Source organism: Apium graveolens, chromosome 11, assembly GCF_009905375.1.
Source record: "Apium graveolens cultivar Ventura chromosome 11, ASM990537v1, whole genome shotgun sequence".
Classification (NCBI taxonomy): domain Eukaryota; kingdom Viridiplantae; phylum Streptophyta; class Magnoliopsida; order Apiales; family Apiaceae; genus Apium; species Apium graveolens.
This window is the reverse complement of record NC_133657.1, coordinates 988,958-1,059,768: the sequence shown is the minus strand read 5'-3', so window position 1 is coordinate 1,059,768 and position 70,811 is coordinate 988,958. Positions and strand designations below refer to the sequence as shown.

At 35.3% G+C, this 70,811-nt stretch overlaps 7 protein-coding genes and 1 non-coding gene across 12 annotated transcripts in view; 3 read left to right on the top strand and 5 right to left on the bottom strand.

Moving 5' to 3' along the window:
- Positions 1 to 16,107: 16,107 nt before the first annotated feature.
- Positions 16,108 to 17,202, top strand: LOC141697543 (uncharacterized). The gene is made up of 2 exons (XM_074501962.1): positions 16,108 to 16,514; positions 16,611 to 17,202. The coding sequence occupies exons 1-2, from the start codon at positions 16,108 to 16,110 to the stop codon at positions 17,200 to 17,202; spliced, it is 999 nt and encodes a 332-aa protein (XP_074358063.1).
- Positions 17,203 to 20,786: 3,584 nt separating this feature from the next.
- On the bottom strand, positions 20,787 to 42,550 carry LOC141697362 (SKP1-like protein 20). 5 transcript variants are annotated; one of them, XM_074501684.1, is made up of 15 exons: positions 42,286 to 42,543; positions 40,454 to 40,853; positions 40,277 to 40,354; positions 34,234 to 34,320; positions 31,470 to 31,567; positions 30,460 to 30,678; positions 29,889 to 30,086; positions 29,466 to 29,684; positions 28,895 to 29,092; positions 28,677 to 28,790; positions 28,498 to 28,582; positions 28,048 to 28,178; positions 27,764 to 27,909; positions 21,795 to 21,895; positions 20,787 to 21,127 (listed from the first exon to the last, which is right to left on the bottom strand). In XM_074501684.1, the coding sequence occupies exons 5-14, from the start codon at positions 31,503 to 31,505 to the stop codon at positions 21,805 to 21,807; spliced, it is 1,437 nt and encodes a 478-aa protein (XP_074357785.1). In that variant the 5' UTR covers positions 31,506 to 31,567; positions 34,234 to 34,320; positions 40,277 to 40,354; positions 40,454 to 40,853; positions 42,286 to 42,543; the 3' UTR covers positions 20,787 to 21,127; positions 21,795 to 21,804. The 5 variants fall into 5 exon arrangements, with proteins under 5 accessions (XP_074357785.1, XP_074357786.1, XP_074357787.1 ...); XM_074501685.1 differs by lacking the exon at positions 34,234 to 34,320 and having other exon boundaries at positions 40,454 to 40,503; positions 40,586 to 40,853; XM_074501686.1 differs by lacking the exon at positions 34,234 to 34,320 and having other exon boundaries at positions 40,454 to 40,503; positions 40,608 to 40,853.
- A 217-nt stretch (positions 42,551 to 42,767) lies between these two features.
- LOC141697363 (uncharacterized) lies at positions 42,768 to 45,124 on the bottom strand. The gene is made up of 5 exons (XM_074501689.1): positions 44,619 to 45,124; positions 44,377 to 44,454; positions 44,157 to 44,265; positions 43,768 to 43,904; positions 42,768 to 43,670 (listed from the first exon to the last, which is right to left on the bottom strand). Exons 1-5 carry the CDS (start codon positions 44,970 to 44,972, stop codon positions 43,410 to 43,412), a joined length of 939 nt encoding a protein of 312 aa, XP_074357790.1. The 5' UTR covers positions 44,973 to 45,124; the 3' UTR covers positions 42,768 to 43,409.
- Positions 45,125 to 48,535: 3,411 nt separating this feature from the next.
- On the top strand, positions 48,536 to 49,444 carry LOC141697539 (uncharacterized). The gene has a single exon (XM_074501959.1). The coding sequence runs from the start codon at positions 48,536 to 48,538 to the stop codon at positions 49,442 to 49,444; it is 909 nt and encodes a 302-aa protein (XP_074358060.1).
- Positions 49,445 to 51,740: 2,296 nt separating this feature from the next.
- Positions 51,741 to 52,427, top strand: LOC141697537 (uncharacterized). The gene has a single exon (XM_074501954.1). The coding sequence runs from the start codon at positions 51,741 to 51,743 to the stop codon at positions 52,425 to 52,427; it is 687 nt and encodes a 228-aa protein (XP_074358055.1).
- Positions 52,428 to 53,645: 1,218 nt separating this feature from the next.
- Positions 53,646 to 53,728, bottom strand: LOC141699143 (small nucleolar RNA SNOR75). Its single transcript, XR_012565628.1, has one exon. It is a non-coding gene; the product is annotated as a small nucleolar RNA SNOR75 (small nucleolar RNA).
- A 1,338-nt stretch (positions 53,729 to 55,066) lies between these two features.
- Positions 55,067 to 58,503, bottom strand: LOC141698323 (uncharacterized). Its single transcript, XM_074503008.1, has 5 exons — positions 58,295 to 58,503; positions 58,145 to 58,223; positions 57,278 to 57,634; positions 55,606 to 55,946; positions 55,067 to 55,527 (listed from the first exon to the last, which is right to left on the bottom strand). The coding sequence occupies exons 1-5, from the start codon at positions 58,379 to 58,381 to the stop codon at positions 55,309 to 55,311; spliced, it is 1,083 nt and encodes a 360-aa protein (XP_074359109.1). The 5' UTR covers positions 58,382 to 58,503; the 3' UTR covers positions 55,067 to 55,308.
- Positions 58,504 to 70,525: 12,022 nt separating this feature from the next.
- Positions 70,526 to 70,811, bottom strand: part of LOC141698314 (glutaredoxin-C11-like) — a 694-nt gene continuing 408 nt past the window's right edge. The window contains exon 1 of the mRNA XM_074502997.1: positions 70,526 to 70,811. This exon is cut by the window's right edge and continues 408 nt beyond it. Coding sequence (XP_074359098.1) covers positions 70,805 to 70,811 — 7 coding nt within the window. The 3' untranslated portion in view covers positions 70,526 to 70,804.

Here is a 70,811-nt window from a genome sequence, read left to right as displayed (position 1 = left end):
ATACTTCGATCTACTCAAACAGAAGGAAAGGGTTTTTATTTAACAAGAGAATGACTGGGCATCTGAGGGTTTGGATGAAGATGAGGATGTCAGCTATGTCAATCTAGCCCTTATGGCCAAGTCTGATGAAACAGAAACAAGTTCCTCAAGCAATCAGGTAATCACTACAAACCTTGCACATTTATCTAAAGCTGAGTGTAATAATGCAATAAATGACATGTCTACAGAATTGTATCATTTACGTGTTACTCTTAAGTCCCTCACTAAAGAAAATACTAAAATTAAAGAAAATAACTTATTTTTGAGTGAGAGGAGTAATGTGCTTGAGTCTCAGTTTGTTGAGTTTGAGAAACTAAAAATTGAGTGTAGAATTGCCAAGGAGGAATTAACTGAGTCCTTGAAAACGGAAGAAATTTTAAAGAAGCAGCTCGATCGTGAACAGGAGGTGATTAAAGCATGGAAAACATCCAGAGATGTTCATGCTCAAATCACCAAGGTTCAAGGAATTGAGTCTTTTTGTGATGAAGCCTGGAAAAAGAATAAGGAGAAACTAGAACCTATTTTGGTAGATGGATTGCTGACAGATGTAGACTCGACGGATGATGAGAACTATCCGTCGGATAACAAAAAGTGTTATCCGTTGAATGATAAAAATCCTCATCCGTCGGCTGTGAGTAAACCCATTAGCAAAGCCAAATTAACCAAGCTAAATGAAAATTATGGGTCTGTTTCCAAGAACTTTGTTTTAGGAGAGTCAAGCCAAGAAAGGGAAGAAAACTAATGTTGGTCACGTGACTGTCAAACAGTTAAGTGACAGACTTGAGAAGATAGAGGTAAAAACAGAGACTAAAAGGAAAAACAATAGGAATGGTAAAGTAGGGATTAACAAACATAATAACTACACACCTAACAAATATGCTCCTAGAAAAATCTGTATCAAATGTGGTAGTGTAAATCATTTGTCTATTAATTGCAAATATGCCATGCCTACTCCCATGTCTGTTCAGCCTCAATTCTCTAACATGAATGCCATGCCTCCCATGTCTGTTAATGTTATGCCTACACAGAACATGAATGCACAGTTTGCTAATATGCCATTTGCACCTAATCCATATTATGCTGCATACAATATGCCTCAAATTCCATTTAGTATGCCTTACTGGAATAACATGTTTGCACCAAGCATGCCATTTCCTGTTAGCCATAACATGCATGATAATCCTGTTGCATCTAGTGGTTTCAAAGGCCCAACCCAAATGACTAAGGAAGAATCTGAAATTCCTAAGTCAAATGAGTTAAGACCTAAGAAACAGAAGAAGAAAGATAACAAGGCAGGACCCAAGGAAACTTGGGTACCAAAATCAACTTGATTTGATTTTGATGTGTGCAGGGAAACAGAAGGAATCTTTGGTACTTGGATAGTGGTTGTTCAAGACACATGACTGGTGATTCTACCCTGCTCACAGAGTTTGAAGAGAGAGCTGGTCCAAGTATCACTTTTGGAGATGACAGCAAAGGTTATACTGTGGGATATGGCTTGATTTCAAAGGACAATGTCATCATTGAAGAGGTTGCCTTAGTGGATGGTCTCAAACACAATATGTTGAGTATCAGCCGGCTTTGTGATAAAGGCAACTCAGTAAACTTCAACAAAGAAACCTGTGTTGTGATTAATAATCAAAACAACAAAGTGGTTCTCACTGGTGTGAGAAGAGGAAATATGTATCTAGCTAACTTCAACTCAACTAAAGCAGAATCTGTAACTTGTCTTCTCAGTAAAGCAAGTCAAGATGAAAGTTGGCTATGGCACAAGAAGCTATCCCATTTGAACTTCAAGACCATGAATGAGCTGGTAAAGAAAGAGCTAGTTAGAGGCATTCCTATGGTGGAGTTTACAAATGATGGACTGTGTGATGCCTGCCAAAAAGGGAAGCAGATTAAAGCATCATTCAGGAAGAAACTTGATTCAGCAATTAAAGAGCCTCTACAACTGCTTCACATGGATTTGTTTGGACCAGTCAATATATTATCAATCTCAAAGAAAAGATTTTGCCTAGTAATTGTAGATGATTTCTCAAAGTTCTCTTGGACCTATTTTCTAAAGTCCAAGGATGAAGCTAGTGAAATCATCATCAATCACATAAGGCAAGTTAACAATCATCCTGATTTCAAAGTTAGAAGAATCATGAGTGATAATGGAACTGAGTTCAAGAACTATGTCATAAGAGCATTTTGTGAGGAAAATGGAATCGTGCATGAGTTTTCAGCAGCAAGGACTCCACAACAGAATGGAGTAGTGGAAAGAATGAATAGATCTCTTATTGAAGCTGCAAGGACAATGCTTGAAGAATCAAAACTACCAACATACTTCTGGGCTGAAGCTGTAAACACTGCATGCTACACTCAGAACATCTCCCTGATTAATCAATTAAGATGCATGACACCTTATCAATTATTCAAGAACAAGAAGCCAACTCTGAACTTTCTTCATATCTTTGGCTGTAAATGCTATATTCTGAGAAATCAAACTGATCAAAATGGGAAGTTTGATGCTAAAGCAGATGAAGGAATTTTTGTTGGATATGCTGTTGGTAAAGCATATAGAGTCTACAATCTAAGAACCAACATTGTTGTTGAATCTATACATGTTGTGTTTGATGATAAAAAGATTGAAGGACTAAAAGATGGAGATTACCATGAGAGCCTCAAATTCGATAATGTTGAAATGGTCAGTGATGAAAGTGATGATGAGAGTGATCAAGAAACAGTGTCTAAGGATAATGCAGACAAATCTAATACAAATGAAGCACAAAACTCAACATCCGTCGAGTTACATAATGCTTCATCCGTGAGAAGGCAATCTGTATTATCCGTCGGAAGACAACCTGCCTCATCCGTCGGTACTCAAAATTCACCATCCGTCAGGTTATCAAAAAGAGCAGGAAGTTAAGGCAGATCACCCATAGAAAGCACCCCAATCTCAAATTAAAGATCCACAAACTCAGGGGGAGTTTCTAGCAATCAAAACTCAATCACACATCAAGACAACATTGAGGTCTCTTCATCTAGGGCTAATCTACCTCAACCAAGAAAATGGACAAAAGATCACCCCTTTGAACTGATTATTGGTGATGTTTCTTCCAAAGTTCAAACCAGGAGAGCAACTCAAGAAGAATGTCTATACAGCAGCTTCCTGTCTAAGGAAGAACCAAAGAAGGTAGAAGAAGCCTTGTTAGATCCTGATTGGATTTTAGCTATGCAGGAGGAGCTAAACCAATTTGAAAGGAATAAAGTATGGAAGCTGGTACCCAAGCCTACAGGAAAGAATCCAATAGACACCAAATGGGTATTCAGAAATAAGATGGATGAAAATGGCATAGTAGTAAGGAACAAAGCAAGATTGGTTGCTAAAGGCTATTGTCAGCAAGAAGGAATAGATTTTGATGAAACATTTGCTCCTGTTGCAAGACTTGAAGCCATCAGAATCTTCTTAGCCTATGCAGCCCATGCCAATTTCAAGGTCTATCAAATGGATGTCAAAAGTGCCTTTCTGAATGGAGATTTGGAGGAAGAAGTGTATGTAAGTCAACCTCCTGGCTTTGAAGATCCAAATTTCCCAGAGTATGTCTATTATCTACTGAAAGCACTTTATGGACTGAAGCAAGCACCTAGAGCCTGGTATGACACTTTATCAAAGTTCCTTTTGGAAAATCACTTCACAAGAGGTACTGTAGATAAAACTTTATTTTTCAGAAATGTGAATGGCTCTAGCATACTTGTTCAAATTTATGTAGATGATATTATTTTTGGCTCTACAGATGAGAAACTTTGTAAAAAGTTTGCCAAACTGATGCAAAGCAAGTATGAAATGAGTATGATGGGAGAACTAACTTACTTTCTTGGTTTACAAGTTAAGCAAGTTAGTGATGGAATATTCATTAGTCAAACTAAATATATTTTTGATCTTTTAAAGAAGTTTGATCTAATGGATTGCACATCTGCAAAAACTCCCATGGCCACTGCAACTAAGCTTGAACTAAACACTACTGAAAAGTCTGTGGATATTTCAAGTTATAGAGGCATGGTTGGCTCACTTCTGTACTTAACAGCTAGTAGGCCAGATATAATGTTTGCTACATGTTTGTGTGCTAGATTTCAGGCTGATCCTAGAGAGTCTCATTTGATAGCTATTAAGAGAATCTTCAGATATCTCAAAGGAACACCAAACCTTAGCATTTGGTATCCTAGAGATTCTGGCTTTGATCTAACTGGTTATTCAGATGCAGATTATGCAGGTTGCAGAATTGATAGAAAAAGCACAACAGGAACCTGTCAATTTTTAGGAGACAAGCTTGTGTCCTGGTTCAGTAAAAAGCAAAATTCAGTTTCTACTTCTACAGCTGAAGCTGAATATATTGTTACTGGCAGTTGCTGTGCACAGATTTTATGGATGAAAAATCAATTGCTAGACTATGGTTTGCAAGTTGAAAGGATTCCTATTTTCTGTGACAACACAAGTGCAATTGCCATCACTGAAAATCCAGTGCAACATTCAAGGACAAAGCATATAGACATCAAGTACCATTTCATAAGGGAACATGTAATGAATGGTACTGTAGAGTTACATTTTGTTTCAAGTGAGAAGCAACTTGCAGATATTTTTACCAAACCACTGGATGAATCCACCTTTTCTAGGTTGGTAAGTGAGTTAGGTATGCTTAATTACTCTTGAATTTATCTGAATTATTTTGCAAGTTGAAAAGTAGCCAGAAATTTAACTGATTTTTAGTCTTGGATGAAAATTTTAGCTAAGTCAAAATTTGTATCTCGACGGATGACTATTATCCATCGAGTTGAGTCATCCGTCGATATACAAATTATAAATAAAAATCAATTACTTTTCTGGAGTATTTTAAAGCTCGACGGATATCAACTTATCCTCATCCGTCGAAGTGTCTAAATCTTAACCGTTAATTCCCTGAACATTATCCATCGAGTATACTTACAGTTTGTAAGCATTACACGACGGATAATGGGTAGAATTTTTACAGTTTATTTTAAAACGGCTATTTTAGACAATTTCTATTGGGTAATTTACTTCTCTTTATTATTTTTATCAGTTGATTTTGAGTAAAGTATAAAAGCTTATTTCATTCTAATCATTTTCTTTTATCATTCTCAAATTCAACTGTGTTACTTCATTCTCTCTCAAGCAAAAATCCTCTTTCTCTTCAAGCTTTTCTTCTCTAACAATGGCACCCGTAGTTAAGATCATGTCACAGACTGGGTTCATCTATGAGAAGAACAACTTCACTGCCTTGGTCAATAAGGGGATTCAGCAATCTGAAGACTATCATAAGATGATGGACTTCGTGAACAACTGCAAGTTAAGTTTTGCCATGCTGGAATCACCCATAATTTATTGTGAAGTTGTTGAGGAGATGTGGACAATAGCAATCTATAACTCTACTGACAAAACCATCACTCTAACCATCAAAGGTAATGATTTCTGTATCAATAGTGATGTCATAAAAGCATGTTTCAAGATTCCTGATGATAATCTAACTGCACCACACACTGACACTGATATTGTCAATATGCTCAATTCCATTCATTATGCACTTCCTACTGCAAAACTAAGTGAAATTAGAAGACTAGGTCTTAGGAAGGAATGAAGTTACTTGTGTGATGTAGTAATTAAAGTCTTTTTTGGAAAAATCAGTAATTTTGATTCTGTGAACATTTCCATGCTTAACATGCTATACATGCTAGTTACAGACAAATATTACAATTTCAGTGATCTTGTTGTGTATGAGTTAGGTTTTAAACTAGGTGACTTAGCCAAAAGAGGAAAGAATATTTACTATGCTAGATTTTTTATACTTTTGGCTAACCATCTTTGTCAAGAGATTGAACTTGAGAACCCAAACAACAAATTAGCTTGTTGGGTTCAAGAGAGAAGAATCATTGCAGACTTGAACAGAGCCAACCATCACAAGGATGTGCCAATGTTCTATTTTCCTGTAATGCTGACACCTCAGGTAAGTGAGGTAAGTTCATCCAGACCCTCAACTATTCCAATCTCTTTTATTTTTTTGACTTCAGGCATAGCTATGGCAACTGTGACAATGACCAAACAGTTGCCTACCAAAGCTGCCAAAATAACTGCAATTTCTAAATCCAAATCAAAGAAAACCCCCTCTGGTATCTCAAAAGGTACCAGTTCAAAAATCTACCAAAGCCAAAGAGGGGAGTGTGAAGGAGGGTAAGATAGGTGAGGGAAGGGGTAACATCAAAGAAACCCCAAGGATAAGGTTGGAGAGTTGAGTGAATCCCAGCCTAGCCACACTGCAGTTTCCCAACAAACTGTAGTGCTTAAAAAGGACAAAAGCTCACTTCTAGCTGCATCCTCCCAAAAGGATGTGGCTATTGAACAAAGCTCTCATCCAAGAGCACAGGCCAAGAGGGTTAGGGACACAAGCTCACACCAAACCTACACTAGAAAGAAGAAATCCAAAACAACTGGGGATGCACAGGGCACACACTTAGTGCAAACTGGTGCTAAAGACACAGTCCCTGCACCTTCTCAAATTCAGATTGATGTGGCTCCAATAAATGTGGAGTCACAGCCAAAATCTCTCATTATAGAAGCCACTGAAACACAATACTCACCAACTAACTCACTGGAAGTGGACATGATAAACACTTCAATTCCTGATTCCCCTTCTTTAACTTTATTGGGGAAGCGAAAATCTAGTGCAAGTGAGCATCATCTTTTAGATGATCTGTTGGCTCACTTGCCAATTCTTTCAGATTCTATTGTGACATATGTGCCTCAAATAACTTCAATCAACACAGAGTCAACAATAGTTTCTCTTCCCACCTCATTTATTTCTACTCTCTCGATGGATATTGCTCATCCGTCGAGTAGTGATTGTATCCCGACGGATAAGCTTAACAGCAGTTATCCGTCGGATAGCTTTACCACTCACCCGACGGATATCACTTATCCGTCGAGTGTCTCTGCACAACTTCAAACTTTAATAATTTCAAGCGCAGAAGATTTGGTGGTAATACAATCACTCTTAGGACTGAGAGAGGAGAGTGCATTGAGTGAGAGGCTGGGTTGCTCCCAGGCAAAAGGAGAGGAAAAGAGTGAATCTCAGCAATCCATTTATTCAGGATTGGAAAAAGTGAGTGAGAGGAGTCCCACCTTAGTAGGTGAAGGTGAGGGTGTGAGGGTGGGGAGCCGGGGTGAGACCCTGATGTAACAAAAGAGAGAATATGAGAGAAAGATAGGTACTGGAGAAATAAGGATGGAACCAGCCATTGCTAGTGAGTCAATGATTGTGGATGATGCTGACAAGGAAAGATAATTTCAGCAACATTACAAAGCTGTAATTGATAACATTTCCTTGGATGCTGACACTTTTACTCACCCTGTTTCAGCCTATCAACTGTTGGCTGCTCAGGGCAATGTGGAGGCAGAGCAGACTTTGAATTTAGTGCATACCACAGAATCTCTTCAAAGAGATAAAGCTGCTGTGAACAGAATGCCTTCTCAAGCTGGAGAGCCATCTGAAGAATTTGGAGTAAATTCTGATGATGATGACTCTGGTTCTTTGGATGGAAGCATGAACATAGGGGGAGCTGAAGGCCCAAGTTCTGCTTTCAGTTTACCTAAATGGGCATGGGCAAAGGAATTTTCACCAGGGCAATTTGAGGTGTCTTTGGTAAAACAAGTAATAGTTATTCAGCAGGCCCTTCAAGAAGCTTCAGATGCTGGTACCAAGGCTGTTCTTCAAGCTCACCTAGACTCCTTACATTTAATGAAGATCCAACACTCAAGATAGAATCTCAGTGTGGATGAATTGAAAAAGGATATAGCTGACTTAAAGCCATATAACTATGAGAAGCTGGATTCAATAATGCCATATGGTACCATGCATGATCTATTACTAAGATTAAGGAGAGAATCAGATTCTGACAAGAAGATAGCCAAGCTGGAGAACAGAGTTCAGGTTATTGAGAATTCAGTGGCTCTACTTCTTCCAAATCAACAGACTCAGACAAATCTTCTTATGCAACTGGCTAAAGCACAAGGCCTAACTCCTCCACTTGATGATACCAAAAAGGGGGAGAGAGAATCAAGTAAGGGGGAGAAAGGACCAACTGAGGGGGAGAAACTTCTAGTTCAAATCAGCAAAGTAATTATACCTTCAATTACTATCTCCAAGCCACCAGTTGCAGATGGTATAGATCTTATAAATGCAGTAGCAGCAAATTTGAAAGATGCTGATAAAGGAGAGTTGACTCTGATCAACTGGAAAAAGATTGATGAGGAAATACAGAAAAAGTTTCAATTAGTCAAGGAACTAGATCAGTCAGCCATCCATCACTCTAATGTCAAGCCAATCAATGTGAATGAGATGAGCATGAACTATCTGGAGAAAGGATAATCTTCCTGCATCAAGACTACAAAGGCTGAGATAATTCTTAAACCAAGGGCAAACTATCCAAAGTTATCTTTGAAGAACCCTATGGATTCTGTGTATGAGACATCCAAGCCTGATGAAAAGAAGATTCTGTCAAGATCTATTCTCCTCTACAAAGATCCAGCTGATTCAGCCTCAAGAAAGAGAATTGCAAAGATATTCAGAAATGGGAAGGAAATTTGTGTGGTAGCTGGACATCCACAATTTGCTCATGCAAAGGAAGAAGAAAAAGCCAGATTGAAGCAGGAAAAGAGGCAAGCTGCTCTAGATGCAAAGATGTCTAAACAAAAGAAAGAACAGTTTGCTATCTTGGCCAAGCTACAGGCTGTGAATTCTTCTCAACAAATTCCCTCTCAACCATTTCAAGCTACTGAATCAGAGAAGAAGATTGAAAAACAGAAGAAATCCCCAAGAAAGAAAGAACTGGCTAAAAGAACAAAAAGAAAGTTGGATGTTGTTGACAAGGAATTGGAAGATCAATTTCCAAAGGAATCCACTCAAGCTGAAACTCAAGCATCAAAGCCCTCTGTGGTGTTTGAAGACATAAGGGTGGTGGACCCCTACAGAAACATACATGGAGAGCCTATTGTGCCAAAGGATGAGCCAGTAGAGTGGGATAAATTACCAATTCCTGATTTCAACTTGCCAATTCTTACTAAGCCAAGAAGGACAAAATCAAGGGCAGTCAAGAAAGTGAAGCTGTCACCTCTCAAATCCAAGTCAGTAGTCAAAACTCAACCCAAGGTCAACAGGGGAGACTACTTGTACTTATGTGACATCAAAGAATTCTCAGATCTATACCTTTATCTGGAGGAGCTGGATGAGGTAAGGACAATTGATGCATACAGAAACCTACCTGAAAGGTTGGTGTTCAAGTACAAAGGGGGAAGGGAGATTCAGTGGCCTCTTCACAGGATACTTCAAGAAAGCCAAGCTGTGTTGATCAAAGTCTATTCATCCTTCAAGAAAAACTTTGGGTTCAATATAACTGCAAGAAGATTAGTATTGAAGAAGATTGAAGAGCTAAGGTGTGTTAGAGCCAAAGATGCACTACCCAAAACTCTTATCATCCCATACACAGGGAGAAGAGTGCATCTAAGGCCCTACTGGCTGATGGAATTCATGGATGACAAGGGTGTGAGAAGATTCTTCAGATTAGAAGACCAATTGAGTATCTCTAGCAATGAGACTCTCTTGGAAATGCAAGAAATGTTAGATCTCTCAGAATCTGATGAATTAGAATTCCACAGACAGCTCCAGAATCAAATTGAAGAAAACAACAGAAAGCTTGGAAGAAGATCCAGACCTTCAAGAAACTAGAAAATCTGCTCAGACTAGAGGAGCATCTTGAACTGACTGTGAACTAAACCTTGTACATTTTTGTTTAAATTGAAGCACTTTCAGTTTTATCTACTTATCTTTAAAGATATATGTTTAGGATGTTTTGTTATCATCAAGTATCTCTTAATTTATGGCTACAATTCCAGTAGACATAAATTGGGGGAGATTGTTGTGAATATGTTGTGTACTTAATGATTACCTAAACAAAACATTTAAGTAGATTTTACTTAGTGAAATAATGTAGCACTCGACGGATAAGAATTATAGTCCCGACGGATAACTCATTATAGTCCCGACGAATGATTAACTTATTATCCATCGAGTGAGTAGCTTATGTAATAATAAGTTTGTAGCACAGTGTTGTATGCACCTTTGTATAGAATCTAAAGTAGCATATAAGTCATGTTGACTTTAACTAGATATGCAGAATAGGTTGATTAACTGTACATAAGCAATGTCTTGTAATTCTGTATAAGTGAAATGAAGTCAAGTGCCAAAATAGCTACCAACGGATGCTTAACAAAGCTTCGACGGATGATCAAATTACTATCAATGGATGTTTAACATAGCAGTCGACGGATGATCAATTAAGTCATCGACGGATGATCTGAAAGTCGACTGATGATCATATCAAGATTCAAACATCAGTTGAACAGTGAAAGATGACACACAGCCGTTGAGTTGGATACAAGTACACTGTGGAAGTCCGTTAACTGGGTAATAGAGGACGAAAAGCAGCAAAGATCAAGACTGTTAGATTTTATATTTGTTCAGTTCTTTTGACTTTGTAATCTTGGTAATATATAAACCAAGAGAGTAGCAAATAGAAAAATAACTGAGACAGCTAAGAAATAACAACAGAGAAATCTTTGTAAGCACTATCTTTAGCATTTCCTGTGTTTTTAGCAGTTCTATTTTGTAAGCAGCTGTGAGCATTTCTGCACACAGAGTCCTCTCGATATATTAAATATATCTCTGGTGGAATTGTTTAAATCCACCAGAAAGTTTTTAAAGCCTCTTGTTTTAATTACTTATGTTTTGATTCATTCAAGTTTACATTCCGCATTGTGCTAATCAAAACAAATATATCCATAATCGAGTTGAATATTTTTATTTCAAGAAAAAGGTTCAAGAATTCCATTCAACCCCCCTTCTGTAATTCTTGCCATATTGTTAAGGGACTAACAGATTCCAAGAGAAATTCAATATCAGCTTGAATTAGCCAATATCCGAATCCTTCCAGGAAACAAATTCAAAAACCAAACCCGAACAGAAAAAAGACAAAAACCACATCCAAATAGGAAAATTAAATCCTAAGTGCTTAAAACAAGAAAAACCCTTTCAAGTGAAAGGTAAAAACTTTCAAGTAAAATTCTAATTAATATTTATATAATAATCAGCTACTTGTCCAACTTCATGCATCACTCCTTTATTCCTTGTTGTCCAAGTAAGATGCATAACTCATGTTTGCGTCCTCTCCAATTGAACATCACCACGAGTACACATAACCAAATCCAAATTAGCATATTCATTCATTGATCCTCATCACACTCTCTCTCATATCCATACACATACACAGCAGCCTCTCTATTACATACATATATCTTCATCTTCTCCAAAACTATGTTCTTATTCTTATACCGGAGGCGCCGTGGGAGCCAAACCCCCCTTCCGGTGTTGTTTTGCAGGAGCCCAACCAGTAGCTACACCTCATTCATACCTTGAAGGTCCAGGAATGGCGTCGGACGGAGCCGCCCGCTCACCGGAGTTATCATTTGGCGCTAGAAGGAGGGACCGAACATCCTTGGGTCTCGGTGCCCCTGGATTCATCTTCATCAGCAAACTATTAAGAGAGTCCACTTTTAAGCGTGTAAGAACACAAGCAACCATAACCCTTCTTGAATATGAATGTTCATTTTAGCCACGTTTGTGTGAGCTCATTGCTTTAGGCCACGTTTGTGTGAGCCCGCTCTTGTTTGTTAGATTTTGGTTATCTAGGATTTGATAATCTTGATAGTCTTGAAGCCTGGGGTTTAATAGTCTTGATAATTTTAAAACCCAGAACTATTTTAGCTTGCATATTTTATTTTATGTTCAAGCGCCTGCTGTTCTTGTTTAGTATTATTGTTAGCAAAACCCAGAAAGTTTGCTTGTTGTTATTCTGGAAATTTTTTGTAATCTTCAAAAAAGCAACCTCAGATCCATATTTGTAGCCTCAAATCTTGGTCAGTTGTTTGTACAATTATGGTAATGGCAAGAGCAGGAAAGAGTACGGATGGTAGGCCCTCCGCCAGTACCCAGGTCCAGGATCAGGACCACTCTCAGGCTCATGAACCTGGGGGAGACCGAGAGACCCTCCAGGAGCAACCATTGACACAACACACCCCGGTCTTCGAAAGACTAGTGACACCCCGGGATGCCAAAATTATCATAGAGCTCAATCAGTACAAGTATACCAATGTTCCAGTTGCAGAGGAACACATGGCTAACCTAACAAGCCATGAACTTGCTGAATCAATCAAGCTCTACAGAGATGAACAAGCCCGGCTCCAGATAGAATATGAGCAAGAGGAAGAGCAAGAAGAGTCAGGGGATTCTCAGCAATCCAGGAGATCTGTCTTCGACCCAATTGGGGCTAAGGCAAAAAAGAGTCAGAAAGAGCCTAGTAAGAAGGAGACAGAAGCAACCAGAAAGAAAAAGTTAGAAGAAATCAGAGAACAGATAAGAAAGGAAGAAGAGGCAAAGCTGGAGCAAAAAATTCAGAATAGAATGCAGCAAGAGGAGGAGAGGCTCCTAGCTAAAACAAGAGGCAAGAGAACTCGAAGGGACCCTATCCCCGAGCACATTTCTGACGACGAAGAGGAGGGCCAGAAGGATCTTAAAGACATGATTTATGAGCTCCAGAGAAAAATGGAGAAAGATTCTGGGTTGGAAGTCGGGGAGACCCTCACGCCCTTCAGCCACTCCCTAGAAGCCATCCCTCAGCAGAAAAATCTCAAACACTACAACTTCGACTCTTTCGATGGACTGGGGGATCCGGAAGAGCACCTCAACTAATTTGAACAAATAGCTCAGATATATTATTACAATGACTTGACCAAATCCAGATTCTTTGCCTCGACCCTCAAAGGGGGGGCTCAAAGATGGTTCAGCAGAATCCCATCAAAAAGCATTCACTCCTGGAAAGAATTCAGAGGAGCCTTCCTTAGAAGATTCAGGGCCAATAAGACACATGAAATGCACATGTACCACCTGGAGACAATCCGCCAGTATGATAATGAAGCACTCTCAACTTATATGCGGAAATTCCAGGAAGCCATTAACAAAGTTTCGAATCTTGATGAAAGAGAGGCTCTAAGCATATTTCGAAGGAACCTAGATCCAGAACACAATGAGAGGTACATTGTAGAGTTGATAAATAAAGAGCCACAAAGCCTGGCCGCTGCCTACTCAATGGCAGCCCGGTTCATAAAAGAAACAGACGTTCTCCAGGCGATGAGAATGACTCGGAATGGAGGAACCAGGAACAAATCTTCTGATGACCGACCGAAAGGGGGTTACCATCAGGAGAAAAAGTTCAAAAAACGCAACCAAACCCAGCAGATAAATGTTGTACAAAACACTCCAATATTTCAAAGATTGGGTCCTAAGACAGAATCCAAAAGCGATCCCGGTCCACCTAGGCAAGAGCCAGAGTGGACACCACTAAACAGGACCCGGGAAGAAATACTGAAGGAGATCAAGGGAAAGACATTCTATTATCCTCCAAAGCCAATGCAGACTCCCCCGGAAAGCAGGGCTTACAACAGGCAGTGCGACTATCATGAAACCCATGGGCATAAAACTGAAAATTGTCTCTCTTTAAAATACTTCATTGAAGATCAAGTCAAGAAAGGCAACCTGAATTAATACATCTCAAGGGAGACAAATCAGAGAGAAGAAAGGCAAAGAAAAGGTAAGAATGTAGTGAATGTGGTCCTAGGAGGGTCACACTCTCCCCCTAGGAGCCCGGGCTCAGGAGATGAAGTGTTCTCCGTCCAATCCTACCCGGAGATGATGATCTCATTCAGCGGCAAGGATTATGAAGGGGTCAACCCGAATCACAACGAAGCTTTGGTGGTAACACTTGATATTTTTGACAACGAAGTAAGAAGGATGCTGATAGATAATGGATCTTCAGTAAACATACTCTTCAAGTATACTGTGGACAGGATGAAGCTTGGGAGCGTACGCTCCAATGAATGCCAAGAGGACCCTCTGTATGGGTTCGGAAATAACTTGGTCCCGATCCAGGGAACCTTATACTTGCCAGTCATATTTGGATCGGCCCCAAACCAAGTTACCCATGTGATATAGTTCTACGTGATAAATACTCCCTATTCGTACAACGGCATAATCGGGCGCTCAGCCCTGACCAGGATCCAAGCAATCACCTCCATATCACACTTGAAAATCAAATTCCCAACTCCAACCGAGGTAGGAGAAATCAAGGGAGACTATGAAGTAGCTGAAAGATGTTATAGCCAGGCTCTGGTAATGGCTGAAACTCATCAAGACAACAAGAGAAAGGCCGTGGTACTCCGGAAACAGCAAAGTATTAAGAAACATCGCCCCCACTCCAGGGATGATGCGAGAAAAGAGGTCCAGATCATAGAGTCCCTCTCAGATCCAAAAGCAACCAAACCAGGCTCAGAAGAGCAAAAAAGCAACCAAGTCACAGAAGAGATTGAATTGAGCCTAGGCCTTGGCCAAACCAACCATACTGTGCAAGCAACCAGCCCTGAAACAATTGAAGTAGGGGAAAGCAACCAAAAAGAGATAACAACCCAGGGTCAAATCTATATGAAGAGGAATACAGAGGCCCGAATCCAGCAGTTGGTGTCAAATATGGATCAATCCAAGTAGAGGCCGTTGCAGAAACGGAAACAATTATGATCAATGAAACCGATCCTGCTAAGAAGATAAAGATAGGGTCCGGGCTCGAGATTAATTTCAGAAAAGACCTGGTATCACTACTCCGAGGGTACTCTGATATATTTGCTTGGACACCAGGAGACATGCCCGGGTTGGATGAATCCATAGTGATGCATAGCTTGGATGTTAGAGGAAGCTAGTCAAGCAAAAGAGAAGAAATTTTTCCCCGGAAAGGCAGAAAGCAATCGATGAAGAAATTGAGAAACTACTCAAAGCTGGAATAATATGCGAAGTCAAGTACCCGGAATGGCTGGCAAATGTAGTGATGGTGAAAAAAGCAAACGGAAAATGGAGAATGGAGAATGTGTATCGATTACACAGACTTGAACAGTGCATGCCCCAAAGACCCCTACCCCTAGCCAAATATTGATCAATTGATCGACGCAACTTCTGGGAACGTAATGCTAAGTTTCATGGACGCCTACTCGGGGTACAACCAGATTAAGATGAATCCCAATGATATCCTAAAGACAACCTTCATCACCCACAGGGCGGTCTATGCCTATGTGATGCTGCCTTTCGGATTGACTAATGCGGGAACAACATATCAAAGAGCAATGAATAAAATCTTCAAAGACCAGATTGGAAGGAACCTGGAATCATATGTCGATGACATGATTGCAAAGTCTACAAGCACCCCCGGGCACATAGAAGACCTGAGAGAATGCTTCGACAACTTGAGAAAATACTCACTCAGGCTCAATCCAGAAAAGTGCACATTCGGAGTAGGGGCAGGAAAATTTCTTGGATTCATGATAAGCAACCGGTGAATTGAAGCCAACCCCAAAAAGATAAAGGCAATCCAAGAGATGAAGCCTCCCAGAACGCAAAAAGATGTGCAGAAGCTAGCAGGGTCACTGTCAGAAGATTCATCTCAAAGTTAGTTGAAAGATGCATACCCTTCTTTGACCTGTTAAAAGGAGCAACTAATAAGAGAGAAGTTAATTGGAGCCCAGAATGCCAAAACGCATTTGAAGAAATCAAAAGGTACATTTCTCAACCCCCCGTGCTCACCAAAGCCAAGCCCGGGGAGCCCCTATCCCTTTACCTATCAGCAGGGGCCCTGGCAGTTGGAGCAGCCTTAATCAGGGAAGAAAACGGCAAACAGCAACCAGTTTATTATGTGAGCCAAGTGCTAAAAGATGCGGAGACCCGATACCCGAGGCTCGAAAAGTTTGCTTTTGCCCTGGTCACAGCATCCAGAAAGCTCAGACACTACTTCCAGGGAAGGGAGATACGGGTTGTAACTAACCAACCCTTAAGGAAGATAATACAGAAGCCAGATATCTCAGGAAGAATGGTAAATTGGACAGTTGAGATGAGTCAGTTCAACTTGAGTTTCATTCCAAGAACCGCAATCAAAGCCCAGGCTCTAGCTGATTTCATCATAAAGTGCAATTTCCCGGAAGAAGAACCTATTCCCATGAGCATTGACCCTGGAAGAAACAATGATCAAGACATAGGAGCCTGGGCTCTCAAAGTTGATGGTTCTTCAACAAATGAAAGATCGGGAGCCAGACTCATCCTAAAGAGCCCAGAAGGATTCACAATCCAAACAGCAATCTCCTTTGGCTTCTCAACAATAAACAACCAGGCAGAGTACGAGGCCTTGATTGCAGGGTTGAAGCTAGCAAGAACACTCAGGATCCAAGATCTCAAAATCTACAGCGACTCTCATATCGTGGTAAAGCAAACAAACGGCGAGTACATAGCCAAGGATCCAGTTCTAACCAAGTACCAGGCTCTGGTCCAAAGCTACCTCGCCTTGATACCAAAAACCCAAGTCATCCAAATCTGCAGAGAGGAGAATTCAGAAGCTGATACATTGTCTAAACTTGTTCAAAATTCATCAGACCTGGATTGCTCCGTCTACTTCGAAGAATTGCAGAAACCAAGCATAAAAGCTGAAGTGGTCATGGAAATAGACAACAGTCCGAATTGGATGACTCCATTTATTAACTACCTGGAGAAGGGAGAGCTCCCGGAGGATAAAGGGAAGGCTCAAAGGTTAAAAGCAAAAGCTTCAAAATTCTTCATCGAAGAGGGTATACTCTATCGCCGGACCTTCTCCTCCCCGATCCTGAAGTGCATAGGCCCAGGAGAGGTACAGTACTGTCTTATGGAAGTTCATGAAGAAATATGCGGGGATCATATGTCCGCAAAGGCCCTAGCTCACAAAATCATAAGACAAGGATACTACTGGCCTACTATACACCAGGATGCAATAGAATTCGTGAAGAAATGCAAAGAATGCCAGTTTTTCAGCAATGTAACACGGATGAGCCCAGTCCTACCTTCTTCAGTCTTGTCACCAATCCCATTTTTTGTATGGGGCATTGTCACCATTCCCCAGGGCCAGAGGAGACCTCAGGTACTTACTAGTCTCAATTGATTATATGACAAAATGGGTAGAAGCAAAGGCCATGAGAACAATAAACCAGTAAGATTGCATCAAATTCATGGACAACATTCTGATGAGGTTCGGGATCCCGAGAGTACTGGTCTCAGACAATGGGCCACAATTCGTTGGATCAGAATTCGAATCCTACCTTCAAGAACGGGGCATCCGGCACAAGAAGTCATCTGTAGCCTACCCATAAGGAAATGGCCAAGTTGAAGTAACAAATCGAATACTTCTCCGGGGGATCGAGAAGAGGCTCAGGGAAAGCAAAACCAAATGGCCAGAAGAATTGCCTAATGTACTCTGGGCATACAGAACAAGCCCCCGAACAAGCACAGGAGAAACCCCCTTCAAACTGGCTTATGGAACTGAAGCTATGCTACCAATTGAAATAGGATCCCCCTCCCATCGAGCAATCAACTTTGATGAAATAGCAAATGAGGAGGGGCTCAGGACAAATATTGAGCTAATTGATGAAGTCCGAGACCAGGCGGTGGCAAGAATGGAAAAGTATAAGAGACCCGGCTAGGACTCAACCTGGACCTAAAGGATACAAGGCTCGATCGATGGGCCGAGACCCCCCTCTCCCAGAACAATCAAATGGAGAGACCAGGCCCGGGTCCATCCCATGACCCGGACCCGGATCCACCTGCATACCCAGATCCGGATCAGGGCTAAGACCACCATGAGGGGGGTCCCAGCAAACACATGCACATCCCACAACCCGCCAAGGAAGGGTACGTGGGCACGTGACTATGACAACTATCAACAACCAACCCACCAGACAAGCACAGCGCGTGTCAGGAGGCCGTTAGGACACTCTGGAGGTGGTCCTCCCCTGAACACGTGTAAGCAATCTACCCAAGTTAGGCGTCCTCTGCTCCCAAGATCCAACGTCCCTGATTTAGAGGTAACTACCCCTAAACCCTACCTTTGGGCTATATATACCCCCAAGGCTGAAGGGTTTAGGGGTTAGAAAATTCACACTCTTGCACACACTCTTTCTCATATCCATACACATATACAGCAACCTCTCTATTACATACATATATCTTCATCTTCTCCAAAACCCTGTTCTTATTCTTACACCGGAGGTGCCGTGGGAGCCAAACCCCCCTTCCGGTGTTGTGAGCCCAACCAGCAGCTACACCTCATTCATAACTTGAAGGTCCAACAACGGCGTCGGACGGAGCCGTCCGCTCACCGGAGTTATCATCAATGATCTGGCAACTTCTAATATTTGACGATGTTTTCGTTCTACTCGAGCATTTTGTTGTGGACGAAAAACACATGACGTCTGATGAATTATCCCATGTTCAGCATAAAACTTCTTGCATTCTTTACACATGACGTCTGATGAATTATCAATAAAACACATGACGTCTGATGAATTATCAATAAATTCTAAAGCATTATCCGAGGGAATGAATTTGATGCTTTTGTTAAAGTGATTCTTAACATAATTCAAGAAAGCAGATATAATACCCAAGTAGTCTGATTTATTTTGCAACAAATATACCCATGTAAATCTAGGGAAATCGTCTACTTATGTGAGAAAGTACCTGTATTTTCCCCTTGAACACACCCTATATGGGCCCCATGTGTCAATGTGGAGCAGTTCAAACTCAGCAATGGCCTGAGATTCACTTTGCTTGAATGAGAGTTTAGTGAACTTCGCCATTGGACACGTTATGCAGACCAATTTCTGGTCCTTAATGTGTGCCTTAAGATGCGGGATGAGCTGCAGTTTGTGAGCAGGAGTGTGACCGAGTCTGTGATGCCACAAACCAAACTCATATTCTCTGGCCTGCTCTGTATTTCCCACATTTGTGCCTTGAGTTTCAACCTGAAGACATTTTGCTTCTTTTCCTTGATGATTGAGGTGCGAGATTGTTTAGGTAATACAACTCATTGATCATCTTCTCAACCTCTCTCACTTGCTTGGAAGTGGCATCAATAATCATACATTTATCTGGATAAAACATTATGTCACAATTGTTATCTTTAGCAAGTTTGTGAATCGAGAGAAGGTTGTGATTAAAATCAGGAACGTCGAGGACATTCATCATCTTCAAACCATTTTGAAGCCTTATATCACCAATACGAGTTATCAGAGTTGTAGCCCCGGTAGGCTGCTTTATACTAAAATTAGGTGGAGTTTTTCTCGCATTTAACAAGTTGTTCAGGCTAGCAGTCATTCGACCCGGCAATTTTGGACACGACACGACTTACACGACACGAAAATTTAGTATTTGTGTTTGCATTTTTAGTACACAACACGAATGTACTCGGTCGAAATTTAGTGTCGATTTTGTGTTTAACCATTGAGTACACGACACGACACGAAGTATACGACATAACTAAATATTATAATTAAAATTTAATATTTTTTTATAAATATATGTAAAATTATAATAAATGTATGCATATTTATTTTCAAAATATTATTTGAGTTCATTATATTGTATGGAATTGAGATCTAAATATATATTTTTCATATATTTTATAATTTTTTTTACCTAAATATCTTATATATTAATATATACTAATATTAAATTTAATATATATTAATATTCAATTAACACGACATACACGACACGAAACGAAAATACACGAACACGAATGTACACGAACGCTAAACATGTCGGTTTTGTATTTGACATTCAAGTACACGAAACACGAAAATACACGACACGAAAGTATATGACACGAACGAATTGCCAGGTCTAGCGGTCATGTGATCTGACGCTCCTGAATCAACAATCCACCTTTTATTATCTGCTCCCCCTTCTCCACTGTTGATCATACCAGAGATTGGGCTATCAGCTTCATCATAATTCGAGTCTTTGCCACAGTTTCCAGGCATCATAGAAAGCAGCTGCTGCAATTGTTGAGGTGACAACACAATGTTTTTCTGCTCAGAAGTCTCACTAAGTTGGGCAGCGTTGGCCATTTTGGTTTTGTTCCCATTCTCTGATGTCTTCCCAGATTTTTAAGACATGATAAAAATTCTCTGAAAGCCATAGCTTCTGCAACTTGGGGATCTAACTCTCCGCTTAACTGACCACCACAACCGGCTATAAAACTACCAGTCTCATCTCTCAATATGCTCCGAATGAACTTCTGTCATCCTTTTCAGACAAAGCATAATCAATATTACAAGTTATCCACCCCATAGGGGATGGTTTCTGGTCATCATGCGAGACCAGCACAAATTAGTTAAGTGCATATTGCTCATGTAAATTTAAAATAGAACTACCCTACTGCTTAATTGCTCGTGTAAATTTAAAATAGAATTAAAATGAGAAGAATATAAACCAGAAAAAGGAAAAAGAAGAATTGTAACCAACTCTACACTAATTAGATATTTAAGAATAGGTTATGAAAGTTATTTTTGTTTTCTCCGCAAATCAACTTCTCCACCAGCAAACAATTCTTTGGCTAGATAAGTTGGGCAAATAAACACTGCCAAAAGGGCCTTTAAGTTGGATAAAGGGAGTGTAAGACCATTAGGTTAATAAGAAAAGAACAGTCTAGAGATTCTCATAGCATAGAATAAACAACAATCAACTAAATATATTTAAGATATTTAAGCAATGTATTATAGGCGGCAAAAACTTAAATATCAGAATTGCACTTCAAAAAAAAACTACACATTGAAGTGAATAATTTAACTTTACATCTGGGCTTGAGCACAATGATTTCTTTTTCTACAATTATGATGAACTTCGTCCGTTCTAGACAGCTATACTTGGCACATGAAGCGAAGAAAATATACGACTAATTCACAATCAATCTCCACCGTCTTATGGTCAAAATCATTCGCCAAAAGTTATTCCCAATACATGTGAGCCATTCTCAGGAGGTCTTGACTGACAAATACAGATTACTGCCGATCATGCAAGAGGGTCTACTCCTGTCCATCCAAACATAGCACACATAAATAAGTGAAATATATGGATGAAAACATCCAAAAGTTCTTAGGGAACATGTATGTAATAAACATATAATGGAAGTAAGGGTTCAATCATTATATCGAACTAAAAGGGGAACAGAAAACAAAAAAATTAAGGGGACTTGTGCATCCTGCTTGAGACTACGTGATAAAAACTGTATTCCAACATGCATTACTTGTATTTTTAGATTATCTGTTCTATACCAAACCAATCATACTAAGATGCAATATTGACAGTATAAGAAGTGATTAATAGAAAAACAGTAGTGCATAAAAGACGAAGTAAATAGGGTTAAATGGCAATAAAAAGTTGGTGTGATGACAAAATACAACAGATTCTGAACACAAGTCATGTTCACCCTATTTTCAGGTCTTTAATCCCGTGTCATAATACAAAATATATATACGCTATTTACTTCTAAACCAACCATGAGCATGTAATATTTAATACATGTCTGAATATAATAAATTTAATGAAACATAAAAACGTGTTTATATAAATATGATGCATCGATTCTAAGTTTGCAGCTCTCTTTGGAAATTAGAATTGATGTTTCATATACATGTTACATGTGTAAATTTAGTAAACAGTATTGCACAACCTAAAAAAGGAATATAAATTTTGCACCTTAAATTTGTCATAATTTGTAACATGAAAAATCTGATTCCGGGTCTCCATAAATCTGAGCAGGATCTAAATTTAGTGACCGAGCAAATGCCTCTACTATCCTGCACAAGGCGAGAAGATATAAGGAACCATATATAATAAAAATAAAGTAAAAGGTATATATTATCCTAGCTTTCACAAGTGTTGAGAAGAAGGGCAACTCTTCTGTTTTCCTGAACCCCGAAACAACCGACCAAAGAGCACGCTAATATTAAAAAAAAGATTGTAGAACATTTGAAGCTGATAATATAGAAATTGATACCGAAGCTACTCCAATAAGCATGCAAAACAAAACTGCAAGTATTCCACAAGATAATGTATAAAACAGATACTGAAGTGAACCTTAACTATGTAAATATTATAAAGGAATGCTAATGAGGTGCAGAATTATACTTGCACTTCAGAGCCCTAGCATTAAGCATTGAACAACAATGTATCATTGTCGACGAAACCTATCTGACTAAAAATTACATGTCGGGAATGTGACGGGAACCTAACTGAGAGTAGAACGCTAACACAGTTTTGAGCGCACGCAGCATTCTAGAACTGGTTGTGGAGGCACAAGTACATTTCCAGGATCATTTCATAATAATAGCTGTTTCAGTATACTGAGAAGATGCAATTTAGTGATTCTTTCTAAAGAACCAAACCTAGAAAACTCATCAAGAACAAGTTTGTGGATGTGAGCTCGTTTTTCCTTGTGTGCAAGGGTATGCGCAATGCGCGTGAAAATGACACTATCAAGATTATTGAGCTAAAAGTGGGAAGTAAATAAACAGACGCAACCACGTGAAAGCTAAACTTAATTTTTTGAAGTAAATAAAGGGGCGCAACCCGGTGAAAGCTAAACTTAATTTTTCTGCGCAGTGCATGGATAGTTTCACACAAAGAATGAACACATAATTTTAAAAATGTGCATATTTATACGGCAAATGTCTTGCAAGCATACCAATAGTTTCACATTAAATTCCAGCTAAATAATAATAACATGCTTACACAATTTGCATTAATATTTCTATGCACATGTGGAATTTTCTTTTCATATTTAAAGAGACTCAACCACGTGAAAGCTAAACTTAATTTTTCTGTGCAGTGCGCGGACAGTTTCACACAAAGAATTAGCACATAATTTTAAAAAACTTAATAAATATAGTACATTGTACATATTTATACAGAAAATGTCTTGCAAGCATACCAATGGTTTCATAAAGTCCGGCTAAAGTAGATTACAGAAGTCCTTTAAAATTTTACGACATCATAAGTTTATTACATCAAGTCGATAACATAAAAATCAAATATGTAAATCTTCTAGTCAATAATTTTGCCAATATCTTATTATGAAACCATATGACATGGCTCGAACTTGTAGTCATTCCTATTTCCGAATTCTGATAGGGTCACATTTTACAACTGAATCTGACTTGCTAGCTAGGAGCTTCTGATATAACAGATATATACAATGTGAATTTCATTTCGAGTGTTTCTGGTGCTCTATATTCCAAATTTGATCACTTAACAATAATTTGACGTAAATAGATTAGCTGAAAAATGGAAAAGATGACAGAGAGATGGACAATGTGTTATTTCAATAATGCCCAAACATAATTATACCTACCAAAAAAAAATCCCTTGCAAAAATTCATGTAGGCAAGTATGCCAGAGGGTTCTACGTGCCTCCACCACCGGCTCCATCCTTTTTAAGTAAGTCTTCTCATCCGCTTATTTCAAAGAATAAAAAATAAGCGGGCGAGAAGATAAAGAGTTATACTTATTAAATTGAATCCTAGTTAAGATACACAAAAATTTATTAGAAGATTTACACTCATTATATGTAAGATATGTAATTATATTCTACACAGACATGCTCTAGAACTACCGCTCTCTCCCTTTTAAACCCTTGCTTGTCAATATACAAAGTTTATCAATGATAAGGCGGATAAAACACATAGGTATTCATAAACAAAGATGTACATGTAAAGCAAAGTTTCTTATTTAAAAAAGTAATATAATTGATATATTGATGAAAAAAGCAAAATAAAAAAGAACTGTAGGGGAATGTAAAAGAGTAATGTATGAATATGAACAGATGTTATAACGAGTGTATACATATTTGAGAGTTTGCATCAAATTTTAGGAGAAATAAATTAAAAAAATTATTTAAAATGTATCATGGAAAACATGTAAAAGTTTCTGTCTATAAATGCTGGAAACTGGTAATAAAATATTAAATGCTTTAAATGATTCCTAAACTTTGTTTTGGAAAAAAAATCCTTAAAGAAAATAAAGTACAAAGGCTTGTTAATACACTCCCGTTGCGAAAAAAAATCCTTAAAGAAAATAAAGTACAAAGGCTTGTTAATACACTCCCGTTGCAATAATTTATTGAAAAAGATTATCGAGTGTAGGCTGTGTAGCCCACTTACGTTAAAACTATTAATTGATTTGTATAATTTTTTCTTGGAAAAAAGAGTTACCATTTTTACTTTTTTTTTTAATTTCCATAGTAACTAATATCTCATGTTTCATCAAGGTAAATCTAGTAACCGCTAATTCACTTCCATCTCGTCCAACAAATTTTGTTTCTTATCAGTCTCTCTTCCGGATGGATCAAATCTGTTTTCCTAATATTTCACGGTTATATCCTTTAATAGGCGTGTTCTAGGTCTATATAACGAGAATCCAGTACTTTGGGTAATGTCAATTTGTTGATTGACTATATATTTTAATATAGGTATTTTGATTGGTTTACATAATGTATTAAGATAATACTCCTAGTACATAAAGCTAGTATAGCAGAGGGTTTCTCGAAAGAGGGAGTAGTAGTCAATCTAAATATTTTTAGTTCAGAGTAAAAGAGTAAAAGATGATAAGCGAAGGGTCAAAAGAGATATATAAATGAAAGTGATGATTTGATTTGCTTCCCTAAACCATACATTTTCTGAGGCAAATAACAAATCTTATTTTACAACTGGTAACATATATTCAATTCTAAGTATAATCAAATGAATCGGATTAACACTAGCTTAACAAAATCTCTAGAAGCCCCCGGGCAGATAAATTGTTAAAATATTGAATAAAGATTATGGCCTCGTTTGTTTCGTCAATTTTATAGTTACATGGAAATTTGAACTTCCTTGGAATTATGTTACTGCTATAAGTTACACCGTAATTAGAATTGTATGTGTTTGGTTTATTATCATGTAACTAGTGATTATGTAGTTACTTTTGTTAGGTATTAAATGATATTGTACTTGTTAACTATGTAACTTCTAGTGACCATACTTGAACTTGGTAACTAAATTCCTATATTTTGTAGGAACTACAAATACCATGGAACTTTAACTTCCTTTGTCCAATTTAAAATACATAAAACCAAACAGTGTAACTATTTTATAATCCAAGGAACTCCAAGTTACATAGTTGAGTTACATCGAAACAAACGAGATCCATATATCAGGTGGAAAAAATACGGGGTGGGACTATAACCAACTCTGGCAAAGAGCAACAACATGCAAGTATCAATTGATCCAACATTTCCAAGTTATTTGATTAAGTTAAAATTTATTATATGACATAAATAATATAAGACATAAGATAAATGCATAAAATGCATAAAATAGCACAAAGACGTGACATTTGAGAAATTAATGTGACAAAAGTTATATTCGAATTGAAGTATCTCCATTATAAAGCTATGAAAGAGGGATTGCAAAGCTAGAAGATATGAAAGAGGTATTGCAAAGCTAGAAGGAAAGGTGAAGAAGATGACGTGCATGGGAAAATATGTACCGCGTTCGGGATGTAAGAAATATTAAAATATCTTTAAGCTTTGACTATGGTCAATGAGTAAATTGCTTGTTTACACACTGTATTCTTTTTGTTTTGTGTTTTCATTTTTTTAATTCGGTAAAGTTAAAGTTACATGTGTCGTATATTTTTTAAAGATAGAAAACTTAAAAAAGATTTTACCAATTTAAATTGTGAAAAAAAAAATATTTTTTAATTCTTAATTTACTTGTCTTTACTGCATAAACATTATTGACAATTAACGAAATTTAATTATTTGATCAAGAAATCGTTTGCACTTAATTTGTAAATAGGTTGTATTTGTATTTAAAATTTATTGATACTTGCCTTAATTATCAGTGGTATAAAATTATTAACACTTTTTTTGTACCCAAACATCCCCTCGTAGTCGAAAGTTCCCTCGTACCCTACGTTACTCGGACTCTTCATTTTACCTTCGAATACACGTGTCGGACACTCGACACTCGGATATGGACACTTGAACTTTGACACTTTAGGCCAAAAACATGTATATATTTCGAAATGTTGTCGAGTCTGGTACTTGGATATGTGTCCATGTTGGATAATTCTAGTCGAGTAACATAACTCGTACCAGGTTCATCACATATAGCCTTCCACATATCCGTTTTCGCATACTCGTTTCGAATCTCATCCCATGTAACACCATATATATATATAGTACCCGTTTCAAAATCTCATCCCCTGTAACACCATATATATATGTATATATATTCTCTAATGAGACCCTCTTAGTATGAGAATTGAGACCAATCCACAAAACACCATTTACATATGGCAACCACCAACCCCACCCCGTAGAATTATATTTATATGTACCACCCTTAGCGTAGCAACATCACAATAACCAACCACCACAATAACCAACCACCACCACATCACTAGCATATACAACAACTAGCGATCGTTATCACCATCACATGTTCCGTTGTTGGTTGTTGCACTACCTACTCCTCAACCACTAACATCATCATCCCTTATCACCACAATTACAATCACTACCATTTACAATCGGCATCACCATCTACATCACTTACAAAATCTACTACACTACATACGAAATCATCAAATTTAAGACTAAATTACAAAAAAAAAAAAAATCAACTCAAATCACCAAATTTCAAGATGAATCACCAAAAAAAATCAAAGCAAAGTAAATCACCTAAAACCCAAATTTCAAGGTAAATGATAAATCACTTAAAGATTCAAAGCAAATCACTTAAAAACGTTGCCTCTTTGGCTCTCTAATACCTACCACCACAAATTCACCACAATCTTCGTCCTCACATCTATCCCACCACTGTAACCACCTCATCCAACAACCAAGATCTGGTGGGTTATGAATATGAGAAAAGTCACACATGGTATACAAATATTTTCAGCCAAAACATTGGCCGGATATAAGAATGACGACATAAGAAAAAATACTAAAAGATCAGAGAAACGTCGGTATCAGAGTCAACGATGACAGTTGTGAAACGACACAGATAGAGAGTGGTATGGCGATAGTGATTATAGTTTATTGTGGCATCGCCTTTTTGATGACAACGGTAGTATGGCAGCGATGTATGAAGAGTGGAGGGTGGAGATGCTGGGAAGAGAGAAGGAAATGGGGTAGAGAATAGAGACGAGGGAGTGAAAATAAACTAGATTATATTTGTGTATATATGATTTAATGTCAATTCAAAATTATGGGGCTGAGATTTGGTCTCAGTTCTTATTTTAGATAAGGTCTTATTTGAGTGTTTCTCTCTCTCTCTCTATATATATATATACATATATATATATATATATTCCATACAGGAATGAAGCATTTATAAAAGAATTAACCACTCAGTAATAGTAGCCCAATCAATCATGTGTAGTGAAAAATTATTATTCAGCTACCAAAATATGTATATTAAGTAATAAGATCCAAATCGATTGTAAATGACAAAAGTACTGTCAAAAAGATAAATAGAAATTTTTACATTTGGCAAAATACATGATACTGTATATTAAGAACAAGGATATAATACTGCAGTCAGATCCAAGGCAAAATGGTAACTTCAGGTATAACTAATTTAATTTCATGCTTAGAAGACCTAAAAGATTAACAGGCTAACCTAGTAGTCTCTGCTTCCTTCACAGGATCCCAGTTATCATAAAATGTGTCTTCATTGACATTGCAGATTTCATCTTGTGTGCCCAATAGATATACTGTTTCAGAGCCGGAACCACTAGAATTTGCAGAATCCATTGCATTTATAGCCTAGAAAAAGGTTAATGTTCATCTTCTTAGGAACTTAAAATTTTTCCAGCAACCATACAGTAACAACTAAACCGTATGCTATTGGGAAGAGGTGCAATCAGAAACTAACAATATCACAATAGAAATCATTTAGTTGACCTCGTCCTTTTTTTCAATGACTTTCTCTGAAGTAGAGGCTTTAGTAGAAGCAGCACGACTGGAAAATGTTTTCTTTAGCTCCTCCTGATTATTTTTATTTTTTTCCTTCGTAGTTTCGACCCCCTTGATATCTGCCAGAGTAACGGAACTTAAGTTTGCATCATGAAAAGCAAAAGCACCTAGCATCTTTCAAACTAAAATGTGCGACCGTAGCCTGTGATGCAATTATAAGCATTATTTTTCAAACAACTATCCAGACTTAACAGAGTACCAAAAGCATCACAAGAAGATGTCGTAAGATAATTAAACCATAAATAAATTCCATTACTTTTTAGTAAACAAAATAAGGCTTGTATATTGTGATGTGTGCACCTAGGTAGCATGCAAAGAGCTTCAGATGTATTGTTATTTAAGCCAGTAAAAAAGGTCTGCATACTAGAAAGAATGTACCTCCATCTCCATTAATGAATGATACGAGATCATTAACTTCACGAGTATCTTTATCTGGCTTAGGGTTTACTCCAGTCAAGAAGTCCTATCATTATAGTAAGTAATCAACAGTCAAATTTTTAAAAGAACTACGAATAAATTGCTTTTAATCTTTATCAGATGAAACATTCAAACTTCACCTTCAGCTCCTCTACGTTCTTCACTGATGACTTTCTCCTGTTAGAGTAGAGCTTTTTCAATAACCTCATTTGTGTTTCGTGATTAGGGCACTCCCGTGATTTCAACTTTTCGACCTGCACATTTGCTTAGTCAACATCAGATTAACAAAAGAAAGAAAACATGATATGTTTCACTGTTGGATATTAGACACTAAAATTTTTTGTTACAAGAAGAAAACCTCTGAAAGATCCTCAGTTATCTTTATGTTCAGCATACGGCCTAGCTCTTCAGTAGATTTATTACCAATCTTTTCGGCCAATGCTTTTTTGGTGCTTCCAAACAGTTGTCCCAGTTGCAGGTAGTTTGAAAGTATAAGCAACTCCAATAGACTTATTACATCCCTTTGGAGGAATGTCTCATCAAAACTCTTGTGCGCCTATTCAAAATGAAATCAACTCTAAAATAAATTTTTAATGTCCTTCATCCTATTGCAAAGGAAATTCTGCCACATATTATACCATGGGAATCAATTCTTTTATATTCACTTGCTTACATAGCTATGATCACTGCTTTAAATTCAACGAGTTACCTGAAACCTTAAATTCTGCACATTATTCAACCTTTTAAAGATGAACTTCTTGTATCCCCGTTCTAATTTTATAGGCAAATGTAAGGAAGTAGATTTTTTGTGATGCATTTTTTAATTTTAGTCATCGTATAGTTGGGAGAAGTATATATGATTTTACAACAGTCTTAGTCAATATAAGAAAAGGCATGCCGATCATAGGTTTCAAGCAATTATATCTAACCTCGTAGGAGTGGCGTCCTAGATGAAATCTGCAGTAGTCAATCACTAAACTCAAAGTAGTAGGTTTAACTTTTTCAGGTAGTGTTATAGGATTGTTCTTCGAAGATCCAACTCCTGACTTCATTTCATGAAGAATTTTGGGGCATGTTATTGCAACTTCACGTTCCACTACTTGTATGGAACCTTCAGCAGTTTGAATCCATGCATAGGATTCCATTGTCTAGAAACCACAATAAAGTATCATAAGAATAAAACCATATGAATTTAGCATACAGAGTTTACAAAGTCTATGGGCACTCCCGTGATTTCAACTTTTCGACCTGCCCATTTGCTTAGTCAACATCAGATTAACAAAAGAAAGAAAACATGATATGTTTCGCTGCAGGATATTAGACACTAAGAATTCTGGTTACAAGAAGAAAACCTCTGAAAGATCCTCAGTTATCTTTATGTTCAGCATACGGCCTAGCTCTTCAGTAGATTTATTACCAATCTTTTCGGCCAATGCTTTTTTGGTGCTTCCAAACAGTTGTCCCAGTTGCAGGTAGTTTGAAAGTTTAAGCAACTCCGATAGACTTGTTACATCCCTTTGGAGGAATGTCTCATCAAAACTCTTGTGCGCCTATTCAAAAGAAATCAACTCTAAAATAAATTTTTGATGTCCTTCATCCTATTGCAAAGGAAATTCTGCCACATATTATACCATGGGAATCAATTCTGTTGTTTTCACTTGCTTACATAGTTACTGATCACTGCTTTAAATTCAAAGACTTACCTGAAACCTTAAACTCTGCACATTATTCAACCTTTTAAAGATGAACTTCTCGTATCCCCATTCTAATTTTATTGGCAAATGTAACGAAGTAGATTTTTTGTGATGCATTTTTTAATTTTAGTCATCTTATAGTTGGGAGAAGTATATATGATTTTACAACAGTCTTAGTCAAGATAAGAAAAGGCATGCTGATCATAGGTTTCAAGAAATTATATCTAACCTCGTAGGTGTGGCGTCCTAGATGAAATCTGCAGTAGTCAATCACTAAACTCAAAGTAGTAGGTTTAATTTCTTCAGGTAGTGTTATAGGATTGTTCTTCGAAGATCCAACTCCTGACTTCATTTCATGAAGAATTTTGGGGCATACTTTTGCAACCTCACGGTCCACTACTTGTAAGGAACCTTCAGCAGTTTGAATCCATGCATAAGATTCCATTGTCTAGAAACCACAGTAAAGTATCATAAGAATAAAACCACATGAATTCAGCATACAGAGTTTATAAAGTCTATGGCAGTGAAGACATAATATGTATGCTGCATTGGATCTCATTTTCAACACAAATACTTCAGACATGTTAGGTACCCCATGGAGCCTCCATAAATTTTAATCAAAATCACTACACAGTTTTGTAGTTTTTTGTATTATTACTGATGTATCTATTAGTAACACGGGCAAAATAAATTACTTATTTTGTGTTCTTTTTAAGTATGGAATATATGGGCACTAATTTTTAATTATAAAATACCATACTCAGCCTTACCAAAATTTACTTTAAAATAAAACACAAAAGGATACCAACATTAGAAGAAATAATAGAGCCAAACTTTTTCTGCTATACACCTTTTTCAATTAAATAAGTAAAATTCAGGGTAATTGATATAAAATATTTTCAAAATCACAATTTAACCCCAACAAAAATGAGACATAGTTTTTCAAGTGAGCGATAAATCTAAACACAAAACAACCCTGAACTGACAATATTAAGTAAAAGATGAAACTCTTCTACTATTAAGCTTTAAGATTGCCAGTTGTCACAACTTACACGGTGAAAAAGATTTAATCAAGTAATAACATAGCGGAGGGAGACACGGCACAGAAAGAAAATCTTTGATATCAAAGAAAGTCATTCTGTTAATTTCTCAGTACATTATATCATAAGGGCAAAATACTTAAATAACATATTAAATAGGATAAATTAAGAATGCAGAGGGATCATAATACAACAGTACCACGGGTTTCTTCACTTCTCTTTCAGCTTTAGACATGGTATTGGCAACAAGGTTGTCTGACAGATTCTGTTCTCTTCACTTTACTATTTAAATGTGACCTGTGTTGCAAGAAGATTTAAACAATCAAATAAAATTAGATATATGAGCAAAAAGTTGCAGTGGAGATTGACATAGAGATTACCAGATGTGACAGATAATAGATGGGTCTGTTGTATTTATCTTGAAGCATATGGATATCAAGAAATTCGGTAAACTTACAAAACGCATATTCGTTTAGACATCATAATCTTTAATGACTGACTTTTAAATGCATGTCAAGATAAAAGTTTCATCATTTTCAGTGGAAGTTTCAAAATTAAACTCTTAATAACATTGCATAGTAGTAGGTAGTAGGTAGAGGATCAATGCATTTAAGATGGGTGACGAATAAGTGAATAAATTTACTATTTTATTATTACTGTCAACGCACTTTAAACTAATTTATTTATATATACCTATATTACATAATAGTAATCTAGTATAAATAATTATGATCCTCAACTAAAATTGCCAAAACGTTAATGGGCTAAATAGTTAGCAGATTGCATTTAATTCAATGGAGCTACTACCAGTACTACCTATGTTGGACTTTTTGACATGCATCTTGAGGTGTAAAAATAATATTTACAATAAAGATAATGTTATATATGAGTATTACCTTTTACATCTTATAATAAATTACGTGCCAAAAAAGTCAAACGTATATTAAATTAAAATAGAGGGAGTGCCGAATGCTATGAGAGCAGAACGTGTATACTATACACACACGGGGTCCCGCAACTGACAGCTATTTTCTACGAGCCTTATCCTAGCGCATAACATCTCCTCTTGGCAATCAGAGGTTAAGGATACAAACATCATAGGTGGCATGTGTGTGCGAGTAGTTAAAATTCTAGAATTGACATTGACTAAGAAAAGTTTGCTACCACACGAACTTTATTGTGCACTTTCAGAAAAAAAGCAAGTGTATGGAAAAGAGAAAGACTCAAACTTGAAGAGCTAAGAAAAAGTTGAGACAAAAAGGACCAATATTTTATCCACCACTTTGTATATTAATCAAGGTAATAGGAACTAGAAGCATCAAACACTATATCAGACGTAAGAAAGAGCGAATGAACATCAAAAGCTAGACTTATTTCAGATGAACATCAACACGCAACATGATATCTCAATTATCAACATAAATTATACAGAAATATCCCTTCATGTCCCAAGTAAACTGATAGCGATAAATTTAAAGCAGACGTATAGAACATGCAAATCAACCATACAAACTAGGTGTTTTAATCAGACCTGAGACAAATGACTGGAGTATGTATGTGCGGTGGAACCTTTTCCAAAAAAACTCTTGTTTCTCTCTCTCAGATCAACTAGCTTTCTTTATATAAGAATATTAATATGTTGTATGTATACATAAAATCACAAAATTAAGTATTGCTTCTTGTATATAAACTTATTGGATTCTGAGAAAGGGTATATTACTACCTAATTTATTTGTTTTTATATTAAACATGCAAAAAATACATAAAAGAGTCTCCAAGTAATGGGTCCTACCAATTAAACTAGTCTAAAAGTTATGAGATATGTGAAACAGAGGTTGTTTTAGCTAGCTAAAAAGCTTGGGAAATGTTATTTTAAGTAAAAGTTGGGGCCCTCAACTTTTTATTGGAACTATTATAAGATGACAAAAGTTTTCTGAAGAGTGGGTCCGATTAGTGCGTCATTTGGGACTATAAGGAACATCCCTCGTAAAGGTATATTTATTTTGTCTCGCTCACACATGTGAATCTTTTTTAAAGAGCAAGAAATGGTTCTAAAAACCAAAACGTTAAAAAGAGCAGAAATTATGAAGGCAAAAAGAGATGTTGCTAAAAGTGGGCTAAATTTTGATTTATAATTTTGTGTATTATTATTGAACAATGAATGTAAACTAAGCAATTAATATATATGAAATTTTGGATAACCCAAATTACATAATGACATACACAATATTTCTGTTTAAAATTTATAAACAAATTTGTAAATAAACCAAATATAGATAGTCTGATTTAAATAATATTAATAATCAAATTTGTAAATAAAGTAAAATACGTAGTCTGATCTTAATTTATCGGTGCCGGAAACTATGATTTAAGGAGCAAACAAAAATGGATATGAAATAACAAAGGGACAAGATCTTGTTGGTATACCATAGAAACAACGATTATAACTTTTGAATCACGAGGACTACTTGGCAATTAGTTGTGGGAATATTTTAGTAAGATCTTCCTTTTCTCCCAAAAAAATCTACATAATAATTTATTTAAACATTTGTACAATTATACACACACACATATATATATACACAATATATTTATACTATATTATTAAAGCCAAAACATTAAAAGTTTGTCGGTTTGGTTTAAGATAGGTCATTCTTTTCAATAAAATAACTAAATAAATAACAATATTATAATCAATAATAACTAACCATTCAATTAATGTTTCTAACTAAAAAACATTATATATTACATCTTTCTAATGTAAAACCTCCAAAAAACACCAAGGCCTTGCTCCCGAGTTGTTATTTGGGAAGGAAGTGACAAGGAAGTAAAGTACTTTCATCCCAAAAATGGGATGGAAGTTTTGGAGTGAAAGTATGTAAAATTTACATTCAACACCACTTGCTTTCGTTCCTTTTAAAAATTCGGGAGCACGATTAAGAATAAAAGTGAAACTATTTTACCTAATTTCCACTTGTTTTCCACCCTTTTTAAAACTCTTCAGCAAGGGGCAAGTATCCCCGCATCAATTGCAATCATTAATCAAATTTCTGTAAACAAATCCGTGAAAAACACCCATAATATCAATTACACCTATATCAATAACAATCATCAGTCACTTAAATATTTAAAAAAACAAACTCATGCATTGCAGTGTTTATAACCTAGTATTCAGTATATACATAAAACTGGATCGTCACCTTGTTGATGCTGCTTGCATAGCGCATCTGTTATATGTAAACTTTATTATAATATTTCGATTATACTAAAAAGTTACGAAGTGCTTAAAGGAAGTAATCTATTTTACCATCATTAGAAATGTACCTTCAAATCATCACAACTCCGAGACAAATAGGACCCATTATTATATAATTTTGTTTGTCTTTTGTTGCTTTTCTTTAAAGGTTGGCCTCCACTTATTTCCGTGCTTTTTCGTTAAAAATATTAGCTATTTAGCACTTCTAACATTTAGTTATATGGGTGGACCTCAATGAATGAATGAATATCCCTGAGACCGAGAAATTCATCATCTATTCTATTATGCTGGAATCGAGAAAAAAATATTATTTTCATCGAAGTCATTCATTTATCTAAACTTTATTTATCAATATTCTACAATATCTTACTGGCCTTTATATCTACACAAAATTTCACAACATACTTATAACTTTTTAGCGTTATAACGTTTTAGCCGACCTACCTCAAATTTATGCTTTTAGGGGTCATTTGATAACCCATGAACCAGACTGGAGCTGGACAAGACAGTCATTCAGCTTGTTTGTTTGATATCTTTCTGTCCTGAACGATACCATTTTGATCCAAATTTAGCTGAACGACACTACCAAAATTTTCTAGCTGAAGGGTTCATATCATTGTATCAGTGAGTATTACCTATATTTACCTGCTAAACTCTATTATTATGATTATTATTATAATTCTTTAAGGCACTTTTTTTTATTAATTTATCTCAAATACTTGTTTGTTTATTGTACCCATTGATACTTAACTCATCTCCCTTATATGTATGAAAATTATATATAATCTTATTTCTCAATAATAAAGCGATATGTGTGTATATATTTATTTATCAGTAAAAATGATAAAATATAATTTAACAAATATTAAAAAATTATATTTTTTGTCGATAAATAAATTTACTGCACTTATAATCAAATAATAATTAGTTCTTATAGCCATAAAAGTATTAATGCTATGAATTATTTATATGGCATGTTAAGAAAAAATTAAATACTATTTAATCATTCAGAACATTTATTTATCAAATGATCCCGGTCATTCACGGTTCAGATTTATCAATCATTCAGAAATTTGATCTATTCAGAATTAGTCATTCACATTTAACAAATGATCCCTTAGTAATTTTTTAATATAATAAACATTATTCTTAACAAAGTAAAAACTAAAAAAACCGGTCTCCATATGATAATTTTTGTAACCTTTCAATTTTTATTTTTGTATGGACCTAACTCCAATTTAAACAATTACAATTTAAACAATTAGTAAGTTCATCCCCATTATGAGAACGTTTCTTGTAAAGTTATTATTACATATCTTGAAAAATAGGATTCACTAATTACAATTGAATTTCTAAAAGTTAATAGGACCTACCTCTAAGTTAGGTTTCTAGTGAACATCCATGAAATTATTAGATCTAATGGGACCTCCCTCTGTACACATTTCTCATCATCCTTCCATTTTCTTAACTTTGTTAGTGCATATTTCTAATAAAATAACTTATTTGCTTTATCATAAATAAATAATATCAAATCATGAATATCAGACGAATAGGACTAACTAGTAAGAGTTCCTTTCGAACTTTTAATGAGACATGCCTCTCACCACTGGGCATATTCTTTAAAATAATACTCCCTCCGTCCCTCCACGTTCTTTACGTTGGGGGACGGGGGCTCTACAAGCATTTTAAGCCTCATATAAAGTATAGTTCCCTAAATCATTTTAAATTTTTTTTTTGTCTAAATAAAAATATAATGTCAAAATTTTAATACAAAAAAAAAAGAAAATTTTAACAATAAATTATGGAACTATACTTTATAATAGCCTTAAAATGTGTGTCAATCATGAGAAAAAAACTGTAAACAAATGAGTAGCATGGAGAAAGTATTACATATTATTTGGTCATTTGAACTTAGACTATTAAAGTAGAAATATGAACTTTTGAAAGTATGTACCTATATATAATTGTTGTAAAGCACTTCAAGTGGTATAGTATGGTGGGTTGTCACCCGGTCCCAATCTAGTATAACATAAAAAAATTAAAGATTGGAAAACAATTTTTACAAGTTCAAATAAATAACACTACTTTTATTATATATAAATTGAAAAGAAATTCTAAAAATTTAAAAGAATAACACCACTTATATTAAATACAAGTTAAAACAATATATTTCATAAAATATTATTCAATAATATTTTCATGTTGCGTGAATTAACAATGCAAGTAAAAAATATTAACTAAAATTATATATATATAATAGAAAAAGGGTAATGGCCCCATATGCCTCAAATCAAAAGAAACAGCACCCTAAATACCTCATTGCACATATATAGCCCAAATTGCCTATTTTATTAATTAAGGGGAATCACACAACATATTACACATATGTGGTATAGCGTGCAACGTATTCTATAGACATGTCTAACATCAGCAATTACGTAACTTCAGTTCTGCGGTGGCGGTGCAGGTGCAGCGACTTGTTGCTATGATACGTCAAGACATCTCATTACCAAATCACTGACCCCACAAATTATATTTATAGTAAAAGAGAAGTGCAACCATTTAGACTCGGCTTCGATCCCACCCACATATTAATCGGGAAGAAAAAGTAACAAAGAGTGCATTTACTAGGATTATTAAACAAATGCATTTAAGTGCCTTTGCAATGGCACTTTATTAAGCAACTAGAATGACTTGCCTAACTTTCATAACAAAATTATTAAAAAGTTTTGGGAGGTTACGATAGGCCCTCCATATAAGTGTTACGAACAACACCATGTTGCATTAGCTGTACAGTGACTTACATGTTTTATATAGTAATATTTTATATTTAATATGCTATTTCGTGGACCTTGTGACGGCACTTCTCTCGACGTTTTAAGTGGGCATTCTCAGACAAGTTCTTGAATAAGGGTATTTGGGGTCGTTGAATACCAAACTGTGGTATTTTGATCATTTTCTCTAATTTAAAGTTGTTATTATATTATGTTATGTCATAATTGTCGAAAGAATATGAAAAGTAAACAGATTTAAAAAAATTGAAAAGAAATTCCACAAATTGAAATAAACAAAACTCTCGATTACAAGGTAAAAAAAACTCTAATCGATAAAAAAAAATTAAGGAAATTTTTATACATATAAATATAATTTCAAATAAAAAATACAAGTTAAACTAAGATAATAGAACTTGTTCTAAAATGTATGATATCTAAAAAAACAACAATATTTTTTTCAAAAAGGATTATATAAGTGTATATAACTTAAAATTCCAAATATTTAAAAATAATTTGTAAATATTTGGGTTGGGCACGATATACGGATGTTATAAAAGTAGGTAAAGTGGTGGGACCTATTATCTTTTTGTGTAAAATGAGTAAAGTGGAGGAAAGCAGCAAATAAAATTAATTTATACATTTTACAATTTTCTGCTTTTGAAAATTTTAGAAATGAGAAAAACATCCAAAGGAAAATGTAAACATATGGTTGACATAGTCAATATAAAATTTCAGAAACATAAAATATACTTAATAAATAAATTTTATAAGATATTCGTGCATCGCACCAGTACAAAGCTAGTAATATGTTAGACGTAATAAGATAGATAAGATTACTCTTTTAGACCACATTAAAATAATAATAACTAATAACAATTTTTTAAGCAATATAATGTTAGGTACAACTTACAAGTCAATTTTTATATGTACGATTAAAATATAAAAATTAAACTTTGTAATATAGTACGTCGAATTTACGATGAGGAACGGAGATGGAGATTTATATATTTTATTAATTAGCATATATGTATCGAGTTCGAAGATAACCAGAGTTCAAGCCAGCTCGTGAAGATAAATTATTTGTATATTTGTTTTAGATGTGGGCATAACAATTTATAAATTATGTAGGTTATTTTATAAGGGCCCAGTAATTTACGGGCCTGAGCCCATCAGAATAGTACTAGGGTATAAGTTTCTATACAAGTGACGTAATCCCCCACATATTACTTATAGTTGATTCTTCAATTATATTATTTCTATATAAAATGGATTGAAAACGATAAAGAGAAAAGAATACTTGCAGACCTCCAAACACATGTAAAATTTATGGCAATCATAAAACACTACCTCGCTACAGGATTTAGAACTACGTGTGTTATTCATTGGATCATTTATTTAACTAACTTGTTATGGACAAATAATTTATGAGCTTCATATTAATGTGATATCTTTAGCTATTTTACAATTATGTATTCGGTACGCTTTCCAAACGCGGGCGCACAGGAGTGGTTCTAATGCGGATCCAGGTCTCACCCTCTTGGTTTCTAAAATATCAGAATTTTTGGACATCGATCAAAATTTGGAGACAGGGTCCTGGGATTCGGCAATAACCTTCACATAAGTTAATTATACCTAGTTTTTATATACTTTACATTTTACATTTATAAATTTGTGCGTTCTGCCAATAAAAAAAAATATATATGTATATTTGTTTATGCCAATTTATAGCACAAATAAAAAGGATAACATAGAACCTAGGAAGCACCGACACTAATACCGGGACACGGGGATTCGTCAATTATCAAAGTTTCCTTGATAATGGACATGGCAAAAAAAATAGTAATAAAAATATAAGATTTGTATGTGTCAAATATTGAACAACTTCATTCATAATAATAATAGAGTTTTTTTCATAATAAGCGATAAACTACTGTAAGATCTATTCCACATTTTCATTCAAATGATCATCTTGCGTAAAAGGAACAACTTCCACCTCCGGTTCATCGAGGAACAGATTTAGTGTTATATATATATTAGAAAGTAGAAGATTTAGTGTTATATACATATAGATGTATATATATATATATTTGATTGTATATATATAGGGTTCTGTATTTTATCAGATGAAAGATGAAGAGTGATGTTATAGAAGACAGAGAGACGTGAAATTAGGGTTAATATAAGATGGTTTTGGGCTTTTTTTATATGGGTCGTGTCGGTCGCGTTTGTGTGTCGACATGCTACATGGTGAGTCAGACACGTAGATGTATATATATATATTTGATTGTATATATATAGGGTTCTGTATTTTATCAGATGAAAGATGAAGAGTGATGTTATAGAAGACAGAGAGACGTGAAATTAGGGTTAATATAAGATGGTTTTGGGCTTTTTTTATATGGGCCGTGTCGGTCGCGTTTGTGTGTCGACAAGCTACATGGTGAGTCAGACACGTACTCATCCGTGTCGGTGCCGAGTCGCCGTGTCGGGCCGACACACATACGAAAGTCTTTTTGGAGTGTCGGTGCTTCCTAGCATAGAAATACTAATTTATAGACATCCCAATCATAGGGAGGAAGGATCTGACTCAGATCCCATACATAAACACAAGTTGTACGAGGCCTTATAACACGCATGTTATGTTCGGTCGACACTAGTATGAGGGAAAAAATAAAGAGTTCGGGTAACGAGAACCCAATCACAAAAAAACTATTCATTGCGATAAAACATGCATGTCTACATAAAACAATTTACATATACATTTTTCTTTATAATGGTCAAGATATAGGCCATTCAATCTAAACAAGAAGTTCATACTAGAAGGTAATCATTTTATTAGTTAAGTACAAAAAGATGTGAAAAGTCAACATGAGCTCACCATTTTAAAAGTTTAGCATCAAACATTTTGACTAAACTTTTCTTAGGTAGACAAATAAAACTAACACAGAAAATCAGTACAATTCAAACAATTTGTACCTTGTAAGATCTGTGTAGATTGCTCTGTCCAATTTGCACAGCTGAGGACCCGTCGTTTGAGATGCCATCTATAATTAGCTGGAAAAAAAATCCCATGAATTAGCTAATGAATTTCTATGGAACCTTGATATATTTATACCTCAATATTTAAAAGGTCGTGTATCGTAGATGTTGCACCTGCACTTAATTCCTCACAAATTTTAAATCCATACATATCCATTAAGATCCTGACCAGCAAAGAAATGAATATTATAGTAGCAACATGTGTCAAGTATCAGGAGGTTATTAAGGTCTACACTGAATCACAACCTATATATACGGAAGGATATACATTTACATCTTGAGGATGTCATGCCCCTTTAATTTGCGATCCCACCAATTCTGTGGCATTCAGACTTAATACACGCAGGAACGGATATACCAATAGTTGCCAATAAGATTTTCCAAGTAAAGGCATGCATAACTGAGAATGAAGCATAAATGACACCATTCATCTGAGCTATGGTTTTCAATTTCAAACTACACCAATGAAGCATCCATGAGACTATCCATTTGAGCAATGGTTTCCAATTGCAAACTACACCAAAGAAGATGAAGATGCCAGTTACGGGAAAGAATTTAACAGAACACAATTTCACTTAGCAGGGAGGGGTTGGTTGACCATTATAGATAGCCAGATAGGTCAGTTTCAATGTTGAACATACATCTCACCTTTATTGTGACAAAGAATAATTAAATATATAAAAAATAATCTAGGTACCATCACATACATAGAAAAAACAAAAGAAAAAACTAAAAAGGATGCCTATGAAAAAGCATTATAAAGTGTCAACCAGAAAACTAATGTTGCATGCCAAAGACATATTTGGACAACAGATATATCACAAGGATATGTTAGGTATGGGTCATTTTGAATTGACTGCTAGAACGAATATACTAGAATGATTATTGACAACCTGAAAATGTTGATACTAGTATAAAACATCATTCGTATCTATCACCAATTCTTGGTACTAGCTTATATCATTTTCGGTGCACAGGTAACTTTTAGTATTTTTTATAATTTTTGTATTTTAATATTTGTTTATATAATGCATCTGTTTTAGAGATATGTTCAAATTAGAATAGTTATATGTGCTTTAATTAATAAGTTAGTAAAGCAAGTACGCTTTTATATTGGAATAGTTACATGTGTTACAATTTAAAAAAGTTTAAATATAATTAAGTGTAAAATAAGTTTCTTTAGTTATTGGGCCAGTTAAAATAGGTTTTTGAAATGAGTAGGTTTGGACGTGTTTAAATTAGCTTGTTAAATGCCATACAATTGAAATAACTTTTAGTAAAATATATTTTAAAATAATTAATCCCGTAAAAGGGCCCAAATGTGTTTCAATTAAAATAACATTTAGTAAAACAGATTTTTAAATTAAATACGTCCGTATATTGGTCCAAATACCATCATCCGACCCCTTTAAAAGTTTTGAAGTTAATAATATACTACAGATATGTTAATAGTTTTCCACAGTAACAATCATCCTCTTCAAGAAACTGACATCAGTTCATCTCCAATTACCGCCTCTCATTAAGAAATCAAATTGGCTCTACTCTAAATTAGTTTCCACTTTGTCGAACATTGCAATAAGCACTTGACCTGTACACCGAACACTTTGATAGCAGCAAACTCGTTAACTAGGATCATCTATAGTGAATTCCCTTCTAATCGCTAATCTCAAGTTCAAAACACGGGGGAAACAAAAACATTACGCAAATAAGAACGTTATATCGAGTTCCATATATTCACAATTCAGTCACTTAACTGTAGGTGTGTAAACAAGTAGGTTCTCATTTCGATATTTGTACCTTAATGATGCTAAAACTCCTAAAAATATGTAATAAACTAAATACTTAATCAATATGAGCAGAATAATCATGATAAAGTATGAAACAAAATTAGGTTAAATCATTAATATAAGTAAGGTTAAAAAAGTGAAATTAGAGAGAATACATACAGATATTTTGTATGTATAGATGCTGCGAGATAGAAGCCAGCTTGAGTTAGTTGTGGAGGACCCACACTTCACCGCAGGAGCCATTTTTTTGGCGAACAAGCAGCGTTCAGATCAAACTTGTTTCTTCCGGTACAGTTATAAAATATGGCTAGTGTCTAATTTTGTTTTATTTACTATATTTTTGAAGGATATTTTAATACTCCTCTAAGTTGCCTTAATTGCATGTTAATTATTTTTTCAATTTTATTTTTATGAATAGAAGTTTAAGATTTAGATTTTTTATTTACAAAAAAAGTTTCCAAAATAATTAACAAATATATACGGTCAAAACACCTTAAAATATGTGTAAAAGTCAAATATAACCACTAATTTCGGATACAGCGAGTACAAATGAGGTCCAATTTTTTAAAAATATATTTTTTTAAAATAATATTTTTTTAAATGTTTTAAAAAAAACATTTAATTTATATTTAATATTTAGTTTCAAATAAAATTTTTTTAATTTATTTTATTTTCCGTATATAAATAACATCAAACATGAACCTTTCTGGTGATGTAATTTCCTGTCAAGTGCAATACGTGAATAAATGATCAGTAGTTGCATGACTGTTTAGGAGAACTCCGGTAGACAAGGTTGGTTCGAAGTACTAAAAACCCGAGATGTGGTGATTGCTCTCAAGATTGATATGAACTGATGTAATCACTAATCCTTTATTACCTGCAAGTAATAGTGATGAATGTCTATCTCATCATACATGTTATCTTTCCATAGGCAATGGTGTGTTCTAATTCACAAAGTGCCCTCTCTACATTTGCTCGAAAGTAAACAGAACAACACCTTATGAAGATCCTACTTTGGTGATTTATACAAGCGGCTATAGTATAAAAGATCGCATAGATGGTTCACGTGGTTTGCAGGCTATTGTGTGAGCCCGTAGGGTTTACCCGGTGCACACCCGAAGGGTAGCGGCTGCGGGTTACTACGATAAAAAAAAAAAGATCTCATAAATAAAGCACTGGTACAAAATTGGAAAAATGTGGGTAGGTGTTTGAAATAACAAATTAATGTTGATATGTTGGTGATAATTATAATTACGATGATGAATCATGATAATTTTATAAGCCTATAGTTTAATAGATTCCTCTGCTATGTGTTGGTTTGATGCAGAAGTGGAAGCAACAGAAGAAGTAAGTCTCGAAAGAAGGAAAATGGAAGCAGATGAAATGAAGAGAGCTCCTGCGAAACAGGCCAGATCCAAACCAGTGCTCAGAGGTATGCTTTTGAACTTCTCCATAACTCCTACTTGTAGTATCATCATCAGTGCATGCCCTATCTTGGTCTTTGCTTGCGCTATTGTATTCATGCCGGTCCATGTGGGCAGTTTCTGATTCAAATTAACAATGTTAGCGTCTTCTCTTCATAAGACGAGGAAAAAAAGAAGGTAAGGGCTTCATGTTTCTAAGAAATTAACACAAATGTACCTCGAGATAGAAAAGGCCAAAGAAGTTCGATTTTGGAAGAACTGAGGTTCCTTTTCCTTTGAAGTTTTGTGTTCCCACAAACATTACGTGCAATCCTGTCCCGAATATAAGCATAGCTGTTCCTACTAGATACATATCTGCAACATCCACATAAAAAAATACATTACTCATACTGGATTTTTGAACTTAAAATCCAATAAAAATACTGAATGACATTTTTGAAATAGTAGATTATATTGTACTTCCAAAAATAACCCCGAATTGTATTCTATTTTGTCTTAACCTCGGGGTAGTTCCATGAGGATGAACTCTGGACCATCAAGGTCAAATTTTATTAATATATCGATAACTTCTTAGCCCCGTGTGTGGAGAAAGGATCATGTACGTACCCGTGGCTTCAATAAGTAGTTGCACCATATGATGACCATGATCTGAGCCTGACCCATGCGAGAGAGCTTGAATGTACAGCAAATATGACTCTATAACAATGAAGCAGCCCTGGAAAATGAAAATGATAGAGGGCAAAAACATAAGGTTTTATACATTTTTGTCTGAGTAAATTAATTTCCTAGTACTGCTGTATTAAAGAAGAAGAGTATATTTATTTACCTCCAAAAAGCATAATACAGAACCAAGCAAAGTTCCTGCCACAGCTAACATTGTAAAGAATCTGCTGTCGATAACAACCTGCATATTTGCAGATCATAGACTCTGTGAATATATGAGCAGAATCACGGTTAGCATCGAATATATTAAAAATAAAATAAAATTTTAGCCTTAAGTTCAATGAAAGCACCAACACTCGACAACCTCTGCATGAAAAGAAAAAATGATAGTGAAGATGAACATACAGTTTCGATTAATGTCTGAATATGTGATCTCCATGGCCTTGGTTTATAAGTAATCGCCTTCAAACCACGGAAAACCAAAGAACTAACATTTGCCAGTATAAAAGCTAATTTTACATCTTCACTTGTCAGTGTTTTGGAGGTAGAAGTTGTATCTGCAAGTGCAACAGATGCCTTCAGTGCCATAGGTTGCTTCTTTTCACCATCACCAGCAATCTTCTCACCTCGAAAACCCGTCTTGCTTAGTACGCAAAAACTTGTGGATTCCATTGCTCTAGTTTTGGAGTTGAACACAGAAGCTTTGCCATGACCTAAAGCTCTGTTATTCCCCAGTAATCTGGTAATATTGGTGGCCATTTTTTCAATATTTTGGAATTAGCCTTTTGTTGAAGATTGGTAAGTTCAGGTTGGAATGGTGGAGGGGAGATTGGGAATGTGATTAGCATTTATATATTCATGACCCTGGAAGATTCGAGGCATTAGAGCATAGGGTAAGTATGACACAATACGAAACAGGACTCAAAATTGAAGTAAATTATTGATACGAAACAGTAAATTGACACGTTTACGAACACATAATCGTCTAAAAGACAAATTTTCGCCAAATGTGTATATGTATAAACTGGCAGGGAATTGTCATGTAGTGGGGTGGGCTATTATTCAGCTATTTTACTTCCCCAGCTTTCATCTTCCTCGTTCATTTCTGCATGATTTGTTGAAGAGGTTGGTATGATTTCTTGGGTTGATTTTTGGACATATTAGTATTGAGTTTGGTCAAGAAGTAATGTGAGCCGGACACGTGTACTCGGTGCCTTTTTGCGGACTTGTATTGGTCAGCTAATTGGAACCGTTTGTACAAGGTGTGGAAAGTATAAAACATGTTATATTCCCTTTGTTGTAAACTTAGATGCCGTTTTCCCTTTGAATTTCTGAGAAATTATAAATGAGAATGACCGTCCACTTGCATATGCAAGGACAAGTATGTTACAAATATAGGAAGCAAAGTCTTGTTATGAATTGTTTGCTTAATTACAACGATTAACCATCCCCTTAAATTGTTTAATTATAAGGGTGACGTTTTCGGGTTTCAGGCCGTGTTCGTATTTGTAAACAGGTTAATTTCAGGTCAAGTTAAAATTATCTAAAATCAAATGAAAACAAATATTTAAGTGAAAATGAATGAAATTTTTAATAACGGGTCATTTCGGGTCACTTTCGAATTGTGCAAGTCGTGTTCGGTTAACTTTCGAGTATTCTCTCAGTAAATCGGTTTACGATTCGAGTCGGGTTTCGGGACATATCCAATATTGCCACACCATATTTAATTATACTTGTGTCGTTGAATGTGATATTTCTACGTATTCGTGAGTCGTGACAATAATAACCTCTATGATCCTAAAATTATAAAAAAATGAAAATTAATTTTGACGTTGTAAGTTTAGCTTTGATAAATATATTCATAGATGGAGGGAAATATTTCTCTCGATAGTTCCAAATTTTTGAAATTTAGCAGCTTTTTAGTTTGGCTGTTAAATTTTTAAATGTATGGCGTAAATTTATACTTCCTCCGTCCTTTTCATTTCTTTACACTTTCCTTTTTGAATGACTCATCTATTTCTTTATATTTCAAAATTTACCAAAAATACGTAGGGAGTATATCTTTCATGTAAAACATCTAACAATCACCTAGGCGTTATTATTTGGAAAGAGCATTCAAAAGGACGGATGGAGTATATCTTTCGTGTAAAACATCTAACAATCACCTAGGCGTTATTATTTGGGAAGAGCATTCATAGCAAACACGTTATAACATATGCTGGAAAACTTGAAACTGAATCTGAATTAAGCATATTGAAAGAGAACAAAAATGTAGTTAGCAAAAAATATATACGGTTCTTTGATGGGCCGTGCAGGAAGAAGCCATTTGCCTATATTAGTAATTGTAGCAAGCTCTGCAATTACACTACCTCCATGTATGTACATTACTTGTCAACAGCAAACTGCGTAGCTACATTGCGAACTAGTAGCAGTATGTATGTCTTAACTCTTAAGTCTTAAGCATTCTGTTTCTCTGTTTCTAATCTCTTTCAAAATTGTCTCAATGGTACGCATTGCAAGGCTATCGTAAACTATAAAATGCATGTCGAGCCCCGTCCTTTAATACAAGAACCCGGTGGGACAAAAGGGATTATAAATACCAATGATTTTATGGAGAAAGAGAACTTGGGCAGATTCATTTGACATGTGATTATATGTAAAGCGTCTTGCTCATTTGCATGTAAACAATTGCATACCGAAATTTGTCCACATAACTTAAAATTGTAAAGATTTAAAGTTTAAACTAAAACTTAATTAAAATAATTACAACTAAACCAATATTTAAACTTAAGTGTTTGGCCGTGTATAACACATTTTCATTTGTAGTAAAACAATTTATTATTTTATTATTTTAGGAAAAATGAATTTAAAAAAAAATAACATGAGATTGTAATCCTTTGATGATGTTATAAAAATCGTGAATCGGAAGAGATTGGTCAAAGTACTGATATTCGGAGAGTCGAAAGGATTAATTGGAGGAAAACTATGATGCACTTCATATTTTAAATTGTATTTAATTTTAAAATCCTTAATTTAGTAATATTTTATAAGTTAACATACAACTATCACATGGGATTACTACCTGAGGATGATCTCGGAAACATGCCTGAGATTAAAAGAAAACAAGTGTAATATAGGGGTATTTTTGTAAATATATGGGATCTTGTTTATATCTACAAATTTGCCCTTAAAATATTACACAAGTTTTCTCTTATTATATTATATAATTTATAATTATTTAAATTTAATTGTAATTCTATATAATATAAATTTTTTTATTTCCAATATACAAATGAAATAATCAAGTTTTAAAATTCGGATCAATTATGTTCAAGAGGATTAATCGTTAAAATAAAAAAAAATTATATTCGGATCAAATGAAATAACGCGATGATGTTAATCGAGGAGATACCGGAAGGTGAGGAACCATTGAAAGTGCCTCTATGGACTCTGAATATGTGGATTCAGATATATGACCTAGCCAGTGGATTTATGACGGAAGCTGTGGGTGTGCAACTTGGGAATTTCTTTGGTACGTTTATTACGTATGATAATAAAAACAACAACAGCATCTGGAGAGAGTATATGCGTATTAAGGTGCGGATTGACGTTAGAAAACCACTAAAAAGGAAGAAGAAAATAAAGAGGAAGAATGGGTCAGAATTTGTGGTGTCATGCAAATATGAACGGTTGGGTGACTTTTGTTTTGCATGTGGTCTAGTCTCCCATACGGAGAGATTCTGCAGACGTACGTTGGATAGCAGAGGAGAGGGTTCATCCAAGGAATGGGGCACATGGTTGCGTGCACCGTCACGGCGTGGTGGGGGTCAGAGTGGTAGCAATTGGTTGAGGGAAGAAGATGATGCGGATTGGGCGGCAAGATGTGGGAGAGATAACAATATTCCGTATTCTACGGGAGAGAATAAAGGAGGTCAGTATTCTGGCACAACTGCAAAGAGAGAAATTAGGATGGATGGGGGGGAAAATTCAAAAAATCTTATTCTTTATGATAAAAACGGGGGGAAAGAGACTGATAGTGGGCCGTGTTTGAGTAAGCTTTTATCTATTGGGCTTGAGGAGGTAGAAACAGATGGGCTGGAATTAAATGATAGAAAGAGGCCAAGAAGTAACTCAGAGAAAGGAGTTATAATAGATGTAGATGCTTCTCTACCAAATATCACGAAAACTGGAGGCAATGTTTCACAAAAGGAAACTGAGATTTCTGGAATGGATTTCTCAGCAACCACTGACACTGATTTGGCTACGCTTGCGAGGCAAGCTAGCCGTCCATTATGAATTACTTAAGCTGGAATTACAGGGGTATGGGTAACCCCCGTGCAATTCGAATTTTTGGAGATTTGATTAAATCTCGTAACCTAGATTTTATTTTCTTATCAGAAACTCTTGTTGTTAGTAAGGATATTGAAGGCATTGCGGAGAAGTTTGGGTATTCTAGTTCGTTTACAGTTGATAAGGTTGGCAGAGGAGGAGGTTTAGCTATATTATGGGAACGATCAATAACTTGTAATGTAGTGGATTCATCTTTAAACCATATAGATGTTCATGTGATGGAAAATGCAGGAATAGGGTGGAGGCTAACGTGCTATTATGGATATCCAGAAGCATCGCGTAGACAGGAAGCGTGGGATATGTTGAGGAGGTTGGCACACGATAATAATCTACCTTGGTGTATATTTGGAGATTTCAACGATCTTCTTTTTGAAGCTGATAAGAAGGGTCCTCATCCACATCCTCAGCATCTAATGAATGGGTTTCGAAGGGCAATAGAGGACTGTGGCTTGTCTGAATTGGACTTGGTGGGTGGTGAGTTTACGTGGGAAAAAAGCAAAGGGAGTCCAAATTGGGTTAGAGAGCGGCTTGACAGGGCATTCGCAAATTCTGAATGGTGGCAGAAGTTCCCTCTCTGTAAGTTAACTGTTGCTCATGTTATCAAATCTGATCATGATCCAATAATTATGGAACCTATTTGTATAAATCATTCGAGGAAGCAATTTAGATTCAAGTTCGAGAATACTTGGTTAAGTGAACCAAACTTTAAGAAAGAGGTCACGGAGTATTGGAAATCTCTACCAGTTATGCACATGCTTCCAAAGCTTTTGTCTGCATCTTCTTTTCTGGCGAAATGGGGTAGGAATTTTTTTCATAAATTCAGGGATAAAGTAAAAAAAACAGAAGGAGGCTTTGGATATGCTAAAAGACAGGATAGATGATGTAGGGATCCAGCAGTATTTTGCAGAGAAGAGTAAGTTAGATGACTTGTTATTTCACGAAGAACAATACTGGAGACAACGGGCTAAATCATTTTGGTTGACTGAAGGTGATACGAATTCGAAATTCTTTCACTCTGCAGCAACGAAGAGGAAAAAGATGAATCATATTAATCATTTGATTAACGAGGAGGGACAGCAAGTAACGGAGAAGGAGGGCATGAATGAGATGGTGGTAGACTACTTCAGAAATGTATTTGCTTGTGGGAATGATGTTGATGAACATGAGCTATTAAACGAAGGGAGGGTGATCACTGATGAGCATAATATTAAACTTACTGCAGACATAACGATCGAGGAGTTATCTGAGGCGATTCGTCAGATGCACCCTGACAAATCTGCAGGAGCTGATGGTTATAGTCCCGCATTTTTCCAGCACTTCTGGGATATTCTTGGTCCAGAGATTTTTAAGTGTTGTACTGAATGGCTGAAGGAGATATCGTTTCCAGCAACTTTAAATGACACTACCCTTGTGTTTATTCCTAAAAAAGAGAATGCGGAGAAGTTGACTGATCTTAGGCCTATTGCACTTTGCAACGTGCTTTATAAGATATTGGCCAAAGTACTAGCCAATCGACTGAAAGTTATTCTACCGGGTGTAATTTCAGAAAACCAATCTGCCTTCGTACCAGGCAGAAATATTTCAGATAATGTTTTAGTCGCGTTTGAACTGCTCCATCATATGAAGAGAAAGAATAGGGGTTCAGAAGGGGAGGTGGCACTAAAACTCGATATTTCAAAGGCATATGATAGGGTCAGGTGGGATTATTTAAAGAATCGAATGAAAGATATGGGATTCTCGGAGAGATGGGTGAAGTGGATTATGCTATGTGTCAGATCAGTGAGTTATATGGTTAATTTTAATGGTCAGTTAGTAGGGCCAATCATTCCAAGGCGAGGGTTGAGACAAGGAGATCCATTATCTCCTTATCTATTTTTATTCTGTGTTGAAGGTCTTTCTCACTTGATTAACAATGCTGCTGAGGGTGGTTCGATAACAAGAAGCCAGATTGCTGCTAACGCCCCAAAGATCACTCATTTACTCTTTGCGGACGACAATTTTCTGTTTTTTAAAGCCACGGAGGGAGAAGCTGTTGAAGTAAGAAATTTGCTGAATAAATATGAAAGTAACTCTGGGCAAGCAGTGAATTATCAGAAATCGGGGATTTTTTTCAGTGCCAATGTGAGAATGGATAAACAGGTTGAAATCAAGCGGACACTGGGAGTAAGTAATGACTTGGGTAACAGTAAGTACTTAGGGCTTCCATCACTCATTGGTCGTGCTAAGAAGTCGGTTTTTAACTTTATTAAGGAAAGAATTTGGAGGAAGGTTCAGGATTGGAGTCACAAAAATCTGTCTAAAGCTGGGAAAACTGTGATGATTAAAAATGTGGCTCAATCTATCCCTGCGTATAGTATGTCCTGTTTTCTTATCCCAAAATCGTTATGCACAGAAATGGAAAGGTTAATGAATGGTTATTGGTGGGGATCAGGTGGTAATAATGCAAAAGGAATTCGATGGTTTGGCTGGAACAAAATGGCGAGGAGTAAATGCAAGGGGGGACTGGGGTTCCGTGATTTACATGGGTTTAATCTAGCTCTGTTAGGGAAACAGGTGTGGAGGATATGCAGCAACCCAGATTCATTGGTGGCACGTCTCTTTAAAGCCCGTTACTTTTTAAGTAATCATATTCTGAATGCAAAGAAAGGTTCAGGGTCAAGTTTTGTGTGGAATGGGATTTGGGAGGCTAAAGAACAGTTAAAGAAGGGTTTCCGTTGGATTCTGGGAGATGGCAAAGACATAAGAATTTTTCATGATCCTTGGTTTAGGGGCAAGGGGGATTATTGTGTGGAGGATAATCATTTGAATGGTATTAGAAATGAGAGTGTAAGCTGTTACTTCCGTCCTCAAACCAATGATTGGGACGTGCATAAGGTACAACGAGATTTTCATGATTCTGATGTTCAGTTAATTCTTTAAACAAGGATACCTCAAAACAGGGCCAGAGACAAAGTAGCCTGGATGGCTTCCAACATTGGGGAGTATTCAGTGAAAACGGGGTATCAATTCTGGTTGTCTCAGTTTCCAGATAATATAGAATCCAACAACTCGACAGGATGAAATAAGTTGTGGAATTTACGAGTTCCACACAAGGTCAGAACCTTCTTATGGCGTTTTTGCACTAATACTATTCCTGTTAGAAATCTGCTAAGAAGCAAAGGTGTTAACACAACAATAATGTGTCCATTATGTAATGTGGACGTGGAACACTTGCTTCATGTATTTTTTGATTGTCGATTTGCTTTTGAGTGTTGGAGCAAAGCAGGTCTAGTGTATGATATGCAAAGGGTTGAAGAAGCTCCACCATGGCTGCTGGATAAAATTAAAAATGAGAATGCTGAGACTTGTGAGCTAATTGCAAAGGTTCTGTGGGGGATATGGTTTGCGAGGAATCAGAAAGTTTGGGAGGGAAAGAATATCACGCCTTCTGTTACGCTGGAAATCAGCACGAAGCAAATAAAGGAATGGCAAGAAGCGAAGAAAAGGAAATATGTACTCAATACTGTGACAAGAAGATATGACAGGCAGGAGGACATGAAGTGGTCACCTCCTTCTAGAGGTTGCTTTAAATTGAATGTGGACGCTTCAGTAGTGATGGGTGATTCTTCGTATGCTGTAGGGATGGTGATCAGGGATGACAGGGGAAGGTTTGTACAAGGCAAGAACATGCGATTCTTAGGGATGGTTACAGTATTGGAGGCTGAGGCGAGAGGTGTACAGGAGGCGCTTAAATGGCTTGAGGAGCTTAATTTAAGAAACGTAACCATAGAGTGTGACTCAGAGGGGGTGGTGAAAGCTGTCAACAATGGTACTCAGTATTGTATTATCTGGATGTTGGTCATGTATTTGAATGGTGTCAAGTAAGGCTAGGGAGTAGAGTAGATTTCTCTCTTTGCCATGTTAAGAAGCAAAAAAACCAATTGGCTCATCTTATGGCTAGAGTACAATGTTTGGTTAATTGCTATAATGTGTTCTTGTCTCCTCCAGAGTTGTTGTTGGAGACATTATCTTCTGATTATTCTGTTTAATGAAATTCATTTACCTTCAAAAAAAACTATCACATGGGATTACTACCTGAGGATGATCTCGGAAACATGCCTGAGATTAAAAGAAAACAAGTGTAATATAGAGGTATTTTTTTAAATATATGGGGTCGTGTTTATATCTACAAATTTACCCTTAAAATATTACACCAGTTTTCTCTTATTATATTATATAATTTATAATTATTTAAATTTAATTATAATTCTATATAATATAAATTTTTTTATTTCCAATATACAAATGAAATAATCGAGTTTTAAAATTCGGATCAATTATGTTCAAGAGGATTAATCGATAAAATAAAAAAAAATTAAAACCAATCAACCATGTCCTTTTAAAAAATTATTTATAGCTGTCCAATCCTTTTTCAACGAATCCAAACGTGATTTTAGCCCATGAATTTATCTCTTTTAAAAACCTCAATACAAATTCATTATAAAGATTTTCTCTGTTTCTACTTCCTTTATCTATTCTTCAATTTTTTAACATGCCGCTGAAATAGTTCAATATACTCTTTGAAATATTGTATTTTAAAACGTTTTTTACATGTCTTTGGTTTAGAGCAAATATTGTTAAGAGACTTGAAAATCACAATCGTGACAAATTGTTCAAGTTCAATATACCCTTCGCTATACTTCAATAACACATGTATAGGTTGTTCTCATGGTTATTGTTAACTTTTCAAGAATCGTCGATAAATTATTCAAAAATTAGTCTAAATATTTGTTAAATTCATAATAAATCGCTGATACACCATCCAAACTTTAAAATTTTCGTCCGATAAAATCACAATTCAATGCCTCGTCCAAAATTTCGATTTCCAAAATACGTAACCACGATTATTCTGCCTAAATCACCACTGGCTTAAACTCAAATTCAATATCGTGTAAATTGATAAATTCAGGCAGCTTTTGAAACAAACACAAAACATAACTCTTCAATCACAGATGTAAACCAGATCAGAACAAAATAAAAAACAGTAGTAATAAAAAAATTATAAGAAAATCAAAAAAAAATTAAAGATTAAGGGGATGGATAGCCTCTCAGACAAATGCCTCGTTTTGTCGTCAAGGTTTGAATGGAAATATCGGACTCGTCATCATGGTTCATCATCACTGAGAATATCCAATCCCCCAGACTTAAAATAAATAATTATTATAACATATTCACAAATACAGAGAAAACAATTAGTATTACTTAACTAGAAATTAGAAACAAACAAACCCATCAAGAAGAAACGGAGAAGAAGAGAGAATAAAAAAAATAAAGAGGTGCGACTGCGATGTGACGGAAGAGTTGGAGAATACAGTTGAATATATAGGCAGGCGTGGGTGAGAGTGAGGCGGCCAGCTCTCACTCTCTTTAGGGTTTAAGGTGTTATTATCTAAATTACAAACCTACCCCTCTATATTCGGCTGTTGTTTGGCCAGTCAAATTTTCGAGGTGTTTCGATTATTTCAATCTTGGTACCATGAAGAAGTATGAGTGTTAACTTTAATTTTGCTATTTTAAATCTTATATAAATAATAAAATGTAAATATTTAATACAAATATAGTCTATGAACAAAAAATATATCAACATAAATAATACTTCCTCCGTCCCTCCCAAATGTTTAGGTGGGACGCGGAGTTTAAGAAAAATGATAAAATAGTGGAGGAAAGTTAAAAAAGTGAGTATAGTAATGAGACCGATTAATATTATCTGTATAAAGTGGGTATAGTGGAGAGAAGTAGTAGATATAGTTATTTTAAAAATTATAAAAATCTTACCATTTTTGAAAAGTTTTGAAATGTAAACAATTGGAAGGGACATCCAAAAAAGGAAAGTGTAAACAAATGGGAGGGACAGAGGGAGTATATTGAATTAAAATTATTGACATAAAATATTTAAATTAAAAATTATTCATTCCAACACTAAATTAAACACATAATATCGTATATAATAGCTGATTCCTATACCACTTTAATCCCATTTCTATTCACTTGATTCCTGTATTATTCTAACCCAATTCTTAATTTCAACTTGATACCAAATCTAAAACCAAACAGCTCCTAAATGCATTTACAAAAGAGACAGTCACATTCGTCGTAAAAGTCAGACAAATTTAAACAGCGGCACATGTCAGACACCCCCGTCCGACAAGGTGGCCAACATCGTCGCAAGAGGGACAAATTGGCCTGTTCTCAGGTCTGAACCTTGACAAGCGAATTTGGTGTACACCATGTAACTTGGCCTTGTTTATAAAGCTCGGTATGCCAATCCTTGGGCTCGCTTTTGCCAATTCCTCGTCTTCGCAACAGCAATTAACACGCAACTACTGAACTACCTACTGCAGTGCATTATAAAGTAGTATCAATTAGCTCTAAATATACACATGAAGAAATAGCAATTCCCCCCATCCCCAAATCATTTCAGCCAATAATTCTCGACGATACTAAAGGTAACCAGCACGTATATGTATAAGACAAAAATATAGAAAAATATAATTCCTTGGAGAACCAGCAATGTCAAATTCTTGATACAAAGCATATGTTCAAACAGACAGCCAACTACAGATTTGTTACATCCATCAACCAGTTCAGCAGGGCAACTCGGCTTGCTATAACACTTCTCATTCTCATCTCGAGACATCTAAATACTGAGTTGTGCATGCATCCATGGTAAAAGCGTAGGAATAAGATTTACAACTCTTGGGATAAATTAGTAATTTTCTGCAACGGGTCTAGAAGGAAAGAGCCTTTGAAGAAAAGTCAACAGTGACCAGAGGCAAACCATACCAAGGACCTGAAAAGTTACCATAATAGAGACCAGGGCTCCACTTCTTTCCAGAACTTGTGGTGTAACAGGAAGTCCCTTCATTGCAAACATCAATTTTTCGATGAGTTGGGCACCTTTGGTCAACTGGTATATTCTGTATACCTGCATAATATTCCAAAGTTTCCGTCAATCAAGTCTCATTTTATCTCCTGTAACATAAATCAGTTATATATGTCATACCTCAAATATAATAGGCACCAGAGGCCAACAAGATGATCCACGCTTATCTAGACATTTCTCAAATGCAAACTGCGCCAGGCAACCAGATAAGAAAGGAGCAACTGAAACAAGTGCTGGTAAGCCAATCATTGGCCAGGTGACATAGACGGCAAAGAGAGGTGCAAAAACTTTAAATCCCATTGTAAAGAATGCAGACGATAAGTATCCCTTGAGACCTGTGATTAGGCCCCACCTCTTTGGGCTATACTGAAGGTATGGTCTTTGAGTGCTATCAGTCACGTTTAAATATGTAGCCAGCCCGATGTAAAATATGAACTCTGAACAGATCGAACTCACAATATCTGCAGAGTAGTTACAAGAATTAATGGTGCAGTAAAACAGACAACCACTACTAATATCTCTGGATACAACATAAGTCAAGCGAGCATTTGGAACAAACTTGCTTCCATTCTGTTTCTCTGAAGTTTATTACTGTCTATACCTGTTGTAGTAGCTGGGTAAGGCTATATAATATGCCTTCTCTTTAAAATATTGAAACAAAATACTAGTCGCAAGGCAGAAACTTAACCATTAACAGCTTAATACCACCTATGTATTTAATCGTTTCATCTTCAGACCCACATTTACACTCAAATAACAAGCACCATGGACATGGAGACACACAAACAGTATGTATTAAATTAAATTTTTACTTGTCAAGTACTTGATTAAGAGCTACTATCTGACTACAGTTCAATTCATTTACTTAACATCACAACAATATTACAAAAGATAATAAAACAAATGGATTTTTATCATAAAATATTTTATAATCTACTTCCCAGCTATAACATATCTTTTGAGCATTCCTTGCCGTTTCATTCTAACTACCCTATTAGGTATAGTTCCAATTGAAATTTGGAATTGTTTGCACTTGTTTCCACTTGAGTACAAATAAACACTCTTGGAGATAGGCATTTTGTGCGTTTATGTACATAAGGCTTAAAAAATTTTGAGGTGGGAAAATACAGTTGGAAGAAAACAAGAACATACATAATTCTTAAACTTAAGGAACCTTAATTCTACAGGTGAATTACTGCAGCGTTGTCTTGGCCAGGATAAGTCACATAAGTATCTCAATTCAACATTTACCTTGTTAAAGTATGACTTTTAAGAGCTCAATGTTGACAAATAGAGAATTGATGAAAATCACTTTTAGGATATGGTGACCAAGATAAAAAAAAAAAACTCAATTGTGATTAATGATGGCAGTATTTAGACTACTTGTAACTTGTAAACATTCCAAATAATAGACACCATTGCTCTACTATTAGTTGCAGTATTTTAACATAGATTTTACCATGACCATGGTGCCCGCATAACATATAAGTATATAACTAATCAAACACATCATATAATCAAATTAGTGGGCGGAAAACTTACCAACAGACCATAAATCCAAACGTGTACATCTTACAAATTATTTGCATCTAATACATGTGTTCTAGCAAATGATCATAGCATAAAGAAGCAGCATATCAAAATTTAACATAGAGATGCGTTTTTATCACACTATATACTGACACAAAAAACAATCCACCAAAAAGTCTTGATAACAACCAAAACTTATATATTTAAAACTGGTGAAACCAAAATGCATCAAGAGAGAATTAAAGTGCATTAGGTGGCGTACCAGCAGTCAGTTCACTGTCAAAGTAACCATCAATTGCTATTGCAAGGAACTGAGGGACCACCAATGATAACATAAGTGCAACAGGAGCCAAAACCCAAAATAATGAACCAGCACTTTCATTGAATGGCGCAGACACCAATTTTCCTTCCTCAACCAATTGATGAGTCAATCCACTGAATGAAATGGAACCTGCTTTGCCGCGAAATGGTTCGACCCCGGAAACTGCAACATCTTTCTGTTCCGCGGAACTCAGTTCTACCTCTTGATTAGAGGTAGAAGCAGATACAATGAATCCTCTGCTCAAGGGTGGTAGTAAATACTCACTAATTCTCCTCGATCCGGACACCACCAGAGATGCTGAACAAAAGCTTAATGCAGACAACATTAGTTCATTAATGAAGGGAAAGTGACTGTTTCATACAATATAATCTACTCTTCTTTCTTTCCAATTTTTTTTTCTATTATCTGCATCTAGTTCCCCAAAACAAAAACCTTAAGCTCATCTAACTGATAATCATAGACATAACCATTCATAATCACCGGCTACCAAAATCATCACGACAAGCGCATATTATTAAGCTCTGTCTGATAGAATAAATAGAATAAGCAGAAACGTTTGCAGGTAAATATTCATATTCTCCATTCCTCCATTCAATTTTTACAAAAATATAATAGAACTAATTCCACAAATTTGCAAATAATCGACTTATCCCTAATTCTACTCGGGTTCGTCACAAACCTCATCACATAAAAATTCACGCTCTCACTATTCTATTTAATTTTGTTTATAATTGTTCTTTTCAGTTCATTTTCTGAACCTAACCAAGCATTAGAGTCTCAAGTTCAACAGAGTTACAGAAAACATACATTTCGATACATCACGAAACCCCGGAAGAAATCGACTTCTCTTGGGAGCGAAAATGGGCTGTTTACTGGAATGAAATGCCTGAAAAACAAAAGATTAAAACTCGAAAGCATATACGAAAGACAAGAGAAGATAAAAGAGAAAAGACATACAGTGTGAGAAGAGAAGTGCAAGCCACTAGTCAAGATTCTTGGTGCAGGACTTTGAGCACAACAACAACAACCCCATTGCAAACCCATTTCTCCAAGATTCTTGGCTTCTTAAACCCTAAACCCTGTTACCCTTTTCGCCCCTCAATTAGGGCCTGATTAAACAATTTGACTACAACATACCCGACCCATTACAATTTTTATCCATCTTTCTAATTATAAAAATAGCCGGCCGATTGGGGATTACTCTAATTTATTTTCGAGCTATTTTTTCATACTCAGGATAATAATTTTGATTTTTAGGGGGTGTATTGAACCGGGATTTTAAGAGATTTTTTTCATTCATGAAATCCAGGTATATTCAACTGAGATTTTAAAAAATTTATCAAAATTTTATGGTATTCAACTAGTATTTTAAATTATACTCCATCTGTTTTCTTTTATATGATGTTTAACTTTTGTGCACACATTTCTAAGTGTTTTGACCACATAGTTAAAATATTAATTTTTAAAATTTTCTTTTTATGAATAAAAATATATAACTAAATCTTTAATTCAGAAAAAGAAATTTTTAAAAATTATTATTTTAACTATGTGGTCAATGGACTTAAAAATGTGTGCACAAAAATCAAATGACATATAAAAAAACAGAGGGAGTACTACAAAATCTGGTGGTATTCAATCAAGATTTTAAATTATGCTTAAAAATATGATGGTATGAAACTGAGATTATTTAAAATACATTAAAATCTGATGGTACTGACGGATTTTTTTGGACTTCGTAAAATGATGGATTTTGGGGATTGTTCAATTTATTTTATGATTTTTGAAATTCCACCATAATTCATGAGATTTTGAAAGATTGTTTTTAAATCCCAAATACTCTTCATCAACTCTACGACACTCTACGACATTTTATTTAGGATCCGCGTAAAATCAAAATCATATATAATTTATTAAAATTCATGGATTATATATAATTCATTAAAATCCAAGTTCAATACACCCTCTTTAGTTTAGCTCTAACTAAATTTGGTATAACTCGGGTTAGATTCAGTCAAATTAGGATTTGATATAAAAATTTCAAAAAATGAAAATGGACAAAAAAAATTGAACTAATAGAATGACTTAATTTTGTTAATAAACGTTCAAAACTCACTCATTTATCTTAATATAATATATATATATATATATATCGGATTATGTACAAAATTGACTATTTTTTAACGATTTTAACTCAAAAAATTATATTCTGGCAAAAAAACCTCAAAAAATTATATAACTCTTGGATTTAAGCATGATATATGAACTAATTAATAATTTTCATTTTGTTATTTATGCATTCTGAGTCAGAGCCTGACGCTTATTACGGTTTATCTTGGTTCACGTATTTTGCAGGCTATTGTGTGAGCCCGTAAGGTTTAGCCAGTTCGCACCCGAAGGGTAGCGGCTGCGGATTACCTACGATAAAAAAAGTAATATGTATATTTTCGACTGATTTGGATTTTGGAGTAATATGTTATTCATTTAACGACACTCTTCATTTATCGAAATTAAAAATACGTTATCTCTATTATGTCGGAACTAGAAAAAAGTATTAATTTGACAAAATTATTCGTTTATCGGTATTCATTTAACATAATTCAATTCTACAATTGTAATATGTCGTCAATAAAATTAAATTTCGACAAATGTTATACTATAAATTTAAACAAATTAATTTATGTGACAGTCATTTTTTTAGTGTTTAACTCAAGTACCAGACAACAAAACGAAAAACAATTACCAATTAAACCATCGTGGTAATGTCACTCCTCTAATATCGTCGCCGAAACATGAGACCAATTCTCATCTGTTGAGTAACCAGCTCATTTAAAAGTTTAAGGTGTTAGAGTAAGACCCCAATAGGATCATAAGGTGTTAGAGGAAGACCCCAATAGAATCATATATGTAACATGATCGAAGTTGTTGAGAGAGGAGCACCTCGTTCTAAATGACATCTTTGTAGTATAATGTGCCCGTTTGGGAAATCTTAAAATAAGTAACTTATAACTTAAAATGATTAAGTGTGAAATAAGTGATAAGTTGATAAATACTTATAAGTTCTATAAGTGTTTGGATAAATTTACTTATAAGTCAGAAGTTTTTTTACTTAAATAATTTAAAACAAATAATTATTAACTACAATTATCTTAGTTCATGAATTTTAAATTAGAAAATATTTAAAAATTTATATTTAAAAATCAAAACTTTAGAAAAAAGTGAAAAAATGAAAATAAGTTGGAAAAAAGTACGTCACTGCCAACTTTCAACTTATCAGCTTATAAGTTGTAAATTCAGCTTATAAGTTGGGTCGAAAAACACTCGTCGATAAGTTGTTACGGGCTTATAAGCCATAAGTGGCTTATAAGTAAGTTGTCAGGCCCAATGACTCACTTAGTAGTTGGACCTAACGTAAAATATATTTCAGAACACGTGGTAGTCATTACATCTGGGATGAGCGGTGAGTTTGGTTTGTTAGGATGAAGCTAGTGAGCCTCCGCGAAGATATGTTGCTTCAGATGCTTAAGCTCTAGTGGCGCCCTAGGTTATTAGAAAAGGGTTTTGAGGTTGAGAATCTGTTTTATGTATTGCCAAAGTAATGCATGATCTGGGTACTAATAAAAACCCAACTATTGCAGAGAATTTTGGCAAACTTGTTATCTACTGCTCTTCAAAAGGTCTCAACGTATAAAATTATGTGGATTGGCTTTTCGTGTAAAACGACTTCCAGCTCATCTAAAATCTTAAGATATTAGATAAATACCCCAATAGGATCATATATTTAACAGACTGATGTCCCGGTTGGTTTTAGAGCGTGACTTTAGAGGATTACTATTTCAAGGTCACAAGTTTGTATCTATTTGGAGACACGGAAGTAAGTGGGCTGTCATGTTCCGTGGATACGAGTGTGCTAGCGGTTCTACGGATTTTGTACATGTTCAACACATTCATTGCCATTTCTTTTCGATTGATGCCCTTGTAGGGTACTTGTGTTCCTTTTTGACTGGAAAAACTCATATATTCGTAGACATGGTTTTCGAAGAATATAGTAGAGATAATGTTAAATAATCAATCTTCTTTTTTAGGAGAATAATAGTTAGACGTGATTGAGAATCTGGAACAAATTAAAGGGTAAAAACTGGCCTAAAAATGAACTATTACATTTACTCTATTCTAAAAGTTAAGTCTATCCAGTTTCTATCCACTAAAAAAGATACTAGTATAGTATGATGACACATTGTTTAGACAGCTTTACTTGAATTTCTAGTTTCATAATTATTTCAAAAGCAACAAGAAGAAAATATAGAAATTACATATTTGCAGATCATTATGAGTATTGGATACTACAAGGTACAAGAACATTACTAGTGTACATTAGTGGTTGTTTTGAGTAATATCATGATCACGAGTTGCGCAAGTTGTGTTTTTCGCCAAAGGGAAGAAAGATCTGAGAAGCGATCGGAACTTATTGACACGCTTTCTGTGACGAATGCGACGGAGGACAGCTTCCTTGGTTAGTGTACCTGGTTTATCATTAGGATCGCGCTTCAGTTGCAACTGACTGCATACAATCATGTTTAGCTCCTCATCATCGTTCTTGTTTTCTTCATCTGCCTGGGGATTTTTCGGGACTATCCAAGGCATGAAGCTACTTGTGTGATGTATAACAGAGAATTTGAGAAATGGCTGTTGGTCAATACAGTGAAGTATTGCAGTGAAGCCAGCATTTTAGTCTCTACAACTATATATTGATGGGTCCTGATATAGGACATGTAATACAAATCATCTGTCCGTGATTAGATAAAATTTTAAAAATAACGAACAAAGAAAAAAGTGCATTGAGTGAAGTAATTCTCTCCGTTCACCTAACTTTAACCGTTAAGTCTACTTTGTCAAATTTTTTAACAAATAAATGATTACAGTCACCGATTATCAAGGATCTGAACCCTATTTATATAACGTACATGTACAATATTCTCGATTAACTGTCTATTTGCATGAATCACGATGCAGTACTGACATTTTTTGGACTCTGTTGGGCTTGGGTAACAACATTTTATGGACTTCATAATCTGGAGTAGGTGATGTTGCCTGGCCAAATTTGTTTGGTTTTTTATGATTTGTTGCACTTATAATATCCAAGTTCAACTATGCTGAACCCAACAAACCAGGTTTAAAAGAGCTACCTACAAACTGATACTGTTAATATTATTATCATAAGAAGGAAGTCGCATACCAGAAAAGCAACAAAATAAGTAGTTATAATAATCAAAGCAGCAACAAAGCGGGAAATCAAATTTGGCGAGCACGAGACAGAGAAAAGAGGTACAATTTGTTGGACAAACTTAGTATTTTAGACTAAGTTGTGAATCATTTTGAGACTCTATATGAGTGAGACACATTATGTGTTAGTGGTGTGTATTTATTGGAACGTATTCTTCTCTTCGAGGGGATTTCAACGCATATTAACACGCTCAAAATGAGTAAAAGGTGAATGAGAACTGATGTTCCAAAGTTTTACCTTTTAATATGAAAAGTGGTTTTGTACCACATCGAGAGTAGCACAAACCTATTCCTTAGTTTTTCTTATAAATACCATGTACCACATCGAAAAGAAAAACAAGTCCTTTCAAGCCTCTCTTTATAAATAGAGTCTTAGGGCACCAGTTTTATTAAGTCTAGGAAATAAGAGTCATCTCTTTCATTCTCGGTCTCTTTAGTATTAAATTTTTCCAATATTCCGGTGATAGTTCTCGGGCTCAGTTCAAGTTCGCTGAGAGTATATTCGATCTATCGATTATACTAGTATCTCGTTTTATCCTGGGAAGCAGGTCGCTAAACACGGATGGTGCGGGGCGAAATTGCTTTAAGGAGACAGTTTTCTGGACTCGAGATTAAATCCAATCTCTGTTTGTTTTCTCAAACCCTTCTCCTAATTTAATTGTTAATTCTCATATGCTTATGTGATTTAAGAATTAACAATGTTTTTGTGAAGTAGTTATATATTCAATATATATATATATAACAATGTCTTTATCGTACAAGATTGATAACAATCTTAAAGCAGTTATCTTCAATTTTCATACTTTCTTGTGAGTAGACGCAAAAGTCAATTTGATTGTTTAAATTGGATTTATTTATGGGTATATGAGTGGCCATTATTTGCCTCATTAATTAAATTAAATTTAGTGCGTTAATTTCTTTGATCACTTGTTGCCATGTGCTTGAAATTAATATAAATTTGATTTTAAGTGGTGCTTTGTTTAAGCATAACAGGTACGAGGTAAAAGTAAGCACAAAGTTGTTGGATAATTGGTTTCTTATAAGGCTATTGATGCTTTAATGGTTATTGATTTATGATCAACTTATATTCAAGTGGACATATTTGGTGACATCTCTTTCGGGTTGATCATTATAAATTGGTAGATTAAATCCAAATTTATAATTCGTCCATGTTTTTGCTATTAATGGATAGTTTATTATGTTTTGTTAACATGGTGATTGATTTCTTAATTCTGAATTGATTTTGGAATTATTAGTACACTGATACAAGAATCATATATGCTATAGTTTACATGCATGTTTGCAAGTTCATAACATGATATTGCTATGCAATTAAATGATATGGCTACATAAATGTGACCCTTCATGATGGAACTTGATTATTTGGTGATTAATTTTTTAATCATTGTTGAGTGATGATAAGGCATCAATTATTATTGTTTAATCTTTAATAATGGAGTTATATCACAAACTTGTAATACTGGATAGAATGCAGTAACATGTTTGTTGTTAAATAATGTGACGAGGTGGGCAGCTGAAGTGAACCAGATTTACAATTGCTCAGGATTCTCCACATTAAAAAACCTAATGGGCCTGGAGTATAGGTTATGGGTCGGCACATAAATTATATTTTTCTGGTTGGATTTTTCCTCCAGTTAAATAGTAATTTCACGTGTTGGTGTCGGTCTGCTGCGGCAGTGACACACGAGCCTATTATAGTGATCCATGTGATACTTAATACGGCGAATATTGATATCAGTATTTATGCTGAACTTCGGAGAGAATCCGAAAAGTTGTTAACCCTAACGCATCAGTTGATCAAGGATCACTGAATGTGGGTTTATTGAAGATTTATGTTCTTCCTTGGGCCTTTTCTGGTTGTACCAGTAGGTGAGCCATAAATGTAGGTTCGTGTGAACCATGTAAATATTTTCGAGAAATTCGGTAATTGAATTTTTAATGATAAGAACTACGGGAAGTTCTTTTAACATGATATTAAAATCTTATAGGTTTTAATGAATAACGTAAAACCTGCTCAGATGAGAGGTAGTGACACGATACGTGTTTACTGTCTAGTTTGATAGTAAAACATTTGTCACTCGTACTCGTAGTCGAGTCAATATTGAAGCTAAATAGAGAGATGTGTGCTCTATAAACTCAAGGGTAAATCCAACTTAATACAGATAATTAAGATGGTTGTGAATAAATTTGATGATGAATAATCACCGGGCAAATTCTGTTTGCAACGTGAATATTCATGAGGTCGTTGCACCTTACTCGCATTATATAAATGGAATAGATGCAGGCTTGAGTTGCGCTTTGAGAGAGATGCAAAACGATTGTGATCAGCTCAGACTATCACTGAATTTGAGGATATTAGTTACGAAGGGCTAATCGTTCCTTAAACATGATACCACAGAAGGAAATAATTAAATTTCCTATTAGTTTTGGAATATTTTCTGACATTCTGTAAAATATTAAAATTGTGGGGGTATCTAAAATAGAAAATTATTGAATTTTCTATGAATAGTGGAATGTAATGAAACATTCTTGAAAATAATTGAAATGTGGGGGTATCTCGAAACTTGATACCAATACCTCTGTTGGTAGCATGAGATCCAAAATCAATTGAGATATTTTGGATGGATACATAGACAATGGTTGAGTCTAATAATATCCGATATATGAATCTAATTTTTTAGATTCGTAAGAATACTATTACAGAGTTTAGGAATGCTTATGCGATAAGCTAGTAGATCCTAGTAGATCTGTAATTAAAAGTCATCTAAATGAACTTACGAGTTATTGGATGAATGTGAGGATGAACCTGCAGAGAGCAAAAGACTTGGATAATTGCTAGTCCCGAATGTCTTGATAATTTGCTTGAAGGTGAACTCGTAAATTTAATAGAAGCAATGCGCTTCACGTATAATTTCTTGATAAGTGAATATATCAAGAGAAAATTTGACTATTACTGAGAGTCAATAAATCAAGATTTTCTAGCACGTGTACTAGAAAATGGATTGTGCATGTTCTCTCTATGTCCTTTGTGGGGGAAAGGATGTTAAGAAATAGAGAGAGTGGTTCTGTTTGACAGAATCTTGTTTAAAAAAAAAATATATAGATCTTCTTACGAGATAGAAGCATTAGGACCCAGATGAAATTTTAAATTGGGAAAATATATCTGGGTCTGAAGGAAGTATAAGGTCAGACTGATACAAAAAAATATTACAGTCGAAAGTGATGACCTTATATAATTTATGAAATATTCTCGAGTTTTGAGAATAAGGTTCATTAAGATGATACTAAAATTATCGTATAGTGAAATTTAAAAGTGCATCAATGAACATTGAGATGGTCTTTCTAAATAGATATTTGGAGAAATATCTATTTACATGAACCCGAGGGTTGCTCTAGATAAAGCAAGAGTAGAAAATCTGTATTTTCGGTGATCATGTTGAGTGAAACAACATTGACACGAAATAATGGCATATTAAATTTGATATTGCTATGATAAGCAATGGCTTCAAATAAATGACATGGTTGCCATTTTGAGGACGCTCAATATTGGTTGCTATGTGAATAAGGATTGCCAGTTTAAGGACGCTTAAACTCGGTAATGATGCAAACTGAAATTGCTGGTTTTTTGGGACGCTAAAAGCTGGTAATATCAATAACAAGTGAAGCCTTAAGTAATAACTAGTAAAGTTATTTCATAAATATGAAATATGTCAATATGAGATGTCAAACTGATTCAAAATCAGAGAATTGACAAGTGTGCATGTGTTATTTACACATGATATGCAAGTCATAATTGATTGCATGTGAGTGATCTGATCATTACGAGAAGTAATGACAAGAGGATCATCTCTGAAAATCTTGATGAGATTGAAAAGTTTTGATTTGAAGATTACAATCTTCGTGACTTTAAAAGTTTTAGATGATACATGTCACATGTTGGTGATGTGAATTTTGAAGAGGTCAACGAAGCTAAAGTTGTCATAGCTGGAATGGATTTATATATATCCAAGCGTAGATGAACAAGGATCTCTCAAGAAGGATTGCAAGTCTGTTGTACTTTTTAAAATTGTACAAAATTAGACATAGGCTACACAGTTGGTAAACTGGGTAGATGCACGAGTACAATGGAAATTGGTCACTTGGAAGTGATTGCAATGAGATTTAAGGTGTATGATATGTGCTCGTGAGCTTGGACTTCAATACGAAAGATATCTAATTGTACTATGTGAATATAGTATGTAAATTAGATATTTGACTTTAAGAACTTAAAAGTCATTCGAGAATACATTTCACACTTAGCAGTCGTGTCATGGAAATCCTAAACTTAGCTCGATTCATGATGGAATACGAGTCTGGTGCATAAAATAAATGCAGTTAAAAGGCCGAGTAGCCACTTTGTAAGGATATTCCTAAATGACAAGGAAAATGTGTCTTCAATATGCATATATCGTGTAATCAATATGCAAATTGGGAGATCACATTATTGTGTATGAAATGGTATGTCTCACATCTATGATGAGGACATAATACCATTAAACAACTATTCTCAACGAGAATTATCATGATTGACTATGTAAAGTTAAATGATAATGTTTGGATCCACTAACCAGATGGTTAAACTGAGTGAATCTGTTTAAGTCAAGGGAATCTAGTTAGACCGAGAGATAGTTGTCAAATCATTGAGAGGAATGGGCCTTGCCTATTGCTTAACGGCGTCATGGTGGACACCCAACCTTGCTGACTGGAGATCCCAAGAACTTGGTTCAATGGGACAACTAAATCATGATGACCAAATCACTGTGGGGGTAACCCCTGGCCTATTTCTATGATGATGAAACAGTGAGACCCGTAAGGTACGAGACTAAGCTTTATGCTTTTAATGATCTTTGACGAATACAGGGATTTCAAGTTTGAATACATAATATTCGGTTAAGTAAACGCGGGTTACTCTATAAGATAAAGATCACCTATGTAAGAGAGAAGTATGGCCACTTCAAAGGAGAATTGCGAGGCACAATTCTTTAGAAACTCTTGCAGAACCAGGACGATGTTCCAGGGCCAAAATGGACATAATCATGAGAACTGAATGAGTCAGGAAAGATATAGTGATGAGTATGTCATCGTTTACACAAACGGTCGAACAGTTCAAGGACATCGCGTCATACTGTCTACCAGTAAAGTCGATATACTTATTCGAGCGAAGGTTCAAGGAGCATTCTCTACCTATCGTATGCTATATCCGACCGCCGGAACTATCACCAAGTCAAGCTCCGCGTCTGTCTGTCTATGTGGTGTCTATGTGGTGCGTGCTACTGGACCATCAATCTCATTTGTGGGGGATTGTTGGACAAACTTAGTATTTTAGACTAAGTTGTGAATCATTTTGAGACTCTATATGAGTGAGACACATTATGTGTTAGTGGTGTGTATTTATTGGAACGTATTCTTCTCTTCGAGGGGATTCCAACGCATATTAACACGCTCAAAATGAGTAAAAGGTGAATGAGAACTGATGTTCCAAAGTTTTACCTTTTAATATGAAAAGTGGTTTTGTACCACATCGAGAGTAGCACAAACCTATTCCTTAGTTTTTCTTATAAATACCATGTACCACATCGAAAAGAAAAACAAGTCCTTTCAAGCCTCTCTTTATAAATAGAGTCTTAGGGCACCAGTTTTATTAAGTCGAGGAAATAAGAGTCATCTCTTTCATTCTCGGTCTCTTTAGTATTAAATTTTTCCAATATTCCGGTGATAGTTCTCGGGCTCAGTTCAAGTTCGCTGAGAGTATATTCGATCTATCGATTATACTAGTATCTCGTTTTATCCTGGGAAGCAGGTCGCTAAACACGGATGGTGCGGGGCGAAACTGCTTTAAGGAGACAGTTTTCTGGACTCGAGATTAAATCCAATCTCTGTTTGTTTTCTCAAACCCTTCTCCTAATTTAATTGTTAATTATGTGATTTAAGAATTAACAATGTTTTTGTGAAGTAGTTATATATTCAATATATATATATATAACAATGTCTTTATCGTACAAGATTGATAACACAATTATAATAACATGAACAATAGTTCAAAATGCATTATATGCAACAAAACAAATCATGAATCAAGAAATTACAACTTTCGTTGTAAAAGATGCAAAATTCCAAATCATTGTCAAAATGATTGTTGGTTTCAAAATAGAGACCAGGCTAATTTCTCAGAGCAAGATGGAGACGCGCAAGTTATTTTTTCATGCATGAATGCGCAACTGCAATAACACAACTGCTGGTATATTGACAGTGCTTGCAGTGATCATATGTCCGGAATTCGGGATCTATTTGCAGAACTTGATGAAAGTCATAAATTCTGAGGTAAAGATCGGAGATGAAAAGACTCTCAATATTGAAGGCAAAGGAGTCATCACCTTTCATTCAAAAGAATGTAAGCTTCAAAAAATTACTAATGTTTATGATGTTCCAAAATTAACACAAAATCTGTTAAGAATTACAAATTAAGAGGGGATTTTAAAAAGATAATTTGTAATTCCCATGAATCAAGTATTCAGAATGTTCTAGTCCTAACTCATGATCAATGTTGTGTATGTTCATGTATATAATTTATGATGAATTTTAGGAAAAGTCTAGATATATTCATTTATCTATAAAAGGCTGTAATACTAGCATGTGTAAGTCAGAAAAAATATAAAAAATATTCCTGTGCTGATTTCTTCAAGTTCTGTACCTAACAATTCTTATGTTTTTTTAGTTGAGTCTTCTTTGTTAATTAAATGCTGCTGGTATACTTCTTTATGTTTTTTCAGGATTAAGTTTTCCTGCAGTAGTTACTGACTATTTCTATGTTAATATGGTCACATGGTCAGATTTTAAGTAATTCATAGGCAGAGCTAATGTTCAGAGAAATCTTTGCATGTCTAATTGTGATTATTTACAGTAACAGAAATCTTTTCTTGGTTAAAGGTATCTTGCCTTATTCCCAAAAAAAACCTTGTCCAGAGAGAGTTCTCTCTTCTGGTTGAGGTTATAACAAAAGAATACTCTCTCTTCTGGTTGAGGTTATAACAAAAGAATACTCCAAGAAGTTCTTGCAGCTAACATGCCAGGAAATGTATGTTAGGATATATGATTGGATAAAAAAAATCTTATAATTTATCAGACATGACATGCATGAAATCTTGCTTCTTAATATAGTTCAAAGGTTGAGGTGAAAGCGAGTCGAATAGGTACGAGTCAGATTCGGCTCAAATTTATAAATACTCGTTCAGATTCGGTCCGGATTCGAATTAAAATTTCTACTCTTTGTTCATATTCGACTCGAATTCGACATGATTTGGTTCGACTCGATTATGTACCGAATTACTCGTTTTTATATATTCGGATCCGAATTCGTCTAAAATAATACTAAAAAATTAAGAATACTCGAATGAATAAGTACAAAACTAAAACATGATCATTTTGTAGAATATAATTTTAATCTATATGCATGACATGTATTATATATTATGAACATATTTAAAGAAATCAAATCGTATATCTTTAATACTTAAATATTTAAGTTCTATGAAATTATTCGAACTACTTTATACAAATATGACCGAATATCAGAATGGTGAGATTCGACTCGCTATTCGTTCGAATTTGAAAGTAGGATTCGAATCCGCTCGTTTTATATACGAATGCGAATTATCTTCGTTATTAACAAGTTGAACATGATTTGAACCCGGATTACTAGGATTCGTTTTGAGCCCTATTCAAAGGTATTTGGATATATATATATATATTTCTTCCTTTCAAGGACTGCAAAATTCTTGATATCCTGATGGCATATATGTGGACTCATGCAAGGAGACCAGTGACAACAAAAGTTGCATGGGGGAATAAGACTACTTAATGTAGTTTCTGAGCATGCACATCAATCGTTAAATGTACATGACAACACCCAAAACATAGATAGATAAGAAATTACAAGAGTTAGCTCTTTCAGAAGACACTTTCATCAACTGTTAAAAATCTTGATTAAAAAGACACATTCATAAACTATACCTTCGCACCAGAGCTGACAAAAAGATTAACCCTCGGTACAATGTTATTTTAACATGGCATAGGAGCTACTTTTAGTATTCCTATTTCAGAAAAATTAACACTAATGATTTTAGGTGTTTAGAAC

Excerpts from the sequence above, each read along its gene's own strand:
- LOC141697543 (XM_074501962.1), top strand. The coding sequence starts at position 16,108 with ATGGTAAATTGGACAGTTGAGATGAGTCAGTTCAACTTGAGTTTCATT. Across the intron at positions 16,515-16,610 it reads GTAAAGCAAACAAACGGCGA|AGAGGAGAATTCAGAAGCTG; the intron begins GTACATAGCCAA and ends CCAAATCTGCAG.
- LOC141697362 (XM_074501684.1), bottom strand. The coding sequence starts at position 31,505 with ATGTCTAAAGCTGAAAGAGAAGTGAAGAAACCCGTG. Across the intron at positions 30,679-31,469 it reads GAGAAGTGAAGAAACCCGTG|ACAATGGAATCTTATGCATG; the intron begins GTACTGTTGTAT and ends TGTGGTTTCTAG. Across the intron at positions 29,093-29,465 it reads TAGGACGCCACTCCTACGAG|GCGCACAAGAGTTTTGATGA; the intron begins GTTAGATATAAT and ends CATTTTGAATAG.
- LOC141697363 (XM_074501689.1), bottom strand. The coding sequence starts at position 44,972 with ATGGCCACCAATATTACCAGATTACTGGGGAATAACAGAGCTTTAGGT. Across the intron at positions 43,905-44,156 it reads ACTACTTATTGAAGCCACGG|ATATGTATCTAGTAGGAACA; the intron begins GTACGTACATGA and ends TGGATGTTGCAG. Across the intron at positions 43,671-43,767 it reads TTGGCCTTTTCTATCTCGAG|AAACTGCCCACATGGACCGG; the intron begins GTACATTTGTGT and ends AATTTGAATCAG.
- LOC141697539 (XM_074501959.1), top strand. The coding sequence starts at position 48,536 with ATGGGTAACCCCCGTGCAATTCGAATTTTTGGAGATTTGATTAAATCT.
- LOC141697537 (XM_074501954.1), top strand. The coding sequence starts at position 51,741 with ATGTGTCCATTATGTAATGTGGACGTGGAACACTTGCTTCATGTATTT.
- LOC141698323 (XM_074503008.1), bottom strand. The coding sequence starts at position 58,381 with ATGGGTTTGCAATGGGGTTGTTGTTGTTGTGCTCAAAGTCCTGCACCA. Across the intron at positions 58,224-58,294 it reads TGCACTTCTCTTCTCACACT|GCATTTCATTCCAGTAAACA; the intron begins GTATGTCTTTTC and ends TTTGTTTTTCAG. Across the intron at positions 55,528-55,605 it reads TGGTGCCTATTATATTTGAG|GTATACAGAATATACCAGTT; the intron begins GTATGACATATA and ends AATATTATGCAG.